Source organism: Vitis vinifera, chromosome 9 (assembly GCF_030704535.1).
Source record: "Vitis vinifera cultivar Pinot Noir 40024 chromosome 9, ASM3070453v1".
In the NCBI taxonomy this organism is placed as follows: Eukaryota; Viridiplantae; Streptophyta; class Magnoliopsida; order Vitales; family Vitaceae; genus Vitis; species Vitis vinifera.
Window position 1 is genome coordinate 21,775,765 of NC_081813.1, and position 72,089 is coordinate 21,847,853.

General features: G+C 29.8%; 4 protein-coding genes across 4 annotated transcripts; all 4 read left to right on the forward strand.

Moving 5' to 3' along the window:
* The first annotated feature begins 9,646 nt into the window (after positions 1–9,646).
* Positions 9,647–14,192, forward strand: LOC104880426 (large ribosomal subunit protein uL30y). Its single transcript, XM_019222361.2, is given in 8 exon segments — positions 9,647–9,887; positions 11,955–12,038; positions 12,041–12,141; positions 12,235–12,332; positions 12,424–12,480; positions 13,439–13,519; positions 13,618–13,720; positions 13,800–14,192. Coding segments are annotated over 7 exon segments (753 nt in total). The 5' UTR covers positions 9,647–9,887; positions 11,955–11,956; the 3' UTR covers positions 14,031–14,192.
* A 10,952-nt stretch (positions 14,193–25,144) lies between these two features.
* Positions 25,145–30,806, forward strand: LOC100246219 (receptor-like protein 19). Its single transcript, XM_019222308.2, has 2 exons — positions 25,145–26,570; positions 28,125–30,806. Exons 1-2 carry the CDS (start codon positions 26,120–26,122, stop codon positions 30,707–30,709), a joined length of 3,036 nt encoding a protein of 1,011 aa, XP_019077853.2. The 5' UTR covers positions 25,145–26,119; the 3' UTR covers positions 30,710–30,806.
* Positions 30,807–35,990: 5,184 nt separating this feature from the next.
* Positions 35,991–39,954, forward strand: LOC100241099 (receptor-like protein EIX2). The gene is made up of 4 exons (XM_059739604.1): positions 35,991–36,126; positions 36,911–37,074; positions 37,216–37,447; positions 37,582–39,954. The coding sequence occupies exons 1-4, from the start codon at positions 35,991–35,993 to the stop codon at positions 39,762–39,764; spliced, it is 2,715 nt and encodes a 904-aa protein (XP_059595587.1). The 3' UTR covers positions 39,765–39,954.
* A 14,021-nt stretch (positions 39,955–53,975) lies between these two features.
* LOC100258233 (receptor-like protein EIX2) lies at positions 53,976–59,861 on the forward strand. The gene is made up of 3 exons (XM_010657006.3): positions 53,976–54,089; positions 54,444–55,443; positions 57,543–59,861. The coding sequence occupies exons 2-3, from the start codon at positions 54,474–54,476 to the stop codon at positions 59,708–59,710; spliced, it is 3,138 nt and encodes a 1,045-aa protein (XP_010655308.1). The 5' UTR covers positions 53,976–54,089; positions 54,444–54,473; the 3' UTR covers positions 59,711–59,861.
* The last annotated feature ends 12,228 nt before the right edge of the window (positions 59,862–72,089 follow it).

Sequence of the window (72,089 nt, forward strand, 5' to 3'; positions counted from 1 at the left end):
GCTCAAAATGAATTACATGGTAAGCTTTTTTGGGTTATTAGAAAAATTGATATTTCTTTGTTGATATGTTAATGTATAGTTAAATATAGTTCATAATTGTGTATATAAGTGTTGAATATGTATCAATATACTAATATCGAATAATCACTATATTTGGGTTACCCGTTGGAAACAAAATTCTTCTTATTAAAAAAATATTATTTTTAATTGTAAATTTCTTAAAAGGAAGTTTAGTTTCTTTTTTATCAGGAGCATTTAAATTATTTTGTTGTGTGAATGTAACGTAAAGAATATGCTTGATTTGATAAGTTTGAAATACACGTGGGAATAAAGTTGGTTTTTTTCTCTTAATTTCCACATAAAACAAAAATAGAACAAATGAAACTTTGTCTTGTTACGTGAGAAAGAAAATTATGGGAAAAAGAAAGAAAATCGTCAGTGGAATGATTTGTCACGAAAAAATTGACTTGTAGAGTTTGTTTCTTTTTTCTTTTTAAAAGAAGAATATTATATTTGTAATATTTAAACTTGATTGTTAAAATCAACATCATAAAATCCAATCATGAATGCTAATATTAAAAATAATCAAAAGTGTAATTAAAGACAATGTAAATATTAGCTTAGTTTTTTTAAAATGACATTAAAAATAATAAAAAAATGCAATTAAGACAATTTAAATATTAATTTTTTAAATAATTTTTTAGTAATCTATTTGGATTTAATTTGTGGAACCAATTTCGACACCATTTTCAAGTGGTAGTTATCTTTTGTTTAGATTAATATAAGAGTCGTAGTGATTTTCGGAAACGCTCCCATATTTTCTAATACTTGAAAGTTTTTATCTTTCGAGTATTAGAAAAGTAAAAAATGCTTTTTGAAATCATTGGCAAAATGTATTTTAAGGCGTTATCTATTTTTTCTAGTTCTAGCAATGGATTAAGTATTGAATTGTATAAGATGGAGGATTATTTGAGGGCTTGTTTGGAACAATGGCAATGAAAATGAAAAAAGAAAATTCCATTTCATTTTTCATTCTCATTCTTATTTTTTGTAAAACTTGGTTCATCCATAATTTCCATTGATTTTTTTAAATGTTTTTTAGAATTGCAATTATTTAATGAATGAAACTTTTTAAAAACTTGAGAATAGCTTTTTGAAGTAAAAAATCTTTACAATTAAAATATTTAAAGGAAATTTCTTTATGATATGAAAAGAGGCTTCAAGCTCAAATCTTCCTGTAGACCCCTCTTTTCAAGCCATGAGAGAATGGCTTGCTGGGACTGTTCTATTAATATTTGTTTTCATAACTTAAAACAAAAAGGGCACCTCAAGACCCGGGAGAGAGGAAGGTTTTTTAGTAGGAGGGGGGACCCCCTTTCTGGAAAAAGAGAGACCCGCTGCGGGATGATCAGCCATACTGGTGGTCAGAGACGCCATGCTTGCTGAGGTGAGGAACAGTAGGGCAAGTAGTGGCTTGCCAAAGAAGATAGGAACAGGAGAGAAAAAGGCTAGAGGGAGGGGTTTTTTAGAGGGGTTGTCGGAGGAAACGAGGGAAGCAAGGAAGAAGAGGAGCTCAGGGGTTTTCTTGTTCGTTTCTGTTAGAGAAGAATTTTACCAGGTGCAGGTATGGTCAATTTCTAGTTCATGTTTTCCTACCATATTGTCTTTTCATGTGTTTTTTTTCCTATTTGTTTAGCTTTCATCCACTGTTTGGGAATGCTTGCCCTGCTAATATCTTGTTCTCTGAAGCTCCGTTTGAGGTTATCATGTGCACGGGTTCGCATGGATTGATTTAGTCTTCCATCTCATTCCCCTGTTCGTAGCCCATGGATTCGCATCTGAAATGAGGCTCAATATGTTTGCTACTTGGCATTTACTATTTGTTTCTTGGGATTTAATTTATTTTACCCTATGTTCTTCCCTCTTTTATACACGTTTTATTTATTTTAAAACTCGTAAATCTCTGGTTGGCTTATGAGAGGCTGGAGAGGGAATGAGAATCTCCATATGGAAACCATTTTCTGGAGTCACTAGTATTTCTTGGAAAGGTTACAATCAGCTCCAGAGAATCCTGTTCATAAAGTTCGAGTAATAAATCTAGGTGGTTTAGTGAGATGCATGAGTATCCATCCCAGGCAACAGAGCCAAATCCAAGGTGTGATACGGACAGGGGAATGTTGAAGAATACCAGGTTTGTGCCATCACAGTTGGGGTGATTGGTATTTTTGCCATGTTACAAACGAGGATATTTTGCCAATCATGATAAGGTCATCTCCCATCTTGCCAAAAATCTTGTCAATGGTGAACAATATCGATCTGTTGAGCCGGTCATGTCCTTCCGCTTTGGTGGTATTGCTCCGATAATGAGAGCACCTTTTGAGAATTGCCTCCATGTCGCAATATAAATGATGCCCAGAGCAGGAGCCGCAGTCGAAGCTGGAATGGTGACTGGGGCAAGTCTCGCAGCCGGAGTAGTAGCCTTGAAAGATACAACAAGGCTCCACCTGTACGTGAATGGTCCCTAGTGCACAGTTTCTATAAATCAGCCGTGGAGCAGAAGCCTCTGTCATCACCACCACTGCAGTGACCAAGCGCAGTTTTCCCACGTCGGAGCTGACGCCGGCGATCCCGAAACCACTGCAACCCGCCACTCCGTCCTTCGAAAATCCACGCAGTTCATCAAATCTTCATCACTAAGCTCTGAACTCTCAGTGTTTTCAGATCTGAAGAGGGATGATTTGCAGAGAGTAATGGACTTGTTATCATTAAGGGAACATCATGCAAGGACGTTGCTCATCCATCACCGGTTTGAGAGGGCACTGAGTTCTAGTGGTACCATTCCCTCACAAGAGAAGCATCCATCCATGAAGAAGCATTCAACATTAACCCACAGTCATACCTCTATCTAGTCTCACTGTTGCTTTCCCATTTTATATGCCCGCTTGGCATGCACGGCATGCATGGCCACCCTCCTCTTTCTATATTTTTCTCCACTCACCAAATTCATAATTGTGCCCATTTCTTCCCTCCCATCCATACCACTTTCCGTTCATTTCCAATATCATATCCCTCACCACCTTTTCTCTCACTACACCACACTTAATACCCATCAAATCTTCCATCACCACGTTCGTTGCATCTCATGCTCACCATCCACTCGAGCCTACCACCATCTAACCCATCAACTCGTTTTCATGACCTCCATGTGCATGAATTCCTAGCCTTCCTTGCATATCACCGTCTTTTATCTCCCAATACCATGCCACTATACACCCATTTCCTTCAACTCCATCTCTTCCTTCACACTTATCAAACCCGTTTCTCTCTCTACACCACACCACCTATTCTTTTGCAAATGCTCTTCACGTTCATTCCCGCCACCTTTGCATGGCCATGCACGATTTTGCTACTCTCCATGCTTCTTGGTTCTCATGCATCAAACCTACTCCTCTCACACTCCACCATACCCATCGCTCATCTATCCGTCTCTCTCATTACATCCTCATACCCATTTCACCATATACATAAACCCATTTTCTCTCTCTATCCTTTCATTCGTCTCACTACTATCCCACCTTCCATTCCTCCCACATACTCTTTCTCTCATCACCTCTCATTGTTTGATCCATCAACAGCATCCTGCATCCTTCCCGAGCATCCATCAAACCCATCATTCACCTCCCATTCACGTGCATGGAGTCTATCGTGCATGGCCACCCTTGTCACCTTTCCACCTTTTCAATACCCATCACCAGTAGCTCACTTCACTACCACCAATCCCATGCATACACCCTCCTATCCTTTTCAAGCCAACTGGTTCTTATTTTCCACACTCACAGAATCGATCCATCACGTCTTAGACACCCTCTCTAACTCATCTCCATCATCTTCCATGCGAACTGAAAGTCATAGTTGCAGCCGCATGCAGCGGCGGATCGCGCTGACACAGACGGCAAGGGATCTTGGCAAGTTTATTTTCAGCAGCGGGGTGGTGTCGTCGTCGCTGGTGGGGATCTCTTTGATACTCCATGTGGTTCATGAAGCCGAGTCTACTCACCCCAGTTTTTCCATGGCATCTAAGATTCCGGATGGCGGCAGAGATAGGCACAGGTTTTCTTTTCCTCCACCAGACCGAGCCAGAACCATTAGTGCATCGTGACATAAAACCTGGCAACATTCTACTTGACCGTAACTTTGTCAGCAAGATCAGTGATGTTGGCTCGGCCAGGCTTGTTCCCCCCATCTGCAGCCTACAATGTGACTCGGCATTGCATGACATCGACAGCCGGGACTTTCTGTTACATTGACCCAGAGTATTAGCAAACTGGAATGCTTGGAATAATATCAGATGTTTACTTACTCGGGACTACGCTTCTACACCTAATTACTACCAAACCCCCAATGGATTTTGACTCGTTACAAGGTATGGGCTCTTGATGAAAACTGGGTGCTCGGTGAGTCTATGATGCCTTCAACTGTGGCTAGTTCATCAACATAGCCGGAGGTTAGCACTTATTCCTTTATGATGGTGTTTCTTGCTCGCCTTCAGTTTGGGTTCTTGGAGGCCCAGTATAAAGCCCTTGCTCACCTTGCTGAAGTAATGAAAGAGGCTCCAATTGAAGACGCCTGCCCCACATACTAGCTCTTTCAAATCTTAGTGGGCCAAAAAGGGTACGTGGGACCAAACAGAGGTAAGAAAAATTCTAAACATGGTCAAAGGCTTCAGGATCAAGCCCAAAGACGAAGCCTGGCGTTTTGAGGGCCCCAAACTGATCCAACTTTAGTTGAGAATCAGGCTTTAAAATTTGTGAACGAAGCAGCCCACGAATAAGTCCGACCCGGGAGTAAATTCCATTAAGGGGTTGATAGGACTCGGTCAGGCCCAAAGGGCAGCATAGATGTTTTGAAGGCCCAAAACCGAAATAAAATTATGAGAGAGGGTGCCTTAGAGGCTCAGAGCAATCTCACTCAGAATAAGCCTATCTCGAAAGTGCAAACACTGATTGGCTGAGTTTTCGTGGGTCAGGTGTTTAAGAGGCCTACAGTGCTGGCATGTTCTTCAAGTTGTCATTACCTATCTTTGGGCCATGGGTCCTTTTTATTTATTTATTTATTTATTTATTCCTTCATCTTTTGATTTTAAAATAGTTTCTTAAACCCTAGTTTACAAATGATTCTTAAAATTCTTCTATTTTTCAAATAATTTCATCACTTTAATTTTTCATCGTTAGTTTTTTTTTTTAGGGTCCTAAACCTTTTTTTTTATTATTTTAATAAAGGTTGATGCCATTTTTCCATTCGGCAAGTAATTTTCAAATCTATCTTGGTCTTTTAAAATGTTTTAAAAATAAGCAAGAATCAAATTCCGTAATTCCAAGTGATAGGATTCATGGAATTAGTTCATACAAAAATAAACGGGCTTTGGTGGGGGACCCACATAAGTGATTTTGTGATTGACTTAGTGATTGATTTGATCAATATCCATGTTTGATTTATTATGTTCTATGGTATGTACATGATTGTTCTGTGTTTATTCGTTAACCTCTGTTTCCCACGAAATAAATCAGTTCATCAATCAGGTATGTTCTTTGTCTTTTTGTATTCATTCGGGTATTTTGTTTTGATTTTCATTCGACATCCATGCTCGATTAATCAATCGCCATGATTGCTTCAATTTTATTAGTAGAGACCCGACTTTAAAGACTTGGTGTTACGACCTTTACCGTACCTTCCCGATAAGTAACCTGACCCTCAAGCCTGATCCGATTTTTCATAGACCATCTTTTCCAAAATAAGGAATCACACTTAGGGTTTTCTTTCTTATTTTGTTTACCCTTTTTAAACAAAATAAAACAAAAATAAGTGGCGACTCCAAGTTACTTTTTCTTAACCAATAAAATCATTTTTCAAAATCCAAATCGAGCTCGCCATCAAGTGAGAAATGCATGAGCCGAAATGCGGGGTCCACACTTCCCATAATTTTAAATAATGTTTTCTAAAGATATACAAAATGGTAGAAAGTCAAACGCGACTCATAATAATTATGGAGACTTCCCATCAAAATAAATTTATACAATCCATATTTTCAAATTTTATACATAATATTCATGAATCTCAAACATCAATAAAACAACTTGTAATCATAATTAACAAATTTAAATCATAAAATTAATAATTATTTTATCTACATTATAAAATTCATTTCAAGAAAGTTTTTTGGGGGCCGTTATAATATTGAATCAATACATATCGAAAAGCGGTACTAACAAAAAAATGTCATATATATATTTTAGGTATTATACTTTGTATATCAATCTCATTTATTTATATCCTTATTTAACGATCTAAGTTTTATCATTTATTTTGAATGACCTGTTGATTTTTCGTGTTTATAATACTGATGAAAGAGGAGGAATGGGAAAAAACAAGTATGAAATGGGCTCATGTATAATACATGATCTCTAGACTCAAATATCCTGGCTCAATATCAACTCACTTGGGATGGGCTAGTTCTTGGTCCAACCCAATAATTTAGTTAGACCCAATGAGAACTTTCTAAGTTGTAGTCGGTAGTTTGGAAAGAGTGTAATTTTTACATTTAAAAATAGATAAAGTTTGTTGCCAACGTGTCATTGGATTTTATGTTGGTAAAACTATATTTTAAAAATAATTTTATTAAATAAAATTTCAGAATTTTTTAAATTTTAATTAAATAAAAATGTTTTCACAGTATAACATTTAAAAAAAAACATTAATCTATATGTTTCTTCAAAATTCAAGTGGTAAATATTTGACTCATGGTTAAAAGTTGTATTAGAACAATTTTTAAAATTATATTTAATTTTTAAACCCTATTTTTAACATTTTGCATGGATTGAAAATAGAGTTATATTGTTTATTTGATGATTACGCTTGAAAAGAGAAAATAGTTTTTTTAAATTAAATTTAAAAAACAAATTATAATTTGTCATTGAAAAATATTTCTAAAATCAAATTTAGGTGTTTTGGGTTTGTTTCATAATATTTTTGAAAATGGTTTAATATGTGTTTTAGAATAAAAGTTTGTTTTAAAATTTAGAATATTTTTAATATTTTTTTTATGATCTTAAATATTTTTTAAAAATAACTTTTATAATTAAAATTTTATTTTTAATTATTCTTTATATTTGTTAATTATTTTTTTAAAATTATAGTAAAACATAACCGTAAACATTTAATATATGTGTTTCAGAAAACAATCCTCTGAATTAGTTCTCAAAATTTTATTTTTTTTTGAGAAATTAACAAATGTATTTTCAAATTTGAAAACAACTTTAAAAAAAATGGATTTCCAAACAAGCTCTCTAGTACCTTCTTTTAAAATATTTATGATTAATAATTGAAAAAGATTTACTGTAAAGGTGAAAATAAGAGAAGGTTGGACTTGCTTACCATGGCTTCAAGCGGATCAAATTCGGAACGTGCAGAGATTAGGAGGAGGAAGAAAGCCACCGATTTCTAGAGTTTGGTTTCAGGAAGGAGTTTTTCGAATTTACGGAAAGGTCCTTGGAATTTACTTGAAATATTTTAGTACACCTTCTTTACCCAGTGCTTTAAAATGGGAGGCTTGGACTTCGGGTGACAATGGGATGGGTGACCCTGGCCATCAACACGGGGCCGGGCCTTGGGCTTGGGTTTGGGTGCGGATTAATTTTTGTTTATATTATTTTATTTTTTACTAAGAAAAGTGTATAAATTAAAATTTCATAAATTATGAAAATATTAAAAATTTAAATAAAAAATATCAATGAAATTAAAATTGATTAAAACTCATAAAAAATATAAAAAGACATTCTAATATTTTCATTTTTTTTCTATTTATTTAATTTTTATATTTGATATCCATATAATGATGGATTTTTTAGTAGAAACTAATATTTTCTATTTTTAAGTTTTGAAGTTTATTTATTCTTATATTTTATTAATAAAAATGATGAATTTTAATTCTTTTAAAAAATTATTTGGATTTTTTTGATAATTTTATTTTATGATATTTTTAATTAGTAAAATTGCTACCACTTGTATTTATAAATTCTCCTTTTAAAATAATTATGTTTTCATGAAGTCTAAAGCTTCTTTTGTTTCAAATTCCTTAAGTTAATATTTGGTCCCAAAAAATTTGAGAAAAGATGTGAGGGAAAAAAATAAAGAGGAAAAGTGGAAGAAAATAAAAATTAAAGAAAAATAAAAATAAATTTAAAATCAATAAATTATATAAAGATTAAATAATTTTAAAATCCATAAATTTCTAACCAATTTAATTATATGCTTGGAATGAACTAGTAAGTTGATTTATTTATTTATTTATTTATATATTTTTTTATTTAAGACTTGGGTTTGCTTTAAGTATAGGATATGTTATAAACATGAGACATAAATGATAGATTGAGGGGTATTTTTGAAAAAAGAGAAATTGATAAGGGTATTTTTAAGAGACAAAAGATGTAAAACATCTCCTAGTTCTATAAATAGTATAGATGGATTATAACTTATAGGAAATAAGATTCTGTCAAACCATATTTTCAAAAGTTTGTCGGAAACATTTTTAAAAAGTACTTTTAGTTTAGGAAGTGTTTTTGAAAAAAAATTAGATGTTATAATAAAATTTAATAAACACTTTGATACCATTGAAAAATCATTATAGTGTTTCTTAAAGAAATACTTGATAACTAAACTTTTAGAAAAAACACTTTTATTAAAAATAGTTCAAAGATAAATATTATCAAATGCACTCTAAAAAAAAAACTTTTAGAGGTGTTTTTGAAAGAAAAAAAATCAAGTATTTGATAAACTTTAGGAACTTATAATATGTTTTGAAAAAACACTTAAAATATAATTTTCCAAAAAACACTTAGATTGCGTTTTGCAGTGATTTGAAAAAGTATTTCTACCATACCTAATACTTAAAAAATAAAAAATTTCAAGTGTTAAAAATGATAAAAAATACTTCTCATAATTATTATTAAACACACTCTTAAAAAATAAAAAATATTTCAAATAAAAGCATTGTCACCAACTGTCTAACTAAAAAAAATTGCTTTTCAAATGTGAGTTAACAACTCTTTTTGAAAAATTTTGCAAGATAAGCTCTTAGAATTGTTTGAGAGTTCTTTTATCGAGGGATTGATTGGTTATGGATGTTAGACTTTTACATTAATCTGATCATGTTATAATCTCAAGTAAGGTAAAATTGATTAAATTGGAAATCCACCCAACCTCGCAACGGGATGAAAATTGATAGTTTCTGATTAAGTTGGACTAAATTAATATGAGTTGATTATTCAAATTGATTAAGTTTAGCGGGTTTGAGATTTGGGCCGAACAATACCCAGATCCATACACAAGATAATGGATCCGGGATCGGATACGGGACCCGGCTCATTTGATCCCCGATGAACACATTTGTATATCCAACCCCTAGATCCTGCGGCCAGGATCTAATCTCTCCCTGAAAAGAAATGTGAGCCGTTCGATGACTGAATACAAAGCCACAAACAAACCCTACGAAACCCTAGTTTTTCACTCTCCTTCTTTTCGGACTGCTTCTGATTCTCAGGACTCCTATCTTCTCCACTGATCACAGCGGCCACTCTCGGTGAGTAGAAGCTATTTTCCGTTTGGTTCCTTAGAAAATATGGAAGGAAATGCATAATTTTGGATCTTATTACGGTTTTTGTGGGTTTGTTTTGGTTCCTACTCGAATGAAGTTGGTGGAAGTGATTGTTTCTTGTTTGATTCCCGAGAAAATATAACAGCATTTGAAAGACTTTTGATCTTGTTATGTTTTATGCTGTTCTGGTTTGGTTCCTAAACGAATGAAAATGTCCATTTAAACCGAGAGATTTCAGGTATCTCAGTTTCCTTTTTTTTTCTTTCTCTCGACTTTCCTGGCATCCAAACATGGTTTTGTAGTTGGAGTTTACCTATAAGTGATTGTTCATTTTTTGTTTGCCCCTGAAAGAAGGGACAAAACCTTGGATCTTGTATTGTTTTATCTTCTGGTTTGGTTCCAGAAGAATACAAATGTGACCGAGAAATTTCAATCTCACTTCCTTTATTATACTGTACTTTCTTGGCAGCCAAACATGGGCTTGTAGTTTAGACTTTGCGTATATCTGCAAAAAATTGCTTATTAATGTTGTCCATCTGATTTTTACACATTCTACATCTCACTGAAATATCGACTTTGATTTTTCTTCTGGTGAATCTAGGGTAATGCGTTTCTTTGTTTTGCTTTCCAGTCAGTGATTTCTTCATGTATGTTTGGTGCCTGACAAAAGTTTGAATATTCAATTTTCTGTTTTTCCAGAAAATGTGAGCTCTACTAAGTTAAACCAGATGTTTATATCAAGTTAAGCCGAAAATGGCTTTTTATGGATTCCCGTTTTCTTTTTCTATGTAAATGCTGGTTATAGGGAAATCTAGGGTTTCAGACTAAATTACTCCTTCTGATAATCTTTAATTGGTATAGTTCCTTTGGTTGTTGAGAAAGTGGGGGAAAGAAAAAGGAGCCCTAAATATTATATTTCAATATGTTCTGGTATTGAAAAAAGAATGAACTGAAAAAGAGAGATAATCGAATTAGAATAGTTTGGTTTTTAACTTTCTTTGATCTCAAAAAAATCTAGTTTATTATTAATTTTCAAAATTTTTGTACATATTTGCAGCGGCCAATTTGTGTTCTAAAAGGCTGTTGAGGCTTACGCCTTGAGGCTAGCCTCAAATCAAGGCTCTACAAATTAGCCTTGGGGCTATAGCCTTAAATAGGGTAATTGAGGCTTAGGCCTCACCCTATCTAAGCCTCCAATATCCAAAGGGTCTTCAGCTTTTATGAGCTTTTGTTATATATTTTATACAAGGCTTAAGTCTCAATTTTCAATGAGTTTTAATGGGTCTATAATCTATGCTTTTGTGAACTTTTGATAGAGATTTTATGAGTTTTGTATTGGGTCCCTACTTGGTTAAGCCTTTTACAAAATAAGGGCTTAGATGATTTCTAATTAATCTTTTAAAGGGTTAATTTCATTGACCTCTCTTGAGGTTTTGGATATATACACCTAGTCCTTGTTGGTTTGAAATTTCATCAAATACCTCCCTTCCCTTTATCATTTGTTGTTTTCACTCACCTCCCCTCTAATTCAAAATAAGGGAGGTATTTGACAAATTTTCCAACTAGTGGGGACTAACTGCATTTAGCTAAAATCTTAAGGGAAGTGAGTGAAATTAACTCATCTTTTAAATTGAAAGGAAAAAGAGTGATTGAGAAGAATAAGGGAATTGATGTTTTTAATGGCTGATCTCATATATAATCTAATCTAATTATTCATAGATCAAAAAGATACCACTACAATTGGTGGATAAAGAAGAAGAAAGATGAGTGGATATTAACACTAATGGGGAGGATACTATAGCAATTGAATATAATAATGGTCCTTGGAGGGTCCTATTAGTGCTAGTAATAGCAATGTTGAAAATTATTTTTGATAAAATCATGAGAGAAAGCTAAATTTAATGAGAAAAAAAGAATTCAATTAGAACTATTAACAATGAAAAATAATTAGTTTTATCATTATAAAATTTGTTTACCTATAAACAAATCATTATGAAATTTGTGTTTTTTATTATTTAACTTTCTTGTGACTTTATGAGTATATATTTTAATTTTTTTTTGATAATTTTTATTATTTATTTGTTTAAGTTGAGGCTTACACCTCATTTTCCATGAGGCTTAAGTCTCACCTTGTTTAGACAAAATGCCTCAAGATCATCTTTAGCCATTTAAAACATTGGTCCTTCTCTTTTTGATGTATTCATATCTCTTTTGAGCTTTTGTTGTCTTTGTAGTGCTTATTAATTATAAAAGGTTTGTGATGAATATAGAATTTGTCATTTGATTGGTTTTTGGCTTGGTACAGAGATGGGTGAAGAGGAAGCCAAGGGAGGACCAGTGATTCCAGAGTCTGTGCTGAAGAAACAGAAGAGGAGCGAGGAATGGACATTGGCAAGAAGCAAGAGGTTGAGGCGAAAAAGAAGAAGAATGCTGAGAATCGGAAACTGATTTACAGTAGAGCTAAGCAGTATGCAAAGGAGTATGAGGAGCAGGTACTCGTAGTTTTGTCTCATGTATTTGGTTTTCTGTTTTACTCATGAAGATGTGGGTAGCTTTAACTAATAGATGACACATTTTTCATGCAGCAAAAGGAGCTGATTCAATTGAAGCATGAGGCTAAGCTGAAGGGTGGATTTTACGTTGATCCAGAGGTTAAACTTCTATTTATTATTCGTATCCGTGGGTATGCACTTGGACTATAGTTATTTCCATTGATACCTTTACTTTCATATTAATATTCTGGTTCTCATTCCTGTTCACTCTGGAACTTTCAGTATCAATGCTATGCACTCGAAGACGAGATAGATTTTGCAGCTCTTGCGTTTGAGACAGGTTAGATGTCAAACCACTGCATCTGGAAATGAGAAATAAATGGCCGTTATAAATCTAATACCATTCTTTGTGCTTGACAGCATTAAGTTTCTTCTCATATCTTATATAGATATTCCTTCTCAAAGGATATAGTGGGGTAGGGAATTGGGTTGAACACCAGGGTGCCCTTTTTAGGAGTAGTATTGCCAGTTCTTGCATTGTTAATCAGAATTGTTTTCTTACTGTATCAGATCAAATATACATACATATATATATATTTACATACATACATATATATATATATACATACATATATATATATATATATATATGTATGTATGTACGTATATTTGTTTCACCTCAGAATCTGATGCTTATACCTTAGCACTGCGGCTGTGATGAAAACTTTGGGCAGATGGAAATTGGTATTATCTGTATTTTTTCTACGCTTTTGATAGTATATTGTGACAGTAGTGGCAGTATTTGCCAGCTTGCTATGCCCAGGTACTATGCGTGATACTGTACCATATTGCTTCTGAGATAGGTTATGGAACTGTGGCCCATTAGCATTCATATCATGTCCATAAAATACTCTTGACACTCAAATGGTGAAGACAAACTACAATTTTCATTAACCAAAATAAATTGTCTAGTGAGAGCAAATAATCTAGATTGAAACGTTGAAAATCAATGCCTGGCTATAGTACTCAAGAAGCTGAATTAAATGTATCAAGGATCAAATATCCCAAACTTGTATTCTTGATGCTATTTTGGATGGTGAATCATTAGTTCATCTTACAAACTGCTTCCTTAGTGATTGAACATTATTAGTTTTATGTCAAATGAATTAGTTATGCATCATCAACAAGGATATAATGTCTCTTATTATGAGCTTACTAATCTAAGCAAGCTATCCCATTAAAAAAATGGAGTGTTCTTTGATGACATAAGATCTTCTCATTCGCTTCTTTGAATACTGATATTCAATGGGGTGTTTCTTAAAGTGAACAAAGCAACAATGAACATGTTGCACAGGGTTGAGCCTTATGTGACTTATGGGTAAGTATCTTACTCTTTTGTTTTTCTTAAGATCCTATAAAAAGTTCTGAACTTGTATATTATTCATTTCTAATGTATTTATATTGCAAATATTTTAGGTACCCCAATTTGAAGAGTGTGCGAGAACTGATTTACAAGAGGGGCTATGGAAAGTTGAACAAGCAGAGAACTGCCTTGACCGACAACTCCATTGTGGAACAGGTTTTTATGTCCTGTATCTTGGTTTTTTTTGAGGGATTGTTTGCTATATCTTGTTGCTAACCTGCTTTTGTGATGATAGGCTTTGGGGAAGTTTGGGATTATTTGCATGGAAGATCTTATTCATGAAATCATGACTGTTGGACCTCATTTTAAGGAGGCCAACAACTTCCTATGACCATTTAAGCTGAAGGCACCATTTGGTGGTTTGAAGAAGAAGAGGAATCACTATGTTGAAGGAGGAGATGCTGGAAACCGTGAAAATTACATCAATGAGCTCATCAGAAGTTTGATATCTTTTGCTTCTTATTAGCAACGATAAAGTTGGAGAATTCTTTTTCGGGTCATAAACATGAACACAGTGTTGGGAAATTGAATTTGATATTTGTTTTTAGACTTTGATAGTAAATAACTTTATTACCTCTTAGAATTTTATTAGCATCCATGGAAATGATCAATGAGTGATTTTCTATTATAGTTACTTCCATTCAAAATTTTGTATTGCAAGGTCAAATTTATATATGCCATTTAAATTTATGTATGCCACTTAACAACATTTATAAAATTACCCTTACAAATATATGGTGCTTCAATTGAGTTTGTAAACCTTTTTTTTTTCTATCAAGGTTACTTAAGTGTCAAATCAACCTCTTTATTATGGTTTTTGGAGTAAACTTGTTGGAAAACCTCAATATGTACACTTGTATTCATCTTCATATGATATGTTTGGATGTCTAAAAACACAATGTTTAGTATTAGATTGTCACGGTAAAAAGTTTGTTTCAAATTAGATGGTGTTTGTTTTTTCTACTTAAATTTAAGTAGAACTCAATTTCACTCTTAATACAATATAATAGTATTAAGTTGATTGTTTTTTTATTATTTTATTTTTGTAAAGTGGTAAGTATTAATAGGGTGAGGCCATGCTGAGATCCTATTTGGATTGTTTTAATAGTTATTTTTAGTATGTATTAAAAAGCTAAATATTTTAACTTTTTTATTTAGTAAATTTTTTTAAAAAAATGCATAATAAGTGGAAAAAAAAAGTTAAAAGAAAATTATATAAAGTCTCAGACATTTTTTGAGATAATGTTATGTCTAAACCATGTTAAAGTTTCAAATGGATGTTGTATATTTCGATTTTTGGTCTAAACTTGTTTGAATATCACATATATAGTTATTAACTTATATGATCTTTTATAATTTTTAAAATATATGTGTGTGTCTCTTTAAAAATGAAAAAAAGAACAACTTTAGTGCCTGAATTGGCTAAGTCATAATATTGTACAGGACAAAGAGAAGATGACAGTTATCGGGTGAACATTTTTTTTGCCTCAAATCTTAAAAGATTTTAGATGTTTTATTATTTTTATTTTTTTAAAATTTAGTCTTAATTCTTTAAATTGAGTCTTATTTTCAAGTATGTATATAAATATACCAATTAAAAAATTAAATTTTTATTTGGAATATGAGCTTTGAAATTGAATGATATTTTTTCATCAATTTCGATTGAGATTTTAAACGAGTGTTAGACATGTTTACACCATAGATGAAAAAGAAAAAAATAATAGTATATTATGTGCAAAATTGTCTTGATATAATGATTAACCAAAGGATGCTATATCTTCTTCTATATGGAATTAATTTTCCTTTATTATTAACATATTTCACTATTTTTATTTTAATTCTATTTAAACAAAAATGGTCGTGTGAACTAAAATCGATGTTCCTTTTATTATGATGTTATTTGACAATTTTTTTTAAATATTATTTAAAAAAGTTATAATGTAGGGTAAGACATTTTGGTAAAGGTAATAATCAATTCATTTCTTGACGCGTTGATTATTTTCTTATTTTTAAGATGTAGAATGATCTAAATAAGAAAAAAAGACATAGTAAAGGTCTTTTATTTTATTTCATTTTATTATTATTTTTAAAATTTTAGAGGATGTTTTACTTGAAGACAATTTAGCTTTTTGACTTGATAACGTGGTTAACACTGCATAGAGAATAAACTTCCTTTATCATTGGTCATGATCAAACAATGTGATCTACAATTCATACAAAATTGATGGGTCATGAAAAAGATAAGATTTTTTTTAATTAAATTTTAGAGGATGTTTTACTTAAACATGGATTAGCGTTTTGACTTGATAACGTGGTTAATACTGCATATAGAATAAAATTCTTTTATCATCGGTTATGATCAAACAACGTGGTTTACACTTCATACAAAATTGATGTGTTATGAAAAAGATACAAACTATCTTAATTTGATTTTAAATAGTTATTTATTATCTATTGTGGTCAACACTTGATAGAAAATAAAGTTCATTTATCATTGGTCATGATCAAACAACGTGGTTTATACTTCATACAAAATTGATGTGTCATGAAAAAAATATAGACAATCTTAATTTGATTTTAAGTAGTTATTTATTATCTATTGTGGTCAACACTAGATAGAAAATAAAGTTCATTTATCATCGGTCATGATCAAACAACATGGTTTACAATTAAAAAAAAATTGATGGGTCATGAAAAAGATGCAAACTTTTAAAAAATAAAAATAAATTTAGAGGATATTTTACTTGAACACGTATTAGCTTTTTGATTTGATAACGTGGTCAATACTGCATATAGAATAAAGTTCTTTTATTATTGGTTATGATCAAACAACCTTGTTTACACTTCATACAAAATTGATGTGTCATGAAAAGTATACAAACTATCTTAATTTGATTTTAAATAGTTATTTATTATCTATTGTGGTCAACACTAGATAGAAAATAAAGTTCATTTATCATTAGTCATGATCAAACAACGTGGTTTATACTTCATACAAGATTGATGTGTCATGTAAAAAATATAGACTATCTTAATTTGATTTTAAATAGTTATTTATTATCTATTGTGGTCAACACTAGATAGAAAATAAAGTTCATTTATCATCGGTCATGATCAAACAACATGGTTTACAATTCAAACAAAATTGATGGGTCATGAAAACGACGCAAACTTTTAAAAAATAAAATAAATTTAGAGGATGTTTTAGTTGAACACATATTAGCTTTTTGACTTGATGACGTGGTCAATACTGCATATAGAATAAAGTTCTTTTATCATCAGTTATGATCAAACAACGTGGTTTACACTTCATACAAAATTGATGTGTCATGAAAAAGATACAAACTATCTTAATTTGATTTTAAATAGTTATTTATTGTCTATTGTGGTCAACACTAGATAGAAAATAAAGTTCATTTATCATTGGTCATGATCAAACAACGTGGTTTATACTTAATACAAAATTGATGTGTCATGAAAAAAATATAGACTATTTTAATTTGATTTTAAATAGTTATTTATTATCTATTGTGGTCAACACTAGATAGAAAATAAAGTTCATTTATCATCGGTCATGATCAAACAACATGGTTTACAATTCAAACAAAATTGATAGGTCATGAAAAAGAGGCAAACTTTCAAAAAATAAAAATAAATTTAGAGGTGTTTTAGTTGAACATGTATTAGCTTTTTGACTTGATAACGTGGTCAATACTGCATATAGAATAAAGTTCTTTTATCATCGATTATTATCAAACAACATGGTTTACACTTCTTACAAAATTGATGTGTCATGAAAAAGATACAAACTATCTTAATTTGATTTTAAATAGTTCTTTATTATCTATTGTGGTCAACACCAGATAGAAAATAAAGTTCATTTATCATTGGTCATGATCAAACAACGTGGTTTATACTTCATACAAAATTGATGTTTCATGAAAAAAATATAGACTAGCTTAATTTGATTTTAAATAGTTATTTATTATCTATTATGGTCAACACTAGATAGAAAATAAAGTTCATTTATCATCGATCATGATCAAACAACATGGTTTACAATTCAAACAAAATTGATGGGTCATGAAAAAGATGCAAACTTTTAAAAAATAAAAATAAATTTAGCGGATGTTTTGATTGAACACATATTAGCTTTTTGACTTGATAACGTGGTCAATACTGCATATAGAATAAAGTTCTTTTATCATCGGTTATGATCAAACAACGTGGTTTACACTTCATACAAAATTGATGTGTCATGAAAAAGATACAAACTATCTTAATTTGATTTTAATAGTTATTTATTATCTATTGTGGTCAACACTAGATAGAAAATAAAATTCATTTATCATTGATTATGATCAAACAACGTGGTTTATACTTCATACAAAATTGATGTGTCATGAAAAAAAATATAGACTATCTTAATTTGATTTTAAATAGTTATTTATTATCTATTGTGGCCAACACTAGATAGAAAATAAAGTTCATTTATCATCGGTCATGATCAAACAACATGGTCTACAATTCAAAAAAAATTGATGGGTCATGAAAAAGATGCAAACTTTTAAAAAATAAAAATAAATTTAGAGGATGTTTTAGTTGAACACGTATTAGCTTTTTGACTTGATAACGTGGTCAATATTGCATATAGAATAAAGTTCTTTTATCATCGGTTATGATCAAACAACATGGTTTACACTTCATACAAAATTGATGTGTCATGAAAAAGATACAAACTATCTTAATTTGATTTTAAATAGTTCTTTAATATTATCTATTGTGGTCAACACTAGATAAAAAATAAATTTCATTTATCATTGATCATGATCAAACAACGTGGTTTATACTTCATACAAAATTGATGTGTCATGAAAAAAATATAGAATATTTTAATTTGATTTTAAATAGTTATTTATTATCTATTGTGGTCAAACACTAGATAGAAAATAAAGTTCATTTATCATCGGTCATGATCAAACAACATGGTCTACAATTCAAACAAAATTGATGGGTCATGAAAAAGATGCAAACTTTTAAAAAATAAAAATAAATTTAGAGGATGTTTTAGTTGAACACGTATTAGCTTTTTGACTTGATAACGTGGTCAATACTGCATATAGAATAAAGTTCCTTTATCATCGGTTATGATCAAACAACGTGGTTTACACTTCGTACAAAATTGACATGTTATGAAAAAAATACAAACTATATTAATTTAATTTTAAATAGTTATTTATTATCTATTTAACTTGACAAACTTTACAACATGGTCGACACTTCATGAAAAATAAATATTCTTTATTGTGGATCATGATCGAGAAAAAAATGGACTGTTATTATATTATTTTAAATGGTTATTCATTGTCTATGATTAAATCTAGGCAAATGAAGTTATTAGATATTTTGTATAATAAAAAATAATTTTGGAAGAAACTAATCTATCATCAAAAGGTTATATCATTTGTATGTTACTCATTAGTTGAGACTTAAAGGAATTAAGTTTGTGGGTTGAATGATATTATTTTTTAATACCGTTTTCCTTTGAAGTTAAAAATGATTAATTAAGTTGCAAGACAAATATATTATTTAATTTATTATGTGTGTATAAGATAATAAATTAGACACAATTATATTAATGATGTTAGTTAGACATATTTCGATTTAAAATTACTTGGTGTAATTTATAATTGTGGATAATAAATATTTAATTTTATAATATTATTGGCCAAGTCAGTCATGTGTGATTTATAATAATTTGAGAATATTAAACTTATCTACTATCTACAACATTTTTTTTATGGGTTTTATTATTATTATTTAAACTTATTTATTATCATCTTGTGGGGATAACATTTTTCAGACTTGATTATTATTTTTATTATTATTACTATTTAAACTTATCTATTATCATTTTGTGAGGACAATATTTTTTATAGATATGATGTTTTAAAAGATATTACTTTCAACGTGGTTGCAAGGTCTTTATTATTATACTTTTGTCTATGGGTCATGCACAGTGGGACAAGACCTTAGTCAAGTTTGTAGAAAATTTTGAATTTTCTACTACAAAAAATTAATTTGATTTTCTTATAAGCCAAAAAAAAAAAAAAAGGAAAATAAAAAAGATTTATTAAGTCTATTTTTTTTAGGGTTGAGAGATAACAATACATAGAAAATGTTTTTTATGGGTGATGCACAATAGGAAAAATCAAGGTTATATAAAATTTTGAATTTTCCACCAATAAATTTTTAATCAAGCATATAATTGTTAATATATATATATATATATATATATATATATATATATATATTATTTATTTATTTATTTTAATATTTATGAAAAAAAAAAGATTGTTATTTAATATGTAAAACAACTTAAATTCAAAAATAATTTTTTTTAAAGGTTTTTCTATAAACATATCACATTCCAAACACAACCCTTGTAACTAGAAGAGTATTTAAGTTTAAAATATTTTTTAACTTTGAAGTTGTTTAGTTATAGTTACTATATTTATGTAAAACTCTTTTAACCCAAATACTTATGGACCAAACTAGTTTATACAAGTGTTTTCCTTTTATTATAGTACTATTTTACTATTTTTCTTTCAATTCTATCTTTTTATGCAAGTATTTTTCCTTTATTATAGTAATATTTCACTATTTTTTTTATTTTAATTCTATTTAAAAAAAAGTAGTCATGTGGACTAAGATCGATTTTCCATTTATTATGGTGTTATTTACCATTTTTTTAAATATTTTTTTTTTAAAAACTATAATGTAGAGTTGTCCTTAAGGTAATGATGAATTCATTTATTGACTAGTTGATTATTTCCTTTAATTTTGTATTATGATACAAAATTAGTGTTTTGATCACTATTAAGTATTTCTTTATATCCTATATTATAATTAGATATAAAGTTGTTAGTGTTATTTTTAAAGTGAAAAATGATCTTAATGGGACCAAATGGTCTTTTGCTTTTTTGTTTTAATTTTAGGGATGTTCTACTTGAGCATGGTTTAACTTTATGACTTGATAGCGTGGTCAACACCACATAGAAAATAAAGGTCTTTTATTGTCAATCATGATCAAAAGTTCCATTATTATTGATCATGATTAAACAACGTGGTCTAAACTTCATACAAAATTGATGGGTTGTGAAAAAAATGTAGACTATTGTAATTTGATTTTAAATTGTTATTTATTATCCATATGACTATTGGACTTGACAAACTTTACAATGTAGTCTACACTTCATTCAAAGTTAATATTCTTTATTATGGATCATGATCAAGAAAAGAATGGACTCCTATGATTTGATTTAAATGGTTATTCATTGCCCATCATTAAATCTAGTAAGATATTTCTATAATAAAAAAAATTGCAAGAAACTAATCTATTATCATAAGGTTATATCATGCGTATATTTTTTATAAGTCGGGACTTAAGGAATTAAGTTTGTGAGTTGGATCATATTAGTTTCTAATGTCATTTTCCTTTGAAGTAAAAAGTGATTATTTAAGTTGCAAGACAAATATAATGTTTAATCTATTATGTGTGTATAAGAAAATAAATTGGATGCAATTATATTAATGGTGTTATTTTGGCATATTTCTATTTGAAATAATTTAGCAAATAATAAATATTTAATTTTATAATATTATTGGCCAAGTTAGACTTGCATGATTTAAAAAATTTTGAGAATACTAAACTTATGTATTATGTAAAATATTTTTCATGGACTTGAATGTTTTAAAAGATATTACCCTTCAATATGGTTGTAAGGTTATTATTATTTAAACTTATCTATCATCTTGTGTAGACAACATTTTTCATGGAGAAATTTTTTTATATAACTGATTATTATTATTATTTATCTTGTGTGGATAACATTTTTTATGGACTTGATTATTGTTATTATATATATATATATATATATAAATTTATCTATTATCATCTTGTGTGAACAATTTTTTTCATGGATTTGATGTTTTAAAAGATATTACACCTTTAATATGGTTGTAAGGTTTTTATTATTATACCTTTTTCTATGGGTCATGCACAGTGGGATAGACCCAAGTCAAGTTTATATAAAATTTCGAATTTTTTATTGTAGGAAATTAATTTCATTTTCCTATAAGCCAAGTAAAAAAAAAAACAAGACTTATCAAGTCTATTTTTTTATGCTTAAGAGATAAGAAGACTTAGAAAATGTTTTCTATGGGTGATGCACAATGAGAGAAATCAAGGCTATATAAAATTTTGAATTTTTCAATATAGAAAATTAATTTGGTTTTCTTTTAAGCCAAAAAAGGAAAATAGAAAAAAGAAAAAAAGAAAACAAGATTTATCAAATCTATTTTTTTATGCTTGAGAGATAAGAACACATAGAAAATGGGATTCAATCAAATGACCCCAATTATTGAAGGTAAATTTCCTTGTTACTCATTTTAACCTTTTCTTTAAGAGATTATCCATGATTTTGTTAAACCTTTAATTTTGTAAGACTCGTAATTAACATATTGGGTGGTTTTCTAAGTGGTAAATCACATATGATTGGTTTTACACAATGTTTTTACAATTGGATCGGTAATTGAACCGGAAAAGTTACCGGTTCATGGTTCATTGGTCAAATCAATGGTTGAACCGCGGTCGAATCAGTGGTTGAACCGCAATCTAATCGACGGTTGAACTGCAGTCCAATCGACGGCTGAACCGCGGTCAAATCGGAGGTTAAACTGTGATCGTACCGATGATCGAATGGTAGTCGAACCGGTGATGTCATAAATACATATTTTATATATTATTAAAATAAAAAATAAAAAATAAAAATGGAAATGATTCAAATTTTAATTGCAATAAATAAATCAACAAAAATTTCAATAAATTGAACTTTCAATATGCAATAAATAAATGAAGGATAACAAATTTTGATCAACAAAAATTATAAATCTACAAAAAATTAAAACATTAAATATTAAACATAAAATATAAAAATATTAAATATTAAAGTTCAAAAATAAAAACTTAAAGTATTAAACTAATAAATGGATTTGAGCCACAACTAACAGCTAACCACCACAAAAAATGGATTTGTTGCAAAAAGTGTGGCTGGGCCGGGAGTTGGAGCAAGGAGAGGCCGGGACGGTTGGGGGGAAGAATTTAAAAGGGTTGAATCGTCCGATTTGGAGGGAATTGACCAGTTTGTCTGGTTCTCCGGTCCGATGCTAGTTCAACCCTTGGCCGACTCAACTCATCGGACCAAATTGGAATTGTCACCGGCCTGTTTGGTCCGGTTTTTAAAACCATGTTTCTACATCAATTATGAAAAAAACTAGTAAATATTTTTATTATTTTCTAAGTGGCCAAAACTTTCCATTAACTTACCTATGTAAGTGACGTGAAAGAAATTTTGCCTACCCTAGTAACTATCCCATGTGAATAAAGTTTCACTGAAATTTCATATCAATATTTATTTACTAGATTTAGCATCTTGTGATTGAAATAATAGTTTTTGGAAATTTTAAGTTTTGAGTATTAGATGAGAAGATTTTAAATTCTTGCTTTTATTTTTTTTCTAATATTCATTTAATATGATGTAAAACTTTTTAATGATTATAAAAAGTTTTGCAAAACAAGATTCAAAAGTAACATCTATCTTTAAACCTTAAATAGTGTTTTTTAAAGACTATTTTTCACCATTTTTATAAACTGAAAAACTAATAATAATCTTTTCTCCTCAATAGCACTCCTTTTACATTGTAAGACAAAACTAATGAGCTAATTTATAAGCACATTTTTAATCAAGCATATAATTGTTAATATACATTTATCTATTTTAATATTTATGAAAAAAAATTATTATTTAATATGTAAAAGAACTTAAATTCAAAAATAATTTTCTTAAGGTTTTTCTATAAACATATCACATTCCAAACACAACCCTCAGAGTTAGAGGAGTATTTAAGTTTAAAATATTACTTGATTTAGAATCTATTTATTTACTGAGAAAAATTGAAAAATATAGCTATATGCAAAGGAGAAATAGGTGAATCAAAATTCATTTTAGGTCAGCTTTGGTCTATTTTTTCTAGTACAACTCATTTTGAACTAGTTTTCATCTATTATTTTTTGGTACTTACTAGGTATATTTTGATTTTCAGTTATAAAAATTATTATACTCACTAACAAATTAAACACAAGTCTTACTTCATTTGAAGTCCATTTATTTAGTAAGCAAATTAATAAAATTATAGTTATATGCATAGAAGAAACAAGAGTCATTTTAAACTAAAGTCCATGAATTTCTTGTGGTGATTGAGTTGTTTTTTGAATCCCAAATTCCTTCTTGAAAGTAATAAGCTTTTTAAAAAATCAAAGTAAGTATTACTTGATTTGAAGTCTATTTGTCTAGTAAAAAAGAAAAAGGAAAAAGAAAATTATAGTCCTACATAGAAAATAAACAATAGAGTTATTATAGACCAATTTTTGTCTATAAATTTATGTTATTAATTGAGTCAGTATATGAGTTTGAAATTATTAAATTCAATAAAGGATTGAAACATTAGGTCTAGCTAGGTTTATTTTTATTTTCCTAGTAAAAAAATTCAAAAAAATATAGTTATGTGTAATAAAGAAACTAGAAAAGTTATTCATAATAATTTTTCTTTCATGATTTTTTTTTAATATTAATTGGATTAGCTTTGAGTTTGATGACTGTTTAGTATTAACTGGATATATTTTGAGTTTTAAATTATTTTTGAAAACGAATAAATCCTATATTTTAATATTACTTGATTTGGAATCTATTTGCTTGATAAAATTTTTTAGATAAGTTAAAGAAAAAAAAAATGTGTTATTTAGAAAAGATCATATTTGATGATTTTTGGTATGGTTGGTGAAAAGAAATGAAAAAAAGAAAGAGATCGTGTTTACCTTATTTGTTTTTATGATTGTTTTAAATTATTTTTATTTCTTTATGTTTTCTTTTGCTTTTAAAAACAAGTGAACAAAATTTTTATTTGTTTTTTGGAAATTGTTCTCTATTTAACTTTGGTTTTAAAAATTGTTTTCAAACAAAAAGGCCAAATAATGCTATAAATTTCTAAATTACACCACCAAACAACCTTATGGATTTAATACTATTTTTGTATGCTAAATGACCTAAGCTCTTAACTTATTCCTAATACCTTGATTTACATTTTTTGTTTCCTCTAGTTAAGATTTTTTAGCATTTAGAATGAGTATAATTTTTTTAATTCATAAATGAATTTTTATGTTTATCTTAATCTTATTGACCTTGACTTAGTGCCAAGTCATGGTCTTTCTATCCACACCTTTTTATTTTCTTTTTTTCTTTTTTTTCCTTTTTGTTCAAGTCAAGGTCTTCAATCAAGGCACTTGGTTTTTGTGGTAAGGCAAAGACTCAAGTCATTTTCCACTCAATTAGAATTTAATATGATACAACTCAAATAATACTAAAAACAAAAAGAAGTGAAGCTATCATTGTCACTGCTTTAAACCACCTTCTATATATTTTGTTGAATTGAAAATGCAAGGGAAACAAGAAAGAAGTTTTAGGTAAGGAACTGATATTGATAAATTATTTTTAATATGCTTTTCTATCTAATCCTTCTAACTCTAAGTGATTTCAGTTCTTGCCAGTCAAAGTAAGGTTGATCTTTGAGATGATTATAATTGTTTTTCTTAATATATATTTACATATGTTATTAGTAGATCTTTTTAGATTGGTGACGTTTGTTAAATGTGTTGTTTAAAGTAAGTTCTTCATGTTGTGCAATTGTCTTTTAGATTTTTCCAGTGTTTTCATTTTTATGTTGGAAATAAAATTTCAATTCAATTCAAGAAAATGCTGACTACATATTGGAATTCAATTTTTACAGGTGCTCCTTACTAGAGAATTGAATATTTACATGGAGAAAATTTCAATTCTTGGTTTCATTTTAGCTATTCTCTATCTCATAACAACAGAACTTGCATGTAATGGTCATACCCGTATCGACAACAATGTTCAATCTGAACAAAAGGCTCTTATTGACTTCAAAAGTGGTCTCAAAGATCCCAACAATCGGCTTTCATCATGGAAAGGAAGCAATTATTGCTCATGGCAAGGAATTAGTTGCGAAAATGGCACAGGATTTGTCATTTCAATTGATCTTCATAACCCTTATCCTCGTGAGAATGTATATGAGAATTGGAGCTCTATGAACTTAAGTGGAGAAATTAGTCCTTCATTGATAAAACTCAAGTCTTTGAAATATCTAGATTTGAGTTTCAACTCATTCAAAGCCATGCCAGTTCCTCAATTCTTTGGGTCTCTGGAGAATTTAATATATCTAAACTTATCAGGTGCTGGGTTTAGTGGATCAATTCCTTCAAATTTAAGGAATCTTTCTAGCTTGCAATATCTCGATCTTTCTAGCTTGTAATATGTCGATCTTTCTTCTGAGTATCTTTACGATATTGATTCAGAGTATCTTTACTATATTTATTCTGAATATTTTAATAATTTATTTGTTGAAAATATTGAATGGATGACTGGCCTTGTTTCCTTGAAGTATCTTGGTATGAATTATGTTAACCTTTCATTGGTAGGAAGTCGGTGGGTTGAGGTGGCAAACAAGCTTCCAAGTTTAACTGAGTTGCATCTAGGTGGTTGTGGCCTCTTTGGCTCATTTCCATCTCCAAGCTTTATTAATTTTTCTTCACTTGCTGTTATAGCTATCAACTCCAACGACTTCAATTCCAAGTTTCCTGACTGGCTTTTAAATGTCAGCAACCTTGTATCCATTGATATAAGTGACAATAAATTATATGGGAGAATTCCACTTGGTCTTGGTGAGCTACCCAATTTGCAATACTTAGATCTATCTTCTTCGATTTATCTAGTTTCAGATTTCCATCTCAGGGGCAGTATCTCTCAACTGTTGAGGAAGAGTTGGAAAAAGATAGAAGTTCTAAAGTTGGATGGAAATGAATTACATGGTAAGTTTTTTGTGTTATTAGAAAAATTGATTTTTCTTTGTTGATATGTTAATGTGTAGATAAATATAGTTCACAATTGTGTATATGAGTGTTGAATATGTATCAATATACAAATATCAAATAATCACTATATTTTGTTCAATTGTTGGAAACAAAAATCTTCTTATTAAAAAAATATTATTTTGAATTCTAAATTTCTTAGAAGGAAATTTAGTTTCTTTTTTATCTAAAAAAAAGTATGTAGTTTAACAATTTATGCTTGTGAAGTATCTATGTTATCTAACAATTTTTGTATGAAGGTAAGTAATTACAAAAAGTGTTTGTCTACATAACTATTAAAAAGAATTGCATCTTATAGGAGTATGATTTTTTTTAATCCTTAACTTCCTTTTTTACTTTAAATTAGTTGATGAATGATTTATTATTTTCGATTGTTAATAATTATATATTTGTTATATTAATTATTTTTTGAATGTTTTCATTTCATTTTGACATAACTCTTTTTTTTTTTTCAATTTGTTTTGCTTTTGAGGATAATAATTTGAGCATGTACTAAATTGAATATTTATATGATGGTTGAATTGATATATGATGTGCTTTGTCACTTATGTTTTAATATTTTACTAATTTTAGTTATTAAATGTTTTCCATTTTTTACTCTCATGGTATACCTTCTTTTAAACTATTCTATTAAAATTTTATTCTAAATTGTTATGTTTATTTAAAGTACTTCTTGTTCCTATAAAATTCAAATAATTATAATTTACTATTCACTTATATTTGAAAAGCTTGTAACTAATAAATTAAAAAATCACATTGTATTAAAATTTAAAAATTTACTTTCTGTATCTCCAAAAAGAATTAAATTCCTATTTTGACAATTTATGTTTGTTAAGAATCTTTATCATCAAATACCCTTCAATCATCTCCTACATATTTTCAATTTCCATTTTCTCTCACTAATTCATCTATTATATCAAAATATTATACTAGGTTGAACTCCTACTTTTCTCTAGCTTTGTTCTTTAATGGTACGTTCTACTTTCAAAATATTATAGCTTTGCAGATAGGAGTAATTTTCTATTAAAATTTTCTAGGAGTTTGTAAATAAATAGAATAACCACTTGGAATTAAAATAATTGTTGAGAAAAACATTTTTTTTTTGCATTGCTAAAATACAAATGATATTTTTGGTAACTTGGATCTATTAAAAAAAGAAAAATGTAATTACCTTCTCAATCTTTTGGTTTATATTTTCATTTTCTATATTTTCTCATTGAACTATCACTTTGTTCAAATTATTTTCGTTTATTGTTAAAGAAACAATTAATGTCAATGATTAATCCTACTAGTCTTATAACAGTGAAATCAATTACTTTATTTCATGGTTATCAGAAAAGAAAAAAAAAGTACCTAAAAAAAATCTAATATTTTTTGTTACTTTTTCTTTAAAGTAATTGTTCATGAATTAATTTGTTTTGTTATTTACTATTTTTATTATTTGTTTGTTACATAATTTTAATTAATACATATTTTTATTCTTGGTCATTGCAGGTTCAATTCCAAGCTCCATTGGAAACTTTTGCAACTTAAAATATCTGGATTTGAGTTTTAATCTCTTGAATGGAAGTTTACCTGAGATTATCAAAGGACTTGAAACCTGCAGTTCTAAAAGTCCTTTGCCTAATTTGACAAAATTGTCCTTGTACAACAATCAATTGATGGGAAAATTGCCGAATTGGTTGGGTGAGCTTAAAAATCTCAAGGCACTCGATTTATCCAATAACAAATTTGAAGGTCCCATCCCTGCTTCTTTGGGGACATTGCAACACTTGGAGTTTCTGTCTCTTTTGAAGAATGAGCTGAATGGAAGTCTCCCAGATAGTATTGGACAACTTTCTCAACTGCAATACTTGGATGTTTCTTCCAATCATTTGAGTGGAAGTCTCCCGGATAGTATTGGACAACTTTCTCAACTGCAACACTTGATTGTTTATTCCAATCATTTGAGTGGAAGTCTCCCAGATAGTATTGGACAACTTTCTCAACTGCAAGACTTGGATGTTTATTCCAATCATTTGAGTGGAAGTCTCCCAGATAGTATTAGACAACTTTCTCAACTGGAACAATTGGATGTTTCTTCCAATCATTTGAGTGGAAGTCTCCCGGATAGTATTGGACAACTTTCTCAACTGCAACGCTTGCAGGTTTCTTCCAATTATTTGAGTGGAAGTCTCCCGGATAGTATTGGACAACTTTCTCAACTGCAAGGCTTGCATGTTTCTTCCAATCATTTGAGTGGAAGTCTCCCGGATAGTATTGGACAACTTTCTCAACTGGAACAATTGGATGTTTCTTCCAATCATTTGAGTGGAAGTCTCTCTGAACAACATTTTTTGAAGCTGAGTAAGTTGGAGAATCTATATATGGGCTCCAATTCTTTCCATTTAAATGTTAGTCCTAATTGGGTTCCCCTTTTCCAGGTGGATGAACTTGATATGTGTTCATGCCACTTGGGTCCTTCATTTTCGGCTTGGCTTCAATCTCAAAAGAACCTCAACTTTCTTGATTTCTCAAATGGCAGCATTTCAAGTCCTATTCCAAACTGGTTTGGGAATATTTCTTTGAATCTGCAACGGTTGAATCTTTCTCACAATCAGTTACAAGGTCAGCTACCAAATTCATTAAATTTTTATGGTTTATCAGAGATTGATTTCAGTTCCAACCTCTTTGAAGGACCTATTCCTTTTTCAATCAAAGGGGTCGATATTCTAGATCTCTCCTATAATAAATTTTATGGCTTTTTTCCATCGAGTAGAGGTGAATCCGTGTCAAGCTTGTCTTATCTTTCTCTTTCAAGTAATCAAATAACAGGGGCCATCCCATCAAACATAGGTGAATTCCTACCCAGCTTGCAGTTCCTTTCTCTTTCGGGTAATCGAATAACAGGGACCATCCCAGATTCCATAGGACGCATCACCAATCTTGAAGTCATTGATTTTTCAAGGAATAATTTGACTGGAAGCATTCCTTCTACCATAAATAATTGCTCTAACCTTTTTGTGTTAGACCTTGGAAACAACAATCTGTTTGGGATAATACCGAAGTCGTTGGGCCAGTTACAATCGCTCCAATCACTGCACTTGAACCACAACGAGCTTTCAGGAGAGCTCCCCTCATCTTTCCAAAATTTAACAGGCTTGGAAGTTCTTGATCTTAGTTACAACAAATTGTTGGGTGAGGTTCCTGCATGGATTGGAGTTGCTTTCGTAAATCTGGTAATACTCAACTTGAGGTCGAATGTGTTTTGTGGAAGACTTCCCTCCCAGCTTTCAAATTTAAGCTCCCTGCATGTCTTAGACATTGCACAAAACAATCTGATGGGTAAAATTCCAATCACTTTGGTTGAGCTTAAAGCCATGGCTCAAGAGCATAACATGATCAATATATATCCTTCGTTTCAAAAAGAGGGACTCTCCTGGTATAAAGAACTATTGGTTGTGATTACCAAAGGCCAAAGTCTTGAATATACCAGGACTCTTTCTCTTGTTGTAGGCATTGACCTATCCAACAATAATTTAAGTGGAGAGTTTCCCCAAGAAATAACAAAATTGTTTGGTTTGGTGGTTTTGAACTTGTCGAGGAATCACATTACTGGCCAAATTCCTGAAAGCATTTCAATGTTGCGACAATTGTTATCTCTTGATTTGTCAAGCAATAAGCTTTCCGACAGCATTCCTTCAAGCATGGCCTCATTATCATTCTTGAGTTATTTGAATCTATCAAATAACAATTTCTCTGGTAAGATCCCCTTTACAGGGCAAATGACAACCTTCACCGAGCTGGCCTTTGTGGGAAACCCTGATCTATGTGGAGCTCCATTGGCCACAAAATGCCAGGATGAAGATCCAAATAAAAGGCAAAGTGTTGTTAGTGACAAAAATGATGGTGGCTATGTTGATCAATGGTTTTACTTGAGCGTTGGCTTGGGATTTGCCATGGGCATCCTAGTTCCATTTTTTGTTTTGGCAACAAGGAAATCTTGGTGTGAGGCCTATTTTGATTTTGTGGATGAGATTGTCAGATGGTTGTTGAGAGGAAGAGCAACCTATGCCAAAAATCATCCTAGAAGGCGATAAATTTTATTTGTAGATCTTTCTATGCTTTATGTATCATTATAAGCTTTGGAAGTGAATTTCATCACAGTTGCAATAGAAGAAAAGACTTAGCTTTTAATTTATTTTAACTTCAGAACATATCCTTTGTTTATAATCTGCAGTGTTTTGGCATTGTCGGAAGGCTTAGAAAAGAACTTGACACCTCTTATTCATTCTACATTCAGAAGTCTTGCTTATCATATTTCCTAGCTCCTTATCAATCATTAAATTCCTTGTACAACCAAATATTGTGAAATTCTGCATGAACATAACCAAAGAGAAGTGAAAAAACAGTTGTTTCTGAATTTTCACTGAAAGCAAATACATCTTATCATACCCTATTCAAGTTCTAAAGGAATATAGATCGTAGATGATTTCCAGATACCCCTGTGCCACCAACACAACACAAATATATAAATAAAAACAAATTAATTAACCAAGAATGGGTAAAATCCACACAATGGCCTTTATTTAATTACTGAAACATGAATATATAAACAATTCAGCCTGGTCATGCCCACCACTTTGAATTGGCCAATTAACTTAGCAATTTGGGAGTGGGGAAATCATTTGCCTTAGTTGTAGAATGCATCATTTTGCCTTGTAAATTGAGAGAAAAAGTAATCTATCTCACCAATATAAGATAGGAATTCCAACCTTAGTAAATATCGGTAACAATCCAACCATTTATGCTATTAGTGGATCAACAATGTATGTTAGGCCAATTAATACTTATGATAATTGTGGTGAGGTTCAAACCTAAGACCCCTCAAAAGCCAAAGATTCAACACCATTTTAAACTACAAATTTAACTCAAAAGTTTAAACAACATGGTACTCACCAATAAGACATATTAACGTAATTTTGTAGGGTTAATAGACTTAATTAATAGCAAAAGCAAAAGCAAGAAAATCCTTTGGTGGGACTTCCATTTGCATCCACCATGTGATGTGGGCATCGACAGTGGTCGAGCATCCACCCAAATCGCACAGCCCAAGCCACCATCTAGCAACTACAAATACATCCAAAGAAGCATACCTCTCCCAACCCACAAAATGTAAATTGTTGGGACACATTGATAAATTTGATACTTCACAATTCCAACCAAAGGAGAAAATGGGGCACCGACGAAACCACATAAGAAATCAAATCAAATGATTTCCCTAAAACCCAAAAGCGACATTCTCGATCACTTTTTGGGTTGACAACAACTTGAAGTAACTACCAGTCTCATCTGCTAATACACATTTTTGGGTAATATTTAGTTATCAATTTGGAGCCGCTTTCTTGGTTTTGAACCCCATAAAAAACCACTCAAGACAAACCCAAATTAAATAATTCAGGTTTCTACATAAGGGGTTGTTAATACTATTTTAAAAAAACCCTAATTCTGCAATGAAAGTGAAATGAGAAAATTGAAAATTTGACAACAAATTCCTAAAGAAAAGCGAAAATGGAAGTGGGTATGGTGCATTGAGACAAGAAAGTTTAGAATTTTGAAGACTTTCGGAGAAATGCACATGCTATTGATTTTTAAGTTCAATTTTGAGAATAATTCACTCTAAGTAACCACAAACAATGAGAATAAAATGATACCATTTCTATGTACTTTACAAACACATCCATGTTGATAAATATATTTATCTATTCTTTTTTTTTTTTCAATTTTTTATCTTTCATTAGAAGTTTGTGAAATTGTTAATTTTTTAGATAAACATTTGAACAATATTTTTTCATTAAAAATGAATATTAATATCTGAAAATTTTTAACTATAAATTATAATATTATACTTATATTTTTATTTACTTTAAAACAAATACTACATTATAAGAAATAAATACAAAATAAATGGATAATAATTGTTTCTATAAATAACTTAATGATAACTTTTCATATATAATAAAAATATAAATTATGTATTTTTTTTGTTAAGAAAATGGTAATCTTTTAATAAAAATAATAAAAATAGATATTAATATTTTAATAAATCAATAAAATTGTATTTATTTGTTAAGTTTTAAAATTTGTAGATTTATTAAAATATTAGTAAAATAAAATTTATAAATTTATTGAAATATATTCATCATTATCATATTTGATATATAAAATAAGGAGTGAGAATGAACACCTCATTCATTATCATGTTTGGAATGAGAATGAAATAAAAAATGATTCTAACAAATAAAGGAATTTCTATAAATTATTTAAAAAAAACACTTTTCTAATAGTAAAAAATAAAAAAACTGATTTATATAAGTTGTTTTTAAAAATAATTTTTTTAATTTTGATTTTTAAAATTTAATTTATATAATATAAATGAAATTTAATTCAATTCTTATTACAAATAAAAAGAAAAATTATGATTGAATTAAAAATAAATAGTTTTTAATAAAATATAAAAATAAATTAAAAATAATTCAACTCTTTTCCTGGGCTAGGCCAGCCTTTTGGGCTCTCTTATGGGTCCTATCTCTGGGCCTAATTTCTGGGCCAATTTTGGGCCTCCCTTTTTTAACATATATAATTTTTCTGAAGCCTTTTTTGCCTCCTTAAAGGGACCATTTTCTGGCAACTTTGGGGCATTTGAATTTTTATTTTATTTAATTTTTTTCCTAATATTTTAGCTATGAATTATAATATTTTAGAACTTCACACAAATATTTATCTACTTAAAAAAAGAATATTAAATTATAAGAAATAAATAAAAAATAAATAAAAAATAAATATTTCAATAAACCACATCATGATAAATTTCATACATAACAAAAAATATAAATTATGTATTTTTTTTTTATAAAAAAAAGATGATAATATTTTAGTGAAAGTTATAAAAGATAAATTAATATAAGAAGTTGTTAACCTTATTTTTAGGGTGAGGAGTGATCTTAAAGACAACATTAATGGGCTTAAAAGCGGGCTTCTGCTCCTCAATTGAAGCTACCACATGGCACCATGTTATAAGCCAACAACCCTCCCCTCACCCACACGGGCCACACCCAACCGAAACCCACCCCACATGATACCCAACCGAATAAAAAATGGACTGGGCCTAATTTTGGCTCATTTTCCTGGGCTTGATAGTTTGTCCATTTTCCTGTCTTTTAGGCCCTCTTATGGGTCCCATCCCCTGGCCCAATTTTGGACCTCACTTTTTTTATAAAGCCTTTTTTTTGTCCTTAAAGGGACCATTTTTTTGGCCCCTTTCTGGGCAACTTTTGGGTCGTTTGAATTTTTATTTTATTTTCTTTTTTCTGAAACCAGTTTTTCCTCTCTGCAAGGGCCTAATTTATGGGCCCAATATATGGGCCTTTTTTTTTTGGTTTTTCCTTCTCCATTTTAACTTCCTAACTTTCAAAACCCATAATTTTGAATGAGTCATGGTCTTTTGATTATTTATTTATTTATTTAATTTTGAAAGATGTTGTTGTAGTATGTGGCTCATATTTGAGCGAAAAGACATATGGAGAAAAAGGGGTAAATGCAGGAGCGAAGTGATAGCATTCATCATTTAGGCTTGTATTTCTTTTGTTGTAGGCGAACGATAGGTTGGGGGTGCAGGGGGCAACACCCCCGCGGTATCGTTCAGGGGTATTTTTGGAATTTCATTACTTAAGGGTTAGTATAAATACCCTTTTATGTAACCTTAATTTGATACATAGTGAAAATCATCTTTTCTTGTTCCCATGGATGTAGGTAATTAGTTGAACCACGTTAAATTTACGTGTTTTTCTTTTTTGTTTTTCTATTTGTCATCATTAATCGTTGCACGGATTCCAATAGATGTTTTACTTGGGCACAATTTAGTTTTTTGACTTGATAACGTGATCAACATTACATAGAGAAGTTCTATTATCATAGGCCATAATCAAACAACATAATCTACATTTCATACAAAATTGACAGATCATAAAAGAGTACAAACTATTCTAATATAATTTTAAAGTAGTTATTTATTATCCATATGACTATTTGACTTGACAAACTTTACAATGTGGTCTACACTTTATTCGAAATAAACATTCTTTATTGTGGATGATAATCAAGAAAAAAATTGATTATTATGATTTAATTTTAAATGGTTAATCATTGTCCATGATTAAATCTAGGCAAATTAAGTTACTAGATATTTCACTCTTACTCTTACTCATTGTCTATGATTAAATCTCAGCCAGAATCACATCCCGTTTTAGAGCCAGTTCCATTTGTCATTTCTCCGACTCTTACTCCTCCCATCCATGGGAATTAAGTTTGAGACACCAACCAATAGAGCCACTTTCATACATGTAAAACCCGTCTTTAATATTGTTGAAACCATCCAAAGCTGACAGGTTGATTCAAAGAGACCAAACTTTTGCCATCCATGGGAAAAGGATTCCAAATATAAAAATCGGCATTAATGTTTCCAAACAACTTTGTCGTGGTTCAATAATAAATAGAAACATATCCATCCTATAAGTCTGATAAATCTTTTTATTTTTTATAGGGAACAAGGAGATGTATTAATATAAAGGAGAAAAAAGGTCCATGAACTAAACCAAAGGGAAAGTCAAGCATCATCATTATTACCTGTACATGTAAATTTGAAGATTTTTCTTGGACCCTTATTACCAATCTTCTACCTTTGATATGAGACAAGTAGGGCCTGCAGGCTCATCCAATTCAAAGGTCATCTATCGAATCCTAGGGTATTCTTAGCGATGAGTTTCTCTATCTAATGCCTTTGAAATTCTCTCTACCTTGGATGTTTTGATCTACCACAATCATCAAAAGTAGATTTGCTTCTAAAATTCTCTTGCAGGTAATTTCTATTCTATGGATATTTTGATCTGGGTGAGGTGATTCGAATTATTTTTTCTTAACATGCATAGAAGGATGATGCACAAGTACTTGACAATTTTTCTTATCTAATTAGATTGATGATCTTTCTTACATGTGTTATTGAGTGTCTTGATGCATTTGTCTTCTTTTTATTAGTATATGGTGTTGAGGCCTTGCGTCCCGATAATCCACGTAGCTGCCAAGTGGACGCACGCTTTCAACCAAGATTGAGTTCTGGTTCAGTTGCCCCTGCAAAAGATGTCCGGACAGGGTGTCCGGACACACCCTCCGATGGTTTTGTCAACCATGGTTAGAGAGATTAATCAGTTGACCTTTTACTAGGTATAGCAAGTTTACCTTCCTCCTTGTGTGAAGGTCCTTATATATAGTATTAGAAGCTTTGTCTCCCTCCTTAATGGTAGGGATACTTTTTGGCTTGTCATGATGCCTCTAGGTGGTGGCAGAGTCATCATCACCCTATGGGCGACTGACAGAGATCGTGGGAGGCGCCGCGACTATCAGAGATCGTGGGAGGTGACTTGCCATCATTCCTGTTTTTTCGCTCTGCAGGTGGCGGAACGTGGGCCGTGGCAGGTTGTCGGAATGGCGTAGTAAGACTTGCTTACTTTAGTCAACGATCCGGACAATATATCCGGATAGGATATGCTATCATCCGGATGTGATGCTCACGAGTGTCGTGTGCTTCTCCCTGAGGGAGTCCAGATAGGGGAGCGTGCCACGTGTCCCTCTTTGGGGAGTCCGGATGGAGTCGCTCCGGACAGTGAGGCGTGCCATGTGTCATCAGGGGATGGGGTCTCTACATATGGGAAACAAAATTTTTCTTCAATTCATGAAAAGAGATATAACATGTTGCAATTAAGTTTTTACAGGTGTTCATAGTTGGTGAATTGCATAATAAATGGAGAGGATTTCAATTCCAGGTTTCCTTTTAGCTCTTCTCTATTTAAGGGTGAGAGGAACAATTGCTTATAAGGATGAAACTCATTTGACAGATTGCCTAGAATCCGATTGAGAAGCCCTTATTGACTTAAAAAGCGATCTCAAATATTCCAAAAATCGATTTTCATCATGGAAAGGAAGTAATTGTTGTCAATGGAAAGGGATTAGTTGTGAAAATAGTACCAGAAGTGTTATTTCCGTAGATCTTCATAATTCATACTCTCCTTTGTATGAATTTGAGAAAAGGAGCTTAATGAACTTGAGTGGGGAGATTAGTTCTTCATTGTTAAAACTCAAGTCCTTGAAACATTTAGACTTGAGTTTCAACACATTTGAAAGCATCCTAATTCCGGAATTCTTTGGATCTTTGAAGAATTTACAATATCTAAACATATCAAATGCAGGGTTTAGCGGTGTAATCCCTCCAAATTTGGGAAACCTCTCAAGGTTGCAGTATCTTGATCTTTCTTCTCAATATGGGAATGGTCTATCTACTGATAATTTTGAGTGGATGATTGGTCTTATTTCCTTGAAGCATCTCAAGATGAACCAAGTCGACCTTTCATTTGTTAGATCAAATTGGGTGGATGTATTAAACAAGCTTCCATTTTTAACTGAGTTGCATCTATCTGATTGTCGCCTCTCGGGTTCAGTTTCTCTAGCCTCAGTAGTTAATTTTACTATGCTTTCTGTTATATCCATGAGGTAGAACTACCTTGATTCAACAATTTTGGAATTGCTTGTAAATATCAGCAGCCTTACATTCATTGATCTAAGCTACAACAGCTTAAACAGTATTCCTCTTGGTCTCAATCAGCTACCTAATCTGCAATACTTGAACCTGTATGGCAATGGAAATCTTACTGGCAATTGCTCTCAACAATTGAGGGAAGGTTGGAAAAAGATAGAGGTCCTCATTTTGGCTTCAAATAACTTTCATGGTAAACTTCAAATAACTTTCACTGCTCTTCCTTAAATTTATTGCTTATGACTTTATAATTGGTATATATTATTATACTATTTGTTAATAGATGAATTTTTTTTTCTTTTCTTTTTTTGTTCTTGGTGATTGCAGGTAGCATTCCTGACTCCATTGGAAGCTTCTGCAACCTAAAATATTTGGACTTAGGCCATAATAACTTGACAGGAAGTTTACCTCAATTTCTGGAAGGAATGGAAAACTGCAGCTCTAAAAGTTATTTGCCTTACTTGACTAATTTGATCCTGCCCAACAATCAATTAGTTGGCAAATTAGCAGAATGGTTGGGACTGCTTGAAAATCTCGTGGAACTAGACCTGTCATATAACAAGTTTGAAGGCCTTATCCCTGCTTCTTTAGGGGCATTGTCAAATCTTGAGAGCCTCAAACTAAACAATAACAGCCTTCAAGGTCCCATCCCTGCAACTTTAGGGTCATTGCAACACTTGACAGATATGTGGCTTGGAACTAACCAACTGAATGGGACTCTCCCAGATAGTTTTGGACAGCTTTCTGAATTACTTTACCTGGAAGTTTCTTTCAATAGTTTGACAGGGATTCTCTCTGCAGAGCATTTCTCAAAGCTAAGTAAGTTGAAACACCTGTACATGCAGTCCAATTCAGGTTTTAATTTGAATGTAAATTCCAGTTGGGTCCCCCCTTTCCAGATCCGGGACCTTGCTTTTGGTTCATGCAGTTTAGGTCCTTATTTTCCAGCTTGGCTTCAGTCCCAAAAGGAGCTTGTGTCTCTTGATTTCTCAAACACTAGCATTTCAAGTCCCATACCAAACTGGTTTTGGAATCTTTCTTCTAATTTAGATTTCTTAAATCTTTCTCTCAATCACTTGCATGGCCAGTTACCAAATCCATTAAATGTTTCTCAATATGCATTGATTGATTTCAGCTCCAACCTCTTTGAAGGACCTATTCCTCTTCCAACCAAAACTATTGAATCACTATATTTCTCGAACAATAATTTTTCGGGTCCCATCCCACCGAGCATAGGTGAATCCATTCCAAGCTTGAGGGTCCTTTCTCTTTCGGGTAATCAAATAACAGGAGTCATCCCAGCTTCTGTAGGAGATATAAGGGGTCTTGATATCATTGATCTTTCATGGAATAGTTTGACAGGAAGCATTCCCTTAACCATTATCAATTGCTCTTCCTTAAGAGTTCTAGACCTCGGAAACAATGACTTGTCCGGGAGAATTCCAGAACAGTTGGGTCAGTTAAAGTGGCTTCAATCTCTTCACATGGAAAACAACAACCTTTCAGGAGGGCTGCCCTTATCTTTCCAAAATTTGTCTAGTTTGGAAACTCTTGATCTCAGTTACAACAGATTGTCAGGTAACATTCCAACATGGATTGGAGCTGCTTTTATGGGTCTTAAAATCCTTAACTTGAGGTCGACTGGGTTCTCTGGCAGTCTTCCTTCTGAGCTTTCATATCTACGTTCATTGCATGTCCTGGACCTCTCACAAAATAATTTGACTGGTAGCACTCCACCTACATTGGGTGGCCTCAAAGCAATGGCTCAAGAGAAAAATATAAACCAATTTGTGTTATATGGGAGCTTTCAAGGCAGACGGTATGGAGGGCAATATTATGAAGAAAGCTTGGTTGTGAACATGAAAGGACAACGTCTAGAATATACCAGAACTCTTTCCCTTGTTACCAGTATAGATCTGTCTGGCAATAATTTAAGTGGAGAGTTTCCAGAGGCAATAACAGAATTATTTGGTTTGGTGGCTCTCAACCTGTCACGGAACCACATTACTGGCCAAATTCCTGAAAGCATTTCAAGGTTGAAGGAATTGTTATCTCTTGATCTATCAAGCAATAAGCTCTTCGGCACAATTCCTTCTAGCATGGCTTCATTATCTTTTTTGGGTTCTTTGAATCTATCAAACAACAACTTCTCTGGTAAGATTCCTTTTACAGGACAGATGACAACTTTTGATGAACTTGCCTTTGATGGAAACTCAGGTCTCTGCGGAGCTCCTCTTGTTGAAAAATGCCAAGATGAGGATTCTGATAAAGAGCACAGCACTGGTACCGATGAAAATGACAATCATTTCATTGATCGGTGGTTTTATTTGAGCGTCGGATTAGGGTTTGCAGCAGGTATTTTGGTTCCTTATTTTGTTTTAGTAAGCAGGAAATCTTGGTGTGATGCTTACTGGAATATTGTGGATGAAATCATTGATAAGACATTCTGGTTGAGAAGAAGAAGAAGAAGAGCAGCAACCTATACCAGAAGTCATGGAAGACCACAATAAATTTTACAGTTCGTTTTCTTATCTCTAAGAATTTCAATTCTTCTTAACCCAAGTAACAAGCAATGAGAAAAATAGAAAGAAACACTTTAGTGTGCTCCACCATCTAAACCTTTTAACTTCTTGATGGGGGGAGGTAGGTACAATTATGTCTTCCGTGAATGATGCTATGAATGTGGAAAATTTTCTCATACTGATGAAATTTCTACCTCCTTGGTGGGAAAAGTTTATAGGTTTATGAAAATTCTACAACATTATTGGCAACTTGTCCTCTTTAATCTAGAAAAAAGTCTATTTGATAGTGATTGAACAACTCCTTCACCATGTGCAAAGTTCAATATCATTTTGACCTGATATGTGCCAAGAAAGATTGAATTGGAGATACAAAAGAATTTATAAATATTTTTTTCCTTTTTATTTAAAAATGACCAGATAAAATTTTTAAATTTACAATATCAAAATTAATTCTCAAATTATTGTAGGTGAAATGAAAATTAGTTCTGAAAAAAAGTTGTGGGAATCATTATTACTAAATAGGAATAAATTTAATAGAAATTTAAATTTACATGATTTCTTGTCAACGATTTTTTTGAATATACATCTGATTTAATTCCATTCTCCCAGGAAAATATTATTTTCATTTTCAATAAGATTTCAATTAAATTTAATTAATTAATATGGTATAAATTGAATTTAAAATGTTTTTACAAAATCAAAACAAAAAATAAAAATAAAAAATAAAACAATTTATCCAAACAAGTCTTTTTATTTTTATTTTTTTTAAAGTCCTTTTATAAAAATAACTTATCAAATATCCTTATTTTTATAAAATATAAATTTTTTTTTTGGTTCTTTAACTTAAAAACAATTTCTAAAAACAAGCATAAGAAATCATGATCAAACAATAAATTAAAAAAATTAAAATAAAATAAAGTACTTATTTGGGTTGTATTAAAAATGAATATTAAAATTATTTTTTTCTTATAGTAATTTTTTGTTTCACTAGAATAAAAAAATTGTTTCATAATTAAAAAAAATTATTTATCTTTAACTCATACATAATTTTAGATTTAATTTTTATTTTTTAATAAGACTTAACTTAAATTTGATTTCATATTATTATAAATTAAATTTATAAAATAAAAGTAAAATATTGTTTTTAAAAATAATACAATTCTTTCATCTAAACAAGTTTTTTTTTTAAAAAAAAAAACTATTTTTTAAAATATCTTGTCAAACACTCTTATTTTTTAAAATAAAAAAAACTATTTTTTAATCTCTCTCTCATTCACCACCCCAGGGGGTTCTTCGGGGGAAAAAGAGATATAAGTTGCTGAGCTGAACACCTTCCGAATGTTGGAAAGTTCCGTTCAGCTTGCCTTCTTTATCTTTTTCTTCTCCTTAGTTCCCTAACAACCTGTAATACCCCACACCCAAAAATTGGGTAAAATTATAATTTAAAAATTAATTAATTTAATAAAGATAGAAAAGCCTTTCGCTTTTAAAAACTTTAGGTATAAATTATATTTTCCCAATCTTCTTTATTTAGAAAACTATTTTATATGAAAATCAGAAAGATTGGAAGGTATAGGATTGAAGATTTGGAGATTTAGGGTTTAAAGATTAATTTTTTAGGTAATATTTTAATTATCGGATTAGTATTTTATATTTATTAATTAGATTTGAATAATTTAGAGATCTCAACTTAGATTAGGGTTTATTTATTTAGGGTTTTTTAAATTAAAAAGATTGGAAATGGTGTTACAAGCTATTGAAAGTAATAATAATAAATGTATATATATATATATATATATATATATATATATATAATATGGGTGAAATAATGGAATTGTGGTTAAGTGATAGTTGGATGATGAGAATAATAATAATAATAATAATAATAATAATAATAATAATAATAATAATAATAATAATAATAATAGTTTTTTTTTACAAGATTTAATTTAATTTAAGTATATAAAGAAATAAATAGTTAGGGTAAAATTAAAATTAGGAAGGAATATGAATTTTATAAAAATTTGGAAATTTATTAAATTAATTTATTATTGTTTAGGAAGTTAAAAATAATATTATCTCTAATAATATTAACATAAGAAATTAATTAGAATTATTGAAAACTATATAAAATATTGTTCAAATTTATATCTTTAGATAAATAATTAATAATAAATGTTGTGTATGATATTATGTTAAGTGATGAGTAAATTTTTCAAGTTAAATTTTTTTAAGATCTTAAGTGTTTCTTCAAGGTAAAGGAAATTAATGCAGATTTTGTAAAATGAAATAATTTTGTTTTTATATTATATTTTGAAATGTGTAAAAATATTATTTTTATTTATATGCATGGATCAAATATATGTTTTGTAGGAAAAATATGTTTGAACATTTTCTTTGTTTATGAAAAATGAAAATTGTGAATATATGATATTTTGTTTTGTAAGTTTAAATTAATGAAATGAAGTGTTTGACTTTGGTTTCTATGACCTTAGTCAAATGGATTATAATTGTTACATATTTGGGTCTAATCAATAGGTTATAATAATTGATATTATATAACCCTAATTAATAGGTTATAATAGTTGACTTTATGACTTTAATCAATATATTATAATTATTGACATTTGGTTTTGTTCACCTTAAATGAAATAAATTTGAAACCAACCATTCATTTGTGAAGTCCTTCTAATTAAGCATCATTTGTTATTTGATAACCAGAGTAAAAATATTTTGAATGTATTTGATTTGATTTTGATGAAATTTTTTTTTGGAATGAATATGAGAAAGTTTTGTTGAAAAGTTTGATTGTATTAACATTTTGAACTTAAAAGTTTTTTATGAAAATAATTATATGTTATATCTCCGGTTTGTGATTATAATTTAAAATGTTTTATCCATGAAACTGCATTGATATTCCTTATTAAGCTTTAAACTCATACCACTTGGTTAATAATTTTTTAGGTACTTTCAGTTTGGGCGATGAGTAATGACTAGATTGGGGATTTTTTTTTATTTGTTAGGATTTTGGTACAACTTTATTTTGCATATTATTTAGATGTTAAAATTTAATTCTCATTTAAATTATTTAAGTTTGGAGTTATTTAGACAATAACACTTTAGTTGATGTATTAGTTTTTAAAGTTAAAAATTGAGGATTATAAAATTTATTTATTTTACTACTTTAAATAGGAATTTGGTAATTGATAATTTCTAATTATAAGATAAATGTTTATATTGTTCCACTTTGAATCTTTAGGTTTAAGGTGTAAAATGATCGTCATGCCCCTACAATGGGTTTTGGGGTGTGACACAACCCCTTCATAGTTTCATATTTGAACTACTACTTGTGTATAGTGTCGTCGTCGGTCGATCGGTGTGCTTCTCTCTCAATTTTTTAACTTGATCTGCGGATCGTTGTCCTTGCAGTTTAACCTCCGGGGTCAGGAGTCACCACTTCTCGTCTCAGTGAGAGATCGGCGCCAATGTGAGCTAAATTGTTCTGTTAGTTGAATCTAACAATTCCTCATTGATTCCAACTAAGAACTTAAAAGGGAGTCTTCTATTTCACACTCTCAACTAAGTTGTCTCTACAGGGACCATATCAGCCAAAAGCTTCTTTGGCTCACTAAGAGTCTAAGTTTTATGGTTATATGGTAATTTTGTTAAAAAGAAAAAAAAAACTTATACTTAAAAAAAAAAAAGAAAAAAAGGAAAAAGAAAAGTTGGTATTAAGGTATGAGAACATTGCTATATGTGAAATGTATGAATTAATAAATTATTTTTATATAATATCAATGTTATCTTTTAAAAAGTAAATGGGAAAGATAATTAAACATATAAACATAAGTAATTAAGTCATTACCACAAAGGATTTGCAGAAAAAGAAAGTAAAAATAATAATAATTAAAAAAATAAATCAATAAATATTTAGAAATGAAATATAACAATAATATAGTTTTTCATAAAAAAAAAATCCCACCAATGATAGACAAAATAAAACCATCGTGAGTAACATAAAAGTTGAAACCATTGTCAATGACCTTTGAAGCAAAGTGTCTAGCCCATCATCATGATTGTGAGTTTGAACAACAAAACACTAGAAAAAAATATATATACTTTAGTAAAAATCATATTTTAAAAAATATATATATATATATATATATATATATATATATTAGTATTTTAATAAAACTATAAATTATATTTTTTCTATAAAAATAAATAATAAAATTATTTTATATAGTCAGACTACAATAGGTGAACAAATAACAAAAGGGAAAACACAAACACCCACTTCAAATTAATTCCCTTGGCTTTTCACAACCAAAACTACAAGACTCCACAATCCATCCATATTAAATTCAAAACAAAAACACTCACATTCATCAATATTAATTCTTGATCATTATTAACAAATACAAAAGACAAACGCCAACCTCAAAATTTTTTCTGAGTTGTCATACCCGTATATATTACTATGATTTTATGGTGTTGTAATAACTAATGAGGAAAAAAAAATCAGCGGGTGGTAAGGGTGAGCGGACGAGAACAGATGGCGCAGAAGTATTTGGTCTTGGTTTTGCGGGAGACAGGGATACAGCAGACATGCAAATTGCAGTCAAGAAGCGTTGCAACAACAGGGCCTCCACAGCATGGGCACACAGCTCCGGCTCCCTCTCTTTTTATCACCTTCTTTCTCATATCGAACACTTGGAATATGCTCATCTTTGTCTTCTTCTTCTTCCTTTATTTCCACCACTGATACTTAATTCCTTGGTGTCTCTACTGCTGGTCGAGGAATATATATATATATATGGGAAGTTGCAAGAGATATGTAAGGATGTTTTCCAGGAAAATTCCAGAGGAAAATGGCTGGCAAGTTCCTTGTCGATGGATTACAGGCCAACAGCTTTTTGGTGGGGCCCTTCAAAGTCGGTGTATTGAATTGGATCGGATGGGGTTGCATTTGAGTGCAATTTCGTTTATAAACCATTACACAATTAAAATATATTTTTATTATATTATTATAAAATTGATATATTAAAAATAAGACTGAAATGTTAAAAAAATAAAATCAACACCCCTTTTCAAGTATTATTTTAAAAAAATATTGTGAAATTATTTTATTTTTAAAAATATAAATTTTCAGATTTCCATCCCCGAGTTTGTAACGCGTGGATGACTCACGCCTGCATAGATTAATTATTACATCCAACAAACTATTCATTATTGCAAATTTTAATGTACCCTTTTTTCCATCCTACTTGGCAACTAGGATTTGACCATTTGGATTAGGATTTTGAATTTGAATTTGAATTAGGCAATCAACCCACTGTTTTCCCACGTGAAATATGATCTTTCACACGGAAAATAATAGAATTTTTGGAATGATACTTCCTCTAATGTACATTTTCTTATTATTTATTTTTATTATATTATATTTATATTAATTTTTTTAGAAAAAATTAATTTAATGTACCTATTAATTATATTTTATCATTTATCAAAATTTCATAAAAAAATTAGTTTGACAATATTTATTTTTTTGGAATTGACATCCCAAATGTTATAAACAACTTATAGGGAGGAAAGAGGAAGAGGAAAAGGGTAATATTATCTTCTATATTTATTTTTTTATCTTTATTTAAAAAAAAAAAAAGAGAGGTAAATATATATAAAAAGAGCAATTGTGAATATGTTTAAAATTTCTCAAAATTAAGATTTGGTGGATGAAAGATTCTAAGGAAAATATTGGGTTTTACGGTATATTTCCTTCACATTAATTATGTTATATGTAGTTCTAAGAAATTTAAAAAGGAAAAACTATATTTAAAATATTATTTTTTATGTTTTAATCAAATATAACTAAAATTAATTAAAAATTTTGTCCGCTTTGAAGCCGTTTAATTTTTTTTTAAAATACATTTTTATACATTCAAAAAAATAATAATTATAAAATAATTTTTTTAAAAAGGTAATTCAAATTTTATGTACTCATTAGTAAAAATTAGCGTTTAAAACAATCAAAAGTAGTACTTATTTTGTGATTTTTTTTATATAAATCTATAAAGATACGTTTTTCCTTAATCTTTAACTATACCGTTTGATATAAGTGTGAAACTTAAATAATTTTTTTATTTTATAATTATTTTTATATAAGTGTATAGAAACACAATTTTTTCTTGTTAGTGTTTTACTTTTTTTATTTTTTTAAATAAATAATTTTTTCCTTAGTCGTGTTATCCAAGCATAGAAACAACAAATTTTTAATATTTTTTTTCTTTTACTCATTTTATGGAAATAAAAAGAAGTCTTAAAGGTGAGAAAGTTAGAATTTAACATTTCCTTTCTTCCAAGTTTTCCATATTCTCCTTTAAAAAATTTTCCACTCTCCGAAACTTTTCAGAAAGTAGACATTACTTCCACTCGGCGTGGTCTTCTCATTGGGACCAGGTCAAACACTTCATTGACCAAACAATTATTCAAAAAGGATTCATTAATCCTGCCAAAGTTTCTTTTAACTTCTAAATTGCCATACAAGATCCTCGAAAGTCGTCTCGGGTTTCAAAATTTTCCCACGGTGTCTCCACAGTCCCTAAAAGCAACTTTTTAGTTAAAAGGTTTCTACTACAACATGATACGAGTAATTTAGGTGATGTCACGTGTATAGGGAGCATATGCCCCTCCTGGTCATTGCCTAGCTCCGCTCCTAGTCACGTGTACATTTTTGGATCTTATTCACTTTTATTCTTATACTTTGGACATCATTTATAATTTATTTGTATTTTTTTTTATTATCCACTCTCTTAAAAAATATGAAAAGGAAATCAAATATAATTAAAATTTTATGAACTTTCAAATTATTTTATTTTTATATGGAAAAGATAAAAATTAATGAAATGAATTTAAAAGAAAACAACTAAAAATAATTTATTAATTTTAAATACATATATTCTCTGTTTTTTTTTTTTCTTTTGTTTGTTTCTTTTTATTTTCTTTTTGTTCCAATTACCCTCAAAATTTTCAAGAAGTAAAGGTAAGTATAAGATTTAAAAATGTGGTATGTTTCTTCAAAGTGTGAAGAATGTGTATATTATGTTTAGCTATTGAAAATAAAATTAAGCGGAAAAATTATAATTTTTTTCTTGTTTCATTATTTATGAAGAAATTGAGAAAAAAATAAATTAATAAGAAATGTATTTTTTTTTCCAAACTTTCTTTTTGGTTATGTTTGTTTTCCAAAAAGTACTAAGGCAAAAAATTGATAAGAAAAATAATTTATCTATATTTGATTATACTATGACAAAAATCAAAGAAAATCAAATATAATTAAAATTAATTACCAACTTATGTACTTTTAAATTATTTAATTTTTATATTGAAAATTTAAAATAAGTGAGATGAGTTTGAAGTGGTATATATAAATGATTTAGGGTTTATTACACTCTACCCCCTATCCTATAATGTGTCTTGCATATTATTCCTTCGAGTTTAAAATCAAGCAATATTCCCTCAAAGCTTTATAATTGCATATAATGTGCATTTTTGGAGTGACAATGTTACATTTTTGGATGGAAGACGCAAGTGCTCTCCTCGTAACCTATTTAAGTGTTGAATCTCCAAGTTACAGTTAAAGCCCTAAAATCTTATGCAAGTATCAAAGAGCTGACATTGAAGAGAATACATGGAGTTCAACAATATGTTTTTTATCTTGTAATATCTTTAGTGGCTAGAAAAATATTGGCAAAGAGGTTAGCGTTTCATTTCAATGTTTCAGAAAATTTAAAGAAAAATTGGGGAAATGTTTTTTTAAAACTCGACAAAGAAGATACATGAAAAATTTGATGTAATGCTTTAATTTGTTGTTTTAGAATATAGTTTTGTTTTGATGTTTCAAAAAAGTTGGGGAAAATTTAGGGAAAATGTGGGGGAAGTTTTGGGAAACTTATCTACAGTTTGTTATGACATTTTTTTTCTTTGCTTCTATTAGTCATCTTTGCTTTTCATCCATTACTTCCACAATTTATTACAATTTTGATCTCTCGGTTTCATATGGATTTGTGTTCGTTTTGACAAAAAATAGTTTTTGACATATATTCCAATGATATATATATATATTTTTTGGTTAGGGACCCCGATTTCTTTTGGTTAAATTTATTTTTATTTTCTAAATTTTTCTTTTTTTCTAGTTTCCTTTTTTTTACATTTTTCTTCAATTTTTCCATAAATCAAACATAGTCTTAGTATTTTGCTATATTTCTTTTTCTAATTTTTTAATAATTTTTTCTTTTCCTAATATTGTATAACTCTTAAAAGTGATAATAGCGCAGGAAAATACATAAGTTTAGACTTTCCTTCTTACCTCTCTCTCTCTCTCTCTCTCTCTCTCTCTTTAATCTTTTGGTCTCCATTATTTCCTAAACTTTTCAGAAACTAAAGATAACATTCACTGGATGTGGTTTTCTCATTGGCACCGGGTCAAACACTTCATTGACCAAAGAATTATTCAACAAAAGATTCATCAACCCTGAAGACCCGATCTCTAATTAGTTTTCCTGGAAAATTAATTCCTACTCAAATTTCTGTGACCCCTAAATTACCAAGCAAAATCCTCAAAAGTTGTCTTTGGGTTTCAAAAATTTCCGAAGGTTTCTCCACAACCCTTCCTATGAACAAACAACGCAGAAACAATGGCTATAAGCAATTTTTAGGATGTAGCATCATAGCTAGGTTGACTACGTTGCAACTCCAAGAGGCCCCCAGTATCATATTTCCCGTTGAATGTCTACTAATCCATAATAAATAAATAAATAAATAAAAGAATGACAAGCCACTTTAGTGGTTTTAGTATATGATGATAGTATATAAATAGTGATAATATATAAAGAAACCAGTGTAGAATCTTTTTAGGTGATGTCAAAAGGTTACTACTATAATATTGAAAGGTATTTTTTCAAGTAGGTATCAAAAGGACACCAGTAAATTAGGTGATGTTGTGTATATATTTAAATCTTATTGCTTATAGTCTTATTATTTGATTTGTTTACATCATTATTTAATAGTCTAAATTTCACTACACATTCAATGATCAGGAAGGAAATTTCGATATTCCATGGGTACTAATTCAATAACTTAATTAGTACTTTGAAGATATGATTTTGTGTGAAGATTACCATTGAACTCAACAATCAACAACATACTGCTAGGGGCAAGTGCATCCCTAATTATTATTATTATTATTGTTTTTAAATGACATTAAGGGGAAAGACCTCCTTGATTAGCCCTAACTTATATGATAAGTCGGAACCAACCCAACACTTATAAACTCAATTATCCAATGTAGTTACTCAAAAGTTATAGGTATGAACAAGGTTTTGGATTTCAATATCTACATGTTGAATGTTAGGATCAAGTTTTTGGATCTCCTTTTCTTGTTTGTCAAAGCTTGATTCCCTATAACTATGACACGAGGTTGTGTCATGAAGACTAAATTCAACTTGGGGATGTCATTTAATGTAGGGGATTGCCTACATTACCAAAGTGAACAAGAGGTAGTGTCATGTCCCATTGTTTATACCTCAATTTCAATTGTTTGTACTTTTGTATGTTGATCGTATTTTTTTGATATTTTCATTGAATGACCCAAATCATATCATACACATTCGACAATATCAATTTGGAGTTCAATAGGTATTACTTTAATACCTTTTTATTTTCCTTAATATAAACATCTCATTATTTATGAGCGTTCCTACCATGCATGGTTAGGCATTATATATCTTATTGATTAGATATGTATACTACTTCCACCACCAAACCACACAAAGAATTTGTATACTAAGAAAAAAAAAAATATTTTGGAATTATGTCATATGGATTGAAATATAAAAAGATCGATTGATAGTTTTGCATATATTTTCAAATGAGTTCATGAAAACACACTTCTCCCAAAAAGGGAGTAAGCCCCTTGATAGCCCCAATTTCATTGTTAATGAACCTTGCAAAATGCTCTCATGAAAATTTGATAAGAGTATGTACATTTCTCAAAGTCATAGTTAGGATTATTATGCATATTAACAAATAATAGAAAAATTTTGTGAAAAAGAAGCGAGGACATGTTTGACAACAATATTTTTTTTTAATTCCATTTTGAGAACAATTCTTTAATTCTTAATTATTTTTTAAAAACAAAATTCTATTTAGAAATTCAAAAATAAAAAATATTTCTTTATTTATTGTTTTCATCAAGGTAATATATACTCATATACAATAGAAAAATTCTCAAGATATATTATATATTTTTAATTGTTTCTCAAAACATTCTTAAAACACCTCAAATCCACTTTCCAATAAAATAATGTCTTGATCTTCCTCATCAATCTTAATCTCTACATTTAGTTCTTGGGTGACATATTTATTAGATTTATTTATATGATCCCCATTAATCATTTCATCCTTAACTTAAATAGTTGTTTCTTCAAATATAACCTATTTATAGTGGATTTTGATTTATAAATTTTTTTCTAAATTCTCTCAAAAATTAGAAGGATACTCATTTAAAATATTATACTTTATTTCAAAATCGAGACTTATACTAACAATACTTACTACTTTTGCTTCTAATTTTTCCCATTAGATTTTGACTTATAATTTTTTTTCTAACTTCTCTCATAAATTAGAAAGATACTCATTTAAAATATTATGCTTTATTTCAAAAGCCAGACTTATACAAACAATACTTACTACTTTTGCTTCTAATTTTTTCCATTAGATTTTGACTTACAAATTTTTTCTAACTTCTCTCATAAATAAGAAGGATACTTCTCATTTAAAATATTATACTTTATTTCAAAACTTATAGAGCAATACTTACTACTTTTGCTTCTAATTCTTCCCATTCTTCATCTATCATGCTCTCTAATTTCTTGTCTTGTAATGCTTTGAAAAGTTCTTATTGCACTAAAATATCTTTGATAGCCCTCTACAAGATACTAAAATTATTATTTCCATTAAAAGGCTTAATATCATATTTTATCCCTAACATCATATTTAAATAAATTTTCCCACGATCTTTACTCCACAACTCTAGTACCACTTGTTCTCATAATAAAAGCTTTGATACAACTTGCTGACAGAACAAAAGTTTATATACCATTTGTTGAGTATGCAGAAGCTTTGATATCACTTGTTGCGAAAAATCACAATATCCAAAACACAGTAAGAAAAATAAATTACAACACCTAAATGCCACGTGAAAAATATAAAAGAAAAGAGAAGACAAAATATTTATGTGGCTCGGTGTAATCACCTACATCCATGGGAAAGGGAGGTTGAATTTATTATAAACATTAAGAAAGCACACTCCAAAATTTCTCAACCTTTCTCTACCTAAAACCTAATACATCTTTTACCTATCTCTCTTCACTCTTTCCTCCTCCTTCCCTTTCTATCAATCTATTATAAAATCACATAATTATGGGGTTCTATGAATTAACCTTGAACCAACAATTTTCTAATCTTAGTCAAACTTAAAAAAGGGTAATTTACTAAAATACAAATATTATAAATATTGACTTGCCTAAAAATAAAAACTAAATAATTTGAGTTCAATCTCAACATTAATAACATAATTTTTCACATTAATGACTCTATATCCATGACTCAATTTTTATAATAGAAATTTTATAATTATATTATAATATAAATATTTAACAAATAAATTTATTATTTGAATTTAATAAAAATATATATTAGTTATAATTAAAGGGTAAAACGTTAAGAAAAATTAATGAGAGTAAATACATTAATTTAATTTTTTTTTAAAATTAAGTTAGTTTTACAAAACAACCTTAATACCCGAATAAAGAAATAATTTAATAGTAACTTTTAAGTCAATGAATAAAAAATATAATTTTTTATTATTTTTTATTCATCATCCATGTTAATAAACTAAATGAAATAGTTATATGATTAAGATCTAGCAATGATGGAATTTATATTCTCTTACTCAATCACATGAAATTTTACCCAACTTCATATATCTAATATAATGTATAAAAAAATACGACAACATCATCTTTTCTCATGAGGTGGACTGTTTAATATTCCCTCTACCACTAATCTAATGATATTTATTGAACAACTAATGAATTAATTATTTTATACACTCTACATAACTATCTCTCTTTAAATAAATTTATAACAAAAGTAGTTTATCTAAATTAAAAATGCTTCGATAAAATAGTTTATCTAAGAATGGGTATTATTGAATCATGTGTGTAACTAACTACATGTATTGAGACATACTTGCTCCTCAAGCTCAAGGCTGATGACTCTCAACCCAGTTGACTTGGGCTGTTGAGATTGGTGACTTTCAAGTTTGTTGGTTTTGGGGCACAAAGGGTTGGAATACCATTAAACACCCTTTCCCTGGGTGTTGTTTGGTTTTTTAAAGTTTTTGATGAAAGTACCTTTGTTTTCATTTTTTTAATTCATTAATTATTTTTAACTAAATAGAAAAAATAAAATTATTTTATTTTTTCTAAATGATAAAAATAACTCTTCGGTTTTTCTTTACTTCTTAATTCTTAATAAAAATAAAATATAAAATAAATAAATAAATAATTTAATACTTAACAGTATTAAATACTATTTAAGTTTAAATTCTATTTAAAATTAAGCGAAAAAACAAACATTACATTAGTCAAATAAAAATAGTTGACAATTTAATTTAAGTTATTTTATAAGTCAACTAAGTATGATTAATAAAACAACTTTAAATTAATTTATTCTAAATTTCAAATCCCTTTTATCATATCCATCCATATATATATAGTAAACATCTATTTTATATACTTGAGTATTAATTTTATAATTATTTTATGTATTTATAATGATTTTAATATGGATGTTTAATAAATAAATTTATTACTTAATTTTAATGAAGATAAATATTAATTAAAATTAATAAAAATAATTTAAAATTTTTAAATTAACCTTACTAAATAATCTTAATACCTAAAATAAAAATTAAATTAGTATTATTTTACAATATTAATATTACGATCTTTAAAGAATTGAGCAAAGGTTTAATATTATTTCTAGGTAAGTCTGGTGTTTTTGTTTTGTTTTGTTTTTTTTTTTGTTTTTTCTGTTTGACTCCCAAGTCTCTGAACCAAAATGTGGACTACATTTGCTGTGTAATGTTTTCATTCAATACTATATATGAGTAGGCCATTAAATGATGGATGAAGTTCTGACTTTTGTTACATACGAATAGCACACTTTGATTAATCAAAGATTTTTTTCCTTCTTGGAATTCCATATCCCCGGCACAAATTCTTCAAAGAAAACAGATAAAAAAAAAAAAAAGGAAAAAAAAAAGAGTAATCGTCTCTAAACGAAAGTAATGGGAAAGAGCTTAAAGTCTAAAAGCGAAATGTAGAGAAAAGAAACTTTTGACTTGTGAAAATATAGCTTTCTTGAATTGATTAGAAATCTGTCCCTCTTTAGCAGAAATTTTCCTGCTTTTTGGGAAAATTGTGTTCCCATTTTAATAAGCAATTTGTTAATTTGTTTCGAACTTCACTTGAGTGATGAGTCCCAGGAATTCGGTGGCATATTCCCTCAGAAAATCAGCCATGTAGGAAATGGTTTGTATGATTACAGCTACCATGACCGCCTTGTTTTTTTTTTTTTTTTTTTCTTTATTCTTTTTCTAATTTTTTTTTAAAAATTTTTGGTTTCATTGGAAAAATGAAATCAGGAGTAGGTAAGACGGGGACACTCCACCCACCACCTCAAGTTAGAACCATATTGGAGAGTAGTGGCACCCTATGGATTTGACCCCACAAAGTGATGGATCCTGTTAATTTGTCAATAGTTCCGCTTGGTACTGTTAGTCAATTCCACTAGTTTGAGTGATCATGTGTGATTACCACGAAGTCAATAAATTATTGGCTAGATCATTTCTAGCATTAGTTGTATTGGTCTTAGATTTCAATCAAGACACCTTGTTTCTATGGTCAAGGTAGTCACTAGTCATTTTCCATTCAATTAATTAACATTTAAATTAAAGTGGAACAACTCATATAGTACTATAAGGTGACTAAGAAAAAGTTGGTTTGTCTTTGTCTTCACTCACTCGTATAGTACTATACAATACAAAGAAAGAAGGAAAAACTGAGTAGTCATTGTGTTCACTTTGGATAAGCTGAGTAGTCATTGCGTTCACTCTGGTTCATCTTCTAGGATCATCTTCTATATATTTCTCTTGAATCAAATAAACAAGGAACAAGGAAGAGATATCAGGTAAGGTTATTCTCCACTGATGTTGATAAAGTATTGCTCATATGCTTCTCTGTCTAATGATTCTAACTCTCTTGCAGGTGATTTTAGTTTTGATTGATTAAATTAAGCTTGATCTGTGAGATGATTCTTACTGGTTTTTCTTGATATATATCCAAGTATGCTGTGCTTGTAGGTTTTTTCAAATCATATTAGATAGATGGCCTTTGTTAAATGTATCTTATAAATGAGTTATTTTTGTTGACACAATATTCTTCTAAATTTTGTCAACTTTTTTATTTTTATGTTGAAGTTAAAATTTTAATTAATTCAATTCAAGAAAAATATTAACTACATATTGGAATAAAAATTTTACAGGTGCTCTCTTCTAGAGAATTGAATATTGTCATGGAGAGAACTTCGATTATGGGTTTCATTTTACCCATTCTCTATTTAATGGCAATACAACTTGCTTGCAATGGTGATACTCATTTTGATAGTTTACAATCTGATCGAGAAGCTCTTATTGATTTCAAACAAGGTCTCGAAGATCCCAACAATCGACTTTCATCATGGAATGGAAGTAATTATTGCCATTGGGAAGGAATTACTTGTGAAAATGACACGGGAGTTGTCATTTCAATTGATCTTCATAACCCTTATTCTCCTGAGGATGCATACGAGAATTGGAGCTCTATGAGCTTGGGTGGAGAAATTAGACCATCATTGGTAAAACTCAAGTTTTTGAAATATCTAGATTTGAGTCTTAACTCATTTGAAGACATCCTAATTCCTCCATTCTTTGGGTCATTGAAAAATTTACAATATCTAAATTTATCGAATGCTGGGTTTAGTGGTGCAATTTCTTCAAATTTAGGAAATCTTTCCAATTTGCAGCATCTTGATATTTCTTCTTATGATTTATTTGTTGATAACATTGAATGGATGGTTGGTCTTGTTTCTTTGAAACATCTTAACATGAATTTTGTTAACCTTTCATTGGTAGGACCTCAATGGGTGGAGGTATTAAACAAACATCCAATTTTAACTGAGTTGCATCTAACTAATTGTAGCCTCTTTGGCTCAATTCCAATGCCAAGCTTTCTTAATTTTACCTCACTTGCTATTATAACTCTCAATGACAACAATTTCAATTCCAAGTTTCCTGAATGGCTTGTAAATGTTAGTAGTCTTGTATCCATTGATATAAGCTATAATACATTACATGGGAGGCTTCCACTTGGTCTTGGTGAACTACCCAATTTGGAATATTTGGATTTATCTGGGAACAACAATCTTAGAGGCAGTATCTTTCAACTATTGAAGAAGAGTTGGAAAAAGATAGAAGTTCTCAATTTTGGTGCAAATAACTTTCATGGTAAGCTTCTTGCATGAGTAGAAAATTTGATATTATTTATTAATTTACTAATATGTAGTTAAATGTAGTTGATGATTGTATATGTATGCTCCTATTGAATATGCATTAGTATAGAATACTAGATAATTACTATATTTTTTTTACTTACTAAAAACTAATTCCTACCTATAAAAAAAATGTTATTTTGAATTGCAAATTTCTTAAAAGGAAATTTATTTTCCTTTTATCAAACAAAAAAGTTTATAATTTAGCAATTCATACTTGTCAAGAATATCTATTATTGAATAATTTGTGTGCAATGACAAACTATCAAAGTAGGTGTTTATTTGAGTAACTTTGAAAAAGGACTATGTCTACTGGTAATAGAATTTTTTTCATCCTTTGCCTCATTTTTATTTTAGATTACTTGATCAAAGATTTACTACTGTTAATAATAATAATAATAATAATAATAATAATAATAATATTATTATTATGATTATTATTATTATTATTATTATTAAATTAAACATTAAAACCACTAGCTACTTTGAATTAAATAAAATAATACTTAGGCAATCTATATATACACCCTTTTTTTTTTGGGTTTTTAAACATAAAAAATAATATTACTTTTGTAGTAACTTTTATATAAAAAGGTAGAACTTCATGTTTTTAAAAACTATCATTAAAATTTTTAAATTTAAAATAGTAAATTTTTTTAATATTCTTTTTTCAAATAGCTTTTTAATCAATTATAAGGTAAATCATTATTGTTTGCATAAAAAGAGTAGGAAGAATTATCCGAACACTTGGTTTTCTTTTTATCTAATTAGAGAATCCACTAAAATCCAAATTGGGAAGCAATTACGGAGTTCAAAGTAGTGTTAAAAATAGTAGGGACTAACTTTTTACAACAAACAAAAGTGATTGTTGTCATAACAGTTGTTATTTTGATAGATCGTCCCTTATAAACTTTATTGATTAGATTAGACCTAAGATAGATTGTCCCTTATAAATTTTATTCATTAGATTAGACTTAATTGTTATTTTAATAGATTGTCTCTTATAAACTTTATTGATTAGATTAGACCTCCATTGATAAAACTAATTTTTTTTAAATATTTAGATTTGAGTGAGTACAAGGACATCCTCATTCGTCAATTCATTTAAATGATTCTATTTTATAACATATCCTATACATTTGAGCCAAATTAACTATAGACTAAGTTAGTTGCTTTATCATTTTATCATAATTAACTTAGTAGAAGCTTTTCACTTTTCACTTTTTTTTTTTTTTGGGTCTTAGTTTCTTATACAAGTTATTGTATTCTTAAGTTGTGTTTTTTTTAGTCTTAGTTTCTTTTAGAAGTTATTTATTGTTTCAAAATATAATATTCAGTTGAATTCTTAAAAGGAATTTAGTTAATCAATTCAATAACTTAATTTAATTTATTAAATAGATTAAATATGTTTTGAAAAATTATTTAATACCACAATTTAAAGCAAAAATAACTTTAACTATTAAGATAAAATAAACAACTTATTATTAATCTCAAATCTTTCTTACCTCATTTATCTATATTTAATGAGAGTATATTTTACAATTATAATTTTACATTCAAAACTAAATTTTTATAATAAATGTTTTTGTACTTATCTTATATATCTATAATATGAATGTTTAACAAATAAACTTATTACTAAGATTAGTGAAAATATATTATATGACATAAAATTAACGAGGGTAAATATGTTAATTTAATGATTTAAAATAAATTTGAAGTTAATTTTACTAAATAACCTTAATAATTAAAGTAAAAAATAAATAAAAGAAGTAATAAGTTTTAAGTCAATATAATTATTATTTTTATTTAAAGAAGAAAAAAGTCGTATCCTTACTATTTTTATTCACCAATGCATCAAGAATATATATATATATATATATATATATATATATATATATATATATATATATATATATATATATATATATTTACTTTTTCTTTAAATATTAAATGTTTCATGAATTAATTTGTTTTCTTGATTATTATATTATTCACTAAATAATTTTAATCAATATTTATATATATATATATTTCTAATCCTGGTCATTGCAGGTTCAATTCCAAGCTCCATTGGAAAGTTTTGCCACTTGAGATATTTGGATTTGAGTTCCAATCACTTGGATGGAAATTTACCAGAGGCCATCAAAGGACTTGAAAACTGCAGTTCTAGAAGCCCTTTGCCTGATCTGATGGAGTTACGCTTGAATGACAATCAGTTGACGGGAAAATTGCCAAACTGGTTGGGTGGGCTTAAAAATCTTGTGAGACTCGATTTATCCAACAACAAACTTGAAGGTCCCATCCCTTCTTCTTTAGGGACACTGCAACATCTGGAGTATATGATGCTTGGAGGGAATCAGCTTAATGGAAGTCTCCCATACAGTATTGGACAGCTTTCTCAATTGCATAACTTGAATGTTTCTTCCAATCATTTGACTGGAACTCTCTCTGAACAACATTTCTCAAAGCTGAGGAAGTTGGAGGATCTGAACTTGAACTTCAATTCTTTCCGTTTGAATGTCAGTTCCGATTGGGTTCCTCCTTTCCAGGCGAATTCTATTGCCATGGCTTCATGCCATGTAGGCCCTTCATTTCCAGCTTGGATTCAGTCTCAAAAGAACCTCTGGATATTTGATTTCGCCAATGCTAGCATTTCAAGTTATATTCCAGACTGGTTCTGGGATATTTCTTTTGATCTGCTGGACTTGACTCTCTCCCACAACCACTTGCAGGGTCGTTTACCAGAGATATTAACATTTTCCGGTGTTCTATATGTTAATTTCAGCTTCAATCTCCTTGAAGGGCCTATTCCTCTTTCCGCTTTCGGGGTCGGTATACTTGATCTCTCCCATAATAATTTTTCTGGCCATATCCCATTGAGCCAAGGTGAATCCATGTCGTCCTTGACTTCCTTCATTCTTTCTAACAATCAAATAACAGGCCCCATCCCATCCAACATTGGTGAATCCATGCCAAACTTGTATTTCATTTCGCTTTCGGGTAATCGAATAACAGGAACCATCCCAGATTCCATAGGACTACTGAATGGTCTTCAAGTGATTGATTTTTCAAGGAATAATTTGACTGGAAGCATTCCTTCTACCATGAATAATTGCACCGACCTGAATATTTTGGACCTGGGAAATAACCGTTTGTCTGGGACGATACCAAAGAATTTTCTTCGGTTATGGCGGCTCAAATCACTGCACCTGAACCACAACAAGCTTTCAGGAGAGTTTCCCTCGTCTTTAAAAAATTTGTCAAGATTGGTAACCCTTGATCTTAGCTATAACAACTTTTCTGGGAAAATTCCAAAATGGATTGGAACTGGAGCTGCGTTCATGAATCTGAGTATTCTAAGTTTGAGGTCCAATGCATTCACTGGAGGGCTTCCTGTTCAGCTTGCAAATTTAAGTTCATTACATGTCCTGGACCTTGCCGGAAACCGTCTGACCGGCAGCATCCCACCTGCCTTGGGTGATCTCAAGGCCATGGCTCAAGAGCAAAACATCAACCGAGAGATGTTGTATGGGGTGACTGCAGGCTACTACTACCAAGAAAGGTTTGATGTGAGTTCAAAAAGCCAGATTCTACAATATACCACGACTCTTTCTCTGGTTGTTAGTATAGATCTATCCAACAACAAATTTAGTGGAGAGTTTCCCAAGGAAATGACCAACTTACATGGTTTGGTGATTCTGAACTTGTCAAGAAACTGCATCACTGGCTCAATTCCAGAAAACATTTCAAGGTTACGTCAATTATCATCTCTGGATCTCTCAAATAATAGGCTTTCCGGTGTACTTCCTCAAAGCATGTCTTTGTTGACATTTTTGGGCTATTTGAACCTGTCCAACAACAATTTCTCAGGTATGATTCCTTTTATAGGACAGATGACAACTTTCAATGCATCTATTTTTTATGGAAACCCAGGTCTTTGTGGAGCTCCGCTTGTTACAAAATGTGAAGAAGATAATCCCGGAGGACAAAGTACTAATGATGATAAGGATGAGGATCACAATGGCTTCATTGATGAGTGGTTTTATTTGAGTGTTGGTTTGGGATTTGCAGTGGGTATTTTGGGCCCTTTTTTTGTTTTAGTATTGAAGAGATCTTGGTCTGAGGCATACTTTAGTTTTGTGGATGAAATTGTATATAATCTGGGGTTAGAAAGAAGAAGAAGCTGGAGAAGAAGAAGAAGAAGAAGAACCCATGGCTGAAACTAAAAGAGAGTGACAATAAATTGTATTTGTATTGTTGTGTGTCCTTTATGTATGAATACAAGCTTTGGAAATGTATTTCATCATGAAATCTGCAAAGAAGCCTTTGAAATTTGGGAATAAGGAACTTGGCCTTTGTTTTGTTTTTGTAGATTTATTTTGCATCATGATTAGAAAATCTATGCCTTTTCATGTTTATCACAATTGCATGACAATAATATATATTGAAATTTCTTGATTAAAAAATCCATTATGCATTTTCAATTTCATATTGACTTAGCTTATAAATATGTAATGTGGAAATAGTCTCTTGAAATTTTAAAATATGTTGTTGTAAGCGTATTTATGTATTAGCAATTCTGGGCCAAAATTCTCATTGTGTCTCTTAGCTTATACTCTTCAAATCCTCCCTTGGACACTTGTCTTTTTCAAATTGTTCATGTTTGAAGATGGCTAGAGGAGATGGTAAATACTTTTGGGGTGTTGGATGATGGTAAACATTGATCAACCATGTTTTAAACTCTTATCATTTTATTGAAAAATGGAGTGGTTGCTTAAGAAGTGTAAAACATAATGTTTAAGTCATTTGGGTTGATTTCTTATCAATCAAACTTAAGGGTAACAGTCTTTGCTTTACCCAATTCTTTTTATTTTTCTCTAATTGATCAAACTTCGATCATATCATTTTCAACCATTGAATGGGTACAAAAATATTAGGGTTTAGGGTTTTGGAGGAAGATGATCTTCAAAAATATTAAATGCTAGAGGAATGTACCATAGGATAAAAGTTGAGCATAAGTAATTAAATATTTAGCAAGAAATGGTCGACCATACATCAAAAGAATATATAGTTTTCTTAGTAGTATTTAAGAAATGATCATTTAAACAAAGGACAAAATTGGAGCTTATGAAGAAAGTGATCATAAGAACGCTTGATTCTCAAGAAGCCATATGATTGTCCTAACTATTTGACAATGATCAACCGCCCTACATCAAGTCTTCAATCATTCTACTTAGAAACCTTGACACGATCTCTTAAGAAGGAAGAAGTAGATCTAAAGGCCAAAAATGATCATGACAGCATCTTATCATGATTCCACAACTTATGACCATCCTTGTACAATGAAGAAATGATTGAACATCTAGAGATAAGTTTCCTTAATTGTCTTGGGTATATGAAGGCAACAATCAATGCGTAATAGAACCACAATTAATCATCCCATTTAAAATGTTTCAATGCATAATGAAACATTTAATCATTAAGATCAACTTAAATCATCTTAAAGCACAAACAATCCACATAGGGGAATCTTTTAATTACTCTTTGGGATTGGTAAGAGGACACATGGAGCATGTTGATGAATTTGTTGGGCTATATTTGTCCAGCTCATGAGCCCATATATTAGGCTATTTTATATTTGCGTATTCCCTAAACCCAAATATAGATATATAAATAGCATTTGGGCTTTGACATTTTGAGAGAAAGAGCATTTGACTGAGAAAAAAAATCAAGGTTGTTTTCTCGTCACTATTCTAGGGCTCAAGGTGAAGTTACAGATTCTTTCATCAACCTTTTAGGGAAGTCCCTATGGTATGTTTTCTCCCTGATTTCTTTATGTTCATGTTTCCTAGGGTGATGGATTCCCACCTCAAGTGAGAACTTAATTATTGTAACCCCATTTATTGAAGTGGAATAAATTTTCTCTGTGATTTTTTACCTCCATTAGGAGGGTTTTTCCACATTATATTTGATGTCCTTTTTTGGTTGAATGTTCTTGATTCTTATTAGGTTATTATTATTCTTGAGAGGTGATTATTATTGTTGAGTGGTTGTTATTCTTATGGAGGAATCTTTTAATCTTAGTAGGTTAATACTCTAGATCTCTCTCTTTATCTTCCCAACAAGTGATATCAGAATCTAGTTGTGGGAATGTTTATTCTTGAAAGATATGGGGATAGAAGGGAACTCAACCTCCATGATAAAACTTAACAATTCAAATTGGGCTATGTGGAAGTCCATGATGGAAGATTTTCTCACCATCAAATATTTGTCAGATACTCTTGAGAGTGAAGAAGCCAAGCCCAAAGATATTTCTAATTTGGAATGGAATAAGATGAACAAAAAGGCAATTGCCTATATTAGGCAATGGATTGACCCATCCTCACATCATCATGAGGCAAATTAAACAAATGTTTATAATCTCTGGAAAAAATTGGAATTAGTGTTTGAACAAAAAAATTGTTGGGAATAAAAGTTTCTTGTTAAAGAAGTTAGTGAACATGAAGTTAAAGGAATGAATATTAATGACATATCACTTGAATGCTTTTTAGAGTATTGTTAATCAGTTAGCTACTATGAAAACGGTTATGGATGATGAGATGCAAACATCTTTGTTGTTGTGTTCACTACCAAACCGTTGGGAAACATTTGTTGTGACTATTAGCAACTCTATTCCAAATGGTCCATTGACTATGGATCTTGTGACAGGAAATTTGTTCAATGAAGAAACAAGGAAGAAGGCTTATGAGACAAAAAACACACAGGTCCTCATCATAGAAAGTAAAAAAAGAAACAAGAATAGAGGAAAGAAAGATCATGACAAGTTTGAGGGAAGGTCCCAATCCAAAGATAAAATCAAATGTTTCCATTATGGAAAAGAGGGGCATATGAAAAAGAATTTTTGAATTTGGAAAATGGAACATAATAGGTAGAATCAGGAAAAAGAAGATGACAAGAACGTCATAGCCTCTATATCTAACAATGATGAAGTTTTAGTGTTCTCAGATGAATGTTTGCATGTAGATGAGCAAGGAGTTGAGTGGATTATAAATACTGCCAACCTCCTACCATGCTACTCCTCACTTAGAGTTGTTTTCTAAGTATAGAGTTGGAGACTTTGGCACAATCAAGATGGGAAACTCTAGTCACTCCAAGATTGTAGGGATAGGTGATGTTTGCTTTGAAACCAACATAGAAGTTTACATTGAAAGATGTAAGGCATGTTCCAAATTTATGCCTTAATCTGATGTATGGTTTTGTCTTGGACAAGCAAGGTTATGAAAACCACTTTGGCAAAGGAAAATTGAAGCTCACTAAGGCTGCATTGGTTGTTGTGAAATGAGAAGCATGTTGCACTTTGTACAAGACCCAAGGGAAAGTTTGTAATGATGAGTTATATGCTATAGAGGGTACTTCCTTGGAGTTATGGCATAAAAGGTTGGGGCATATGAGTGCAAAAGGATTGCAAGTTTTGGAAAGGAAGTTCTTAATTCCCTTGGCCAAAAATGAATCCTTGTCTTCTTGTGATCATTGTTTGGTTGGAAAATAACATAGGGTTTCCTTTAGTAGCGGATTTAAGAAGAAGTTAAAGACATTAGAGTTGGTATACTCTGATGTTTGTGGTCCCATGGATGTGGAAACTCTTGGAGGAAACAGATGCTTTGTCACTTTTATTGATGATGCTACCAAGAAAGTATGGATTTATTTGCTCAGATCAAATGATCAAGTCTTTTAATATTTTCTACAGTTTCATGACATGGTTGAGAGAGAGAATAGAAGGTAATTGAAGTGTCTCGGGTTTGATAATGGAGGTGAGTATACCTCAAGGGAGTTTGAAACTTACTGCACTAAGAATGGTATAAGGCATGAGAAAATAGTCCCTAGCACTCCACAGCATAATGGTGTGGATGAAATAATGAATCGCACCATCATTGAGAAGGTTAGGTGTATGCTAAAGATTGTAAAGTTGTCTAAGGAGTTTTGGGGTGAAGCTGCTCAGACTACCTACTATTTAAGGTCTATTGAACTTTGAGGTTCCAAAGAAGGCGTGGATGGGAAAAGATGTTTCTTATTCCCACTTGAGGGTCTTCGGGTGTAAAACTTTTGTGTATGTTCCCAAAGAACAAAGATCCAAACTTGATGATAAGGTAGTTCCACATGTCTTTGTTAGGTATGGTGATGAAGAGTTTGGATTCAAATTATAGGATCCAACCAAGAAGAAATTGGTGAGAAGCTAAGATGTGGTCTTCCAAGAGGATCAAACCTTGGGAGATTTTAACAAAGCTAATCAATCTAAAGGTACAAGTGATGACTTCATTAAGTTGGTACCTATTCCTCCATCATTAGAGTAGCCCATAAATGAAGAAGAGGAAATTGATGAGCTACCAAGAGATGATAGTGCAAGTGACATACTTGCACAAGAGCTAGTTGAGTATGAGGGGCAAGAGGATTTGATACCCCAAGCTAAGAGGTCTACTAGAGAGCATCGTCCTTCTACTAGATATCCTTCTTTTGAGTACATGTTAGTAATTGATGAGGGGGAGCCATTGAGTTTTCATGAAGCTATGCAAGATGAGATGGATTTCTTGTAGAAAAATGAAAACTGTGAGTTGGTACAACCAATGTTTTCAAAATCGGACCAGTCATTAAACCGGAAAAGTTACTGGTTCACAGTTCACTGGTCGGACCGGTGGTCAAACCACGGTCAAACCGATGATGTCATAAATATACAATTTATATAATATTAAAATTATAGCATTTCATTTTTTTGTATTTGATATGTCTATTAAATGGTAAACGTAAATATAAATGTATTAATATACCAAATTTTATTAAATAAAATATGTATAATATTTACATATAAGAAGAAAATTATAACATTTAATTTTATCTACATATCTATGCATTTTATTATTTTAAAAATTTTAAAATATTATATTAATTAATTTATATTATTTAATATATTTTCATATTTATTGTTAATAATTATTATAAAAATAAACATAAATATAAATATTTATATTTGTTTAAATGTTTTATATTATAAAAATTTTCAAACAGCATTAATATAAAATATTGTTACCTATATCTATCAAAGGAGTTGTGTAGTATAATGGTTAGCATCTTTCCTTTGTAAACCTTTGATCCGAGGTTCAAATCCTCACAATGCAACACAATTGCATTTATTATTCTTTATAACCAAATCTCAATGGGTCTGGTGGGTGGGAAGATGCATCAGACAAAGGCCAAGGCTGTTTTGATCAACCCATATGTTGACCAAACGGTTCAACCGTCGGTCCATTCAGTTCAATGCCAATCCAAAGCCTACAGTCAACGGATCAGGGTTCGGTCGATAGTTCAATCGGTTGAACCAGTCGGTCCGATCCGATTTTTAAATTATTTGGTACAACTTCTTAAAGGAAGAAAATCATTGAAAAACAAATTGGTGTTCAAGTCTAAGTTGAAGAAGTCCGATTTTCTAATATGTATCTTCTTCTTTTTTTGTTGAATGTTCTTAATTACGTCGACAGTTCAACCGGTTGAACCAGCCGATCCGATCCGATTTTTAAATTATTTGGTATAACTTCTTAAAGGAAGAAAATCATTGAAAAACAAATTAGTGTTCAAGTCTAAGTTGAAGAAGTCCGATTTTCTAACATGTATCTTCTTCTTTTTTTGTTGAATGTTCTTAATTACCATTATTGATTCTTATTAGGTTGTTATTATTCTTGAGAGGTGGTTATTCTTGTGGAAGAATTTTTTAATCTTGGCATATTAATACTCTAGATCTCTCCCTTTATCTTTCCAACAAAATTTTGTTAATGCTTGCTTGTGATGAAAGCATAATGGGAAGAGTATATAAGGCAATTAAATTGATCAAGAGAAAGAATCTATCTATGCATCTTCATCTTCCTCATCGTCTTCTTCCTTGAGAGTTTTTAGTTTAGTTATAATCATTCATTTTCATTTTCTAGCTCTAGTATTAGGCTTAATTTTGGTTTTCATTTTAATGGCATAATTGTCTTTTATTTTGTCTTAAATTTTATTTAATTAATTTCAATTCCTAGTGTTCTTTTCTCTCATTTAATTTAAGTCATTTAGTTTTCAATTATTTCAATTTTTCCATGAATAGCAATTTTCCTTAATACGTAGGGAAAGAAACAAAAGTAAGAAAATGGCTTCAATCCCTACGAGTTGCAGCCCATGGGGTCATTTTAACCATGATAAATTTAATAAAAAATTTAAATTAATATTTATATAGAAATATAATAAATTTTCAAATTTATTTAACAGTCCAATATTGATTTTTTTTTTTTCTTTTTGGATACTTTAATTAGAAATTGACACTGTAAAAAAAATAAGTCAAAAAAGGCGGCGCCGAAATAGAACATGTTTATGCACATAAAGCTTTGTTGTCTCCACATGTGTGGTGGAATCAAAACTTGATGAGAAAATTTTTCCACTCACGGAGATGTGCAATAATATTGATATGCTCTTTTTTCCTCTCAATAGCTTGTTTCGTAGTTTGCCACTATTCAAATACTTTGTTTGGATGGTCAAAAACCAAGAGAAAATGCAAGTTATTACAATATCCGGATCCTAGGTCTTCATTGTTTGTAAACATGAGACATCACGAACCTCGACTCCTTTGTGCTAATACAATTACCTAGTTTTAAATACTTCTATTTTTCATTTTTTGGAAACCAAAAACATACCATAGGAAAATCACCAATCAAATAATTCTCTAAGAAAAATTATATGTGATTTTTAAAATTTTTAAAAATATGTTTTAAATTTTTTTAAACACTTGATTTTTCTTTTAAAATAATTTTTAAATTAAAAATATTTTTTAAAAACACTGTCAAACAAACTTTTCATGCTAAATCAATTAACTTTTTAGATTAAGAAAACAATTTTATATTTTAGTTTTTTCTATTCAATTAAAAATGATAACAAATAAGTTAAAATAAATAAATAAATAAATAAATAAAATAAAACCAATTGAAATTTAAAAGCAAATTATGTTTAGCATCAAGTTAAAAAGACAAATACCATTTTAACTGTGGAGACTTTGAAAATTCGACTAAATTTGGTTACATTGTATTTAATTTTCCATTCCTTTGATTGGGTTCCCATTGTTTTATGTCATTTTAAGACTATTGCATGCTAGGCAACCTTTGGGTGGAATATATGACAAAGAAGGTCTTGTGTTGTGATGTCCCACATCGGATAGAGGAGAATGTTTCTGACGCTATATATGTAGAGGCTCCTCTTAACCAAGTAGATGCGTTTTAAAACCGTGAGAACTTATTTGGGTCCAAAACGGTTGAGAGCGGGTCATTACATGTGTCTTGCAAATGGCCAAAAAAATATTTTTTATTTTTTATTTTTATTATTTATTTTTTAAAATCAAACATCCCCATTCTCTCTATATGTTCAATTACAACACTCTTGAAAGACAACTCAAAACATCCCATATAAAATATCACCAAACAAATAGCATTTGGAAAAGTGGTTTCCACTTTTCCCAAATCCACTCCAAGACAACAAGCCTTATTACAAACACCCACTTCAAATTTTCCAAGTCTTCAACTACATATTTCTATGATTTTATGGGGTTTTAATGAGGGAAAAACCCTGAAAAAATCAGCGGGTGACGATTAGGGAACGGGAGCAGATGGCGCAGAAGTACTTGGTCTTGGTTTTGCGGGAGACAGGGACACAACACACATGTAAATTGCAGTCAAGATGCGTTGCAACAACAGGGCCTCCACAGCAAGGGCACACAGCCCCGGCTCCTTCTCTTTTGATCACCTTTTCTCTCATATCAAACACTTGGAATATACTCATGTTTCTCCTCCTGCTGCTACTGCTGCTTCTGCTTCTTTGTTTTTCCACCGCTTGGTTTCTGTCTTTTTCTGGGATTTTCTTGGATGGTGTTTGGGATTGTTTCGGGGTTTCATTTGGTGGGTTTGGCTCCCTTCCCTATTTATAGCTCTTTTAGAAGGCAGAAAAGTCGAGGTAATTCAATGCGAATGCCTGCTGCTGTGTTTTTCTGAGATGGCTCCTGGAAATCGAGAGGAAAGGGGCGACTGTCAGATGGGAAAAGGACAAGATGAATGTTGTTCAGTTGGAGAAAGTTGGATTGGACCAGCATGAAGCCCACTGGGCTTGTTAGGCTGGGCCCAACACTACGAACTTGACGCGGACAAGATAGTTTTATTGCGGTGCCGACTAACCTAATTAAAATACATAGATCTATAATTGAAGATACTCTTTTTTTTTTTTTTAACTTCGAATTTCTAAACTATTGATTTCCGTAATTGAAAATAATCAATTAGGTTTACGACAAAAACTTAGAAATCGATAGACCTCAATAAAATCTTAAAAAGATTAACGATAAGAAGTGATGAGTTTAATAGTTTTTTGTATAAAATTATTGACTCTAGAATATAATAATATGAATAAGACATGATTATGTTCGGCTTTTTTTTTTTTCCAAAAGAAAACATAAGTTACTTATGGTAAGATATTTAAATAATGTTTTACCATTTTTATCAAGAGAGCCTAGAAATGAAAAATAATTTAAAATAAATTCTTTCCTTTTCTTTATAATATTCAAATATAATAATTTTTTTCTTTTTTTTTTTGGTACTTTCTAACATCAAACATATTAAGGAAAATAACTTTCTTGTATTTGGATTTCATTAAAAAAATTATTATTTTTATTTAGTTGCTTTTGAAATGGTTAAGGAAACAATTGAATTTAAGTAGTCACAAAATTATTTCTAAAATTATATACCTTATATTCACGTCAAAATCATCTTTTTTCTTTTCAGTGTTTATATTAAAATATCAAATGATTTTGCATTGCAATTATTCACATCAAAAATATAAATTAATACATGTTTCTACTAAAATCTCATTTTAAAATGATAATTTATATACGTAAAATCATTTTTCAAAAAATACGATATGAGAAATATTGCATTTTTATAAACATTTTATAAAATATTCGTTTCTTAAGATTATGTTTGATTCCTTGGAAAATAGTAAGAAAAGAAAAATGAAATATTAAAAAAAATGATTTTCTTACATATGTTTTTACTATGAAAAATTCGAAAGAAAATTATATATAATTAAAATTATTAAAAATTTTATATATTTTTAAATAATTTAATCAATATATAAAAGAGTTAAATTAGTAAAAAAAAATTAATACATAAAAATAATTTATTAATTTTAGATCTATTTTTTATTTTATTTTATTTTCTTCCCCTGTATATTTTTTTTTTTCAAAATTTTCTGGAATATAACCTAAAAATGATATTAAAATAAAAAAATCCTCCACTATTCCCCTAATCCGACAAGATTGAATGGAATCAGAGGAATACAACTACAAAGATTTTCCATGGAATCCGAGGAATTTTCCATGGCCGGTCAATTTTCATTGCTGTTAATTTACCTGGAAATTTGACAGCCATGAGAATCCCGTCCGGAGAAAATAACGTTGTGGGCACGTGTGAAACTTTTGCTTGTCCAAGGTGCCTTGGAATTAGTCAAGGAAAAAGACAAATTTCATCCGCGCCAGGATATGAACTTCCTGGAAATTTTCCCACTTCCAATCAAATCAGTTTCCGCGTTGACGGAAAGTGGGTCAAATGCGTGTCAATGAATTTCATTTGAAAAATTCGTTCCAGATCTCAATCATTATTATATTTGAATTGTATAAATGATTTGAATTGTTTTTTGAAATTGGAATTAAAATAAAATAAAAAATAAAAATTCATGCTCAAATCCCAATCACCCTAAGATGAGATCTTGTGACCCGAAAGGATAACAGAATTAGGTTACGGATGACTAAGTTAGCATTTAGTAAATCAACTTAATAACTTAAAGTAATTTAGTAATTTAATAATTTAATTTAAATTATTAAATAAATTAAATATATTTGATAAAATAACTTAATGATATAATTTAAAATTAAAAATAATTTTAAATAATAGATAAAAACAATTAATTTATTCTTAAGTCAATATATTTAGATTATCCTTTTACTATCATTTACCCTACTTATTTTTATGATCTTTTTTACTACTTCATAACCTTTACTATTACTCAATCTCTTTTAGCATAATTATAATTTACGAAGATAAACATGTCAATTTTATTATTTATGATAAGTTTTAAGTTAATTTTATTAAACAAGTCGAATACTTAAAGTAAAAATTAAGTAATAAATTTTAACTTAATAATTTAAATATAATTTAACTTAAAATTAACTTAAGTCATTAAGTAATAAATATTAAGTTTTACTAAACACCTCCTAAACTTAGATTGATCCGTATTCTTGACTAGACCTTTGAGCTTTAAGTCAATTGTATGTGGGATCTAAGGGGTTATTTGGAGCTAAAATAACCGTCAAATTATAAAAATGACCTCTTCTTTTTAATTATATTGAGAAATAACCCAAAGTGAAAATACTTTGGGTTATTTTATTATTATAAATTTAACAAAAAAAAAAAAAAAAACACTTGTTAATTAAAATATTTATCTAGACTTTAATGTTAGATATCAAGACTCCATGATCTCACCTTCACATTTTAGAAGTTTAAATGAAACCAAAACAAAATCTAAACCAAAAAAATTTACAAGAACAACCGCAAAACAACCCCAAGCAAAATCCCACTACAAAAAGCCTTCAAAATCCCTGTAGAAAACATTTGCAAAAAAAAAAAACCCTAATAAAAAATAATTGTAAAAAGTCCCAAGTAAAAAATATATATATAATAAAAAATAAAAAATAAAAACCCCCGACCAAAATCCCATTGCAAATAATCCCTCAACCGTAATCTCGCTAAAAACCTTAACCAAAAACAATAAAAAAAAAAAAATAGCTGCAAAAAACCACAAAAACCTTAACCAAAAATAAAGAGAAAGATGAAGAATTTTGAAGAAGAGAAAAAGATGAGAAAGTTGTGGTTAATGTTCATTTGGTTGATATTGGTTATGATTCCCCTCCAAAATTCATTAGAAGAAGGGAGAGGGCATGAAGAAAACGAGAGGCAAGTGCCATTTTTAAGGAAATAAAAAGGATAATAATGTCCAAAATAGTCATTTCCTTAAAGAAAAAATTAAGAGAAATCATTCTTCCAATTTCAATGTCTTTTCTCCAAATATCTCAAATTTAAAAGAAATAATATATAATTAATTAATTATTTTACTTTAAAATTTTATTTAATTGATTATTAAAAATATCATAATAATCTTCATAATAAGTCTTTCTTTTCGTGGATATTTTCTATTCAAATTAATTTTTTTAATTAATTTTTCTTTCATGTGTATTTTCTATTCAAATTTTCAATATTTCCGTAAAATTCAACCATTAGTATTTTCACAATTTATGGTATTTAATCATTATTACCATGAAAATAAGAAAATAAAAAATGAGAAATCTTTTCCTCAAACACAACCACTACATAATTCTAATTAAAGAAAAAAAAAACAAGCAAACAATTTATTTACTCTAAATATCAATAGTTAAAACTTATGGTTAGAAAAGTCTCACTGTCCTCCTCATGGTCGTAAAAAAATTGGAAGGAAAATATGAAAAATAAAAAAAGGAAAATAGGAAATAAATTTATTTTTTAAATAATTTAAAAACATATAAATTTTTAACTAATTTTAATTATATTTAATTTTTTTTATTATATTTTCTATAATGAAATAAAAAAATAACACTATATTTAATTCCTAAAAAAATTGTGAGAAAATTAAATAAAAAATAAATTTAAAATTAATAAATTATTTTTATATGGTACTTCAAATATTTTCACTTCTTTTAACCCTTCAAAATAATGATTAAATAATTTAAAAATATATAAATTTTAATTAATTTAATTATATTTCATTTTCTTTCGTATTTTTCATAATATAACCAAATATGAAATTTTATTTTATTTTATTTTTTAACATTTCTTTTCTTAATACTTTCGAAACTAAACATAATATTAACATTTTTTTCCTTTATTAATATTTTCAGACAACCAAATTCAGCATAAAGCAATTTCAAAAACTCAGCACAACCAACCATCAAACGGACACAAGCATCTCTCCTTATAGGACCGACTGCAGAATCTTCCTCTACTAAATGGTTGGAAGAACCAACTGAGACAATGAACGAAAATTCAGTAGTAAGTAGACACATACTAATGGTTCCATTGTTTTTCCCGGAAAATTAGATTATAATATAGGAACTGAAATTCAGTAGGTAAAGTAGATGCAGACACATGACCAAAATATTTGTCTTTTATTTTGTGCTATACTAACCTCCCTCTTTCCTCAGAATCCCCAAGTTTTCCTAGAAGACTCATGACCCCAAACATAATACCGAGAAAGATACACATACAGAACCAAAACCTAATCCCCAAGTTTTCCAGGAAAATTTGTTGACCCAAACATGCTCCTCAGAATCCCCAAGTTTCTCTAGAAAATTCATTGATCCAAACATACTGAGAAAGATACAGAAGGAGCACAAAAACTTAATCCCCAAGTTTTCTTACAATCCACTCCAGTCTCTGTTTATGTAACTGCTTGATC

Excerpts from the sequence above, each read along its gene's own strand:
- LOC100246219 (XM_019222308.2), top strand. The coding sequence starts at position 26,120 with ATGACTGGCCTTGTTTCCTTGAAGTATCTTGGTATGAATTATGTTAAC. Across the intron at positions 26,571-28,124 it reads GGATGGAAATGAATTACATG|GTTCAATTCCAAGCTCCATT; the intron begins GTAAGTTTTTTG and ends TGGTCATTGCAG.
- LOC100241099 (XM_059739604.1), top strand. The coding sequence starts at position 35,991 with ATGCCTCTAGGTGGTGGCAGAGTCATCATCACCCTATGGGCGACTGAC. Across the intron at positions 36,127-36,910 it reads CGCTCTGCAGGTGGCGGAAC|GGTTTAGCGGTGTAATCCCT; the intron begins GTGGGCCGTGGC and ends TATCAAATGCAG. Across the intron at positions 37,075-37,215 it reads ACCAAGTCGACCTTTCATTT|AACTACCTTGATTCAACAAT; the intron begins GTTAGATCAAAT and ends TCCATGAGGTAG.
- LOC100258233 (XM_010657006.3), top strand. The coding sequence starts at position 54,474 with ATGGAGAGAACTTCGATTATGGGTTTCATTTTACCCATTCTCTATTTA. Across the intron at positions 55,444-57,542 it reads TGGTGCAAATAACTTTCATG|GTTCAATTCCAAGCTCCATT; the intron begins GTAAGCTTCTTG and ends TGGTCATTGCAG.